Here is a 60948-nt window from a genome sequence, read left to right on the forward strand (position 1 = left end):
TTCATAGATTTAAAAATGCATTCAAATTAATATAAACATAATCGTATTCATAAGGTAACAAGACATCAAATATTAAAAAAGAAAGTACTGCCTCCTACAGCCCACAAGACCACAGTGGGACTTGAAAATTACCCCAATCTCTTTTAGGTGTTTCAGCACCCACTGCAGGAGATGCAAAAATATCATGAACTCAACACTTAGCATTTAATAGTGTGTTTATTTTTAAATACCTATCAAACTGTGCTCTCTGGCAACAGCCCCACATCTATACTAAAGAATCTTTCTCCTCCCTCTCTATGAAGTCCCACTAAATCCAATTCCCTTCCCTTTTATAACTATTTTCTTCCTCTCTAATATTTTCTCTACATTTAACTTTAATTATCCCTTTTAAACTGCTGATATGCAAATATACATTTCTTTTGAATCATTAATGGCTCCTTCTTATTCACTCTCACCGCCTGTCTTACCAAATATACTTGTGGATTTATCACAATTTTGTTTCGCTAAATGTCATGAACACAAAAGTACTTCTCATTGTCAAGAGAAACATACTCAGGCATAACTGTGTCTCTTCTACACTGGCTCCACCCTGACCTCCTATTTGACTCTGAACTCTCCCTTTGCCTCCTATAACACCTATGTGAGTTTATCTGCCTATCACTGCCTCCCATATATTGCCTGTGTACAGAACCCTCTTTTAAAATTATATACACACGCACACATACATCATCTGGTTTTGCTTTGACTAGTGCAGCTCCTTTAAAGGCAGAATGCCTCTGGGCTGCTTTCTTACACACACACACACACACACACACTACAGCCATAGCACTCTCATACCTTCACTGACATTCACTCATTTCAGGATCCACTTTAAAACTCTCCATAGCCTTCTTAACTGCCTCACTCCCTCCATTCTTTTAGTACTTGCACACTTCAGCCCCCTACTAGAAGCTCACTGTGCAAGGCTTCATTATCTGAACAATAATCCTATTACACTGCTTCCTCACCAGTTGTCCAAATCACTTCAAATCTCAGCTGAAAAAAAGTGTTCTTCCTTTGTGAATATGCCTTTTAATTTTGCTTTTCACCTTTTCAACCATGAAAGCTACCCAAGGGACAAGTCTTTGGCCACTATCCTAAAAGCAAAATGAAGAATACCTGCCTAAATACAGGTGGGGTATGTCCCTGACTGCACTCCTCTTCTTGTTTATATATAATGAGATTTCCCCAGATGTCCATGATGCCCTCCATAGAATCAAAAGGAAAACTGGAAATTGCGCTTAAGAATATTTTTTTTTTTATTATTTTTAGGATTTAGAGAGATTTTGGGATTCCAAGGCTAAGGCCTGGTCTACAGTACGCGGTTATTTCGGAATTAGCCTAGGTAACTTGAAATAAAACTGATTCCGTCCACACAACCAAACCAGTTTTTTCGATTTAAAAGGCTCTTTAATCCATTTTCTGTACTCCACCTCGGCAAGTGGAGTAGCGCTAAAATTGAGATTGCAGTTCTGGGTTACAGGTACTGTGGATGCAATTCAATGTTATTGGCCTCCAGGAGCTATCCCAGAATGCTCCCTTGTGACCGCTCTGGACAACACTCTCAACTCCGATGCACTAGCCAGGTAGGCAGTAAAAGCCCTGGGAACTTTTGAATTTCATTTCCTGTTTGGTCACCATCAGCACAGTCCACCATCACAAGAGACCACACAGTCCCGGATTCGCAGACGAGCTCCAGCATGGTCCTAACAGGAGGTACTGGATCTCATTGTATGTTGGGGAGACGAATATGTTATGGCAGAACTACATTCCAAAAAAAAAAAAAAATGCAAATATGTACGCTAAAGTCTCCAGGGCCATGATGGAAAGAGGCTACTCCAGGGACACAGAGCAGCGTCGTACAGAAATCAAGGAGCTCAGGCAAACGTACCAAAAAGCCAGGGAGGCGAACGGAACCTCTGGGTCACAGCCCCATACATGCCGCTTCTACCATGAGCTGCATGCAGTTATGGGGGGGTGACACCACCACTACCCCACCACTGTCCGTGGACACCTGCAAGGGGGGAGTTGCATGGAGAGAGGAGGATGAGTCATTGGAAGACGAAGAGGAGGAGAAGGAGGACAGTGCACAGGCGGCAAGTGGGGAATCCATGTTCCCCCCTAGCCAGGAACTAATCTTAATGCTGGACTCAATAGCCTCCCCCCCACTCCCAATGCGGGCTCCCGGACCATGACCCCTGGAGAAGGCACTTCTGGTGAGTGAGAGCCTGATTGGATCCACGCGATGGGGGGTGAGGGGAAACCCTGCCGCGCTGGGCTGTTCGCATTTAGTTTAAAGGGCTCATCCCTGCTCAGAGCCTCATCGGAGCCACACGGGTGTGTGTGTGTGGAGGGAGGGAGGGGTTGTGTGAAGCGATTGTCCCAGAGAGCCTGCAGGCCCTCCTTTTACATGGCAAACCCACCAGGCATTGCTTGCTATGGGAAAGGGAGCCCGGCAGTTTGAAAGCATTGAAATGAATGCGGAAGAAGCAGAACCCCGCGTGCCCCTAGAACTTACGATGGCTGCCTGCAAGCTGAATTCTGTTGCTCGGCCGCATGTGATGGCTTACTCACACCAAAGTGGCAGGCACTTCAGTATAAGGCAAAATGCGAACTTGTACAGAAAGAACATGTGCTGTGTACTATGAATTGCCTGTTTCACTGAGAAAGTGTCCCCTTTGTTCTCTAAAATGTATCTTTTAAAATACTACCCTCCCTTTTTCTCCTCCCGCAGGTGCAAATGTTTCAACATGGTCCCTATCTACTCCATCCCAGAGGCTGGTCCAGATTAGAAGGCGGAAAAAACGAACTCGGGATGACATGGTCGCCGAGCTCATGCAATCCTCCCACACTGACAGGGACCAGCTGAATGCATGGAGGCAAACAATTGTGGAGTCCCGTAAAGCATTAAATGAACACGAAGAGAGGAGGTATGCACGCAACGAGAGCAAGCAGGATGCTATGGTCAATCTCATGAGGGAGCAAACTGACATGCTCCGCTGTATGGTGGATCTAATGCGGGAAAGGCAGCAAGACCACAGACTGCCGCTGCAGCCCCTGTACAACCATCCTCCCTCCTCCCCAAGTTCCATAGCCTCCTCACCCAGATGCCCAAGAACACCAGGGGGCGGGGCTACGGGGACCCACACACTCAACCCCAGAGAATTGCACAAGCAGCAGAAAGCTGACATATCCAAAATTTTGAGTTGGTTTCTGGACTTGTCCTTCCCCCCTCCTCCACTCTCCTTCCCACAGTACCCCCCACTTCCTCGGTCTATCTTCTGATTTCTCTCAATGTGTTGTGCAACAAATAAAGAACATTTTTTAAACAATTGTGACTTTATTTCCTTTCATATATATAGGGGGCGGGTAACTTCAAGAGAAACAAACACAACTGTCACACCTTACCCTGGCCAGTCATGAAACTGGCTTTCAAAGCTTCTCTGATGCGCAGCGCACCCTGCTGCTCTCTTCTAATCGCCCTGTTGTCTGACTGTGCGAAACTGGCTGCCAGGCAAGTTGCCTCAACCTCCCACCCCGTCATAAACATCTCCCCCTGACTCTCACAGGTATTGTGGAGCACACAACAAGCAGCAATTACAATTGGAATATTGATTGTGCTGAGATTTAACCAAGTCAGTAAACTGCGCCAGCGCACTTTCAAACATCCAAAAGCACATTCTACCACCATTCTGCACTTGTTCAGCCTATAAATTGAACTGCTTCTTACTAGTGTCCAGGGTGCCTGTGTACGGATTCATGAGCCAGGGCATTAAGGGGTAGGCTGGGTCACTGAGGATAACTATAGGCATTTCAACATCCCCAACAGTAATTTTCTGGTCTGGGAATAAGTCCCTTCCTGCAGCTGTTCAAATAGACCAGAGTTCCTGAAATGCAAGCATCATGCACCTTTCCCGGCCATCCCACATAGATGTCGGTGAAACATCCCTTGTGATCCACCAGTACTTGCAGCACCATGAAAAAGTACCCCTTGCGGTTTACGTACTGGCCGCCGGCCAAGATAGGGATACGCGTTCTATCGCCCCGCCGCAGTTAGGGAACCCCAGAGCATTAAAGCTATCCACAGTGGTCTGCACATTTCCCAAAGTCACTACCCTTGATAGCAGCTGGTCAATGACTGCGTTGGCTACTTGCAGCACAGCAGCCGCCACAGTAGATTTGCCCACTCCAAATTGATTCCCGACTGACCGGTAACTGTCGGACATTGCAAGCTTCCACAGGGCTATGGCCACTCGCTTCTCAACTGTTAGGGCTGCTCTCATTTTGGTGTCTTTGCACTTCAAGGCAGGGGACAGCAAGTCACAAAGTTCCATGAAAGTGGCCCCATGCATACGAAAGTTTTGCAGCCACTGGGAATCATCCCTTACCTGCAACACTATACGGTCCCACCAGTCTATGCTTGTTTCCAGGCCCAGAATCGGCGTTCCATGGCATGAACCTGGCCCAACGCCACCATGATCTCTCAATCACCATATGCCATGCTTCTAGGAACATCTGATTCCAGGTCCTCATTACTATCGTAATCGCGCGGTCGTCGCTTCCTCGTCTGGTTTTGCAGGTTCTGCACATACTGCTGGATAATGCGCGAGGTATTTACAATGGTCAAAACTGCAGCAGAGATCTGAGCGGGCTCCATTCTTGCCGCGCTATGGCACCTGCACGGGTAATCCCAGAAAAAGGGCACGAAATGTAGGAGAGCAGAGTGACAGCGGAAGAGGTGCTGTTTGGTTCACGATAGCTGAAAAAAGGCAGAAAATGGTTGTCTTCTGTAGCTTTCATGGAGGCAGGAGCCCAGGACAGAAAACATGGAGAAGCTTGGTAGGGCAGCAAGAGCGGGAGACCAGAGTTGGCGGCGGAAGCTGTGCTGCTCAGTTCACGATGGCCGAGCAGAGTTGGCAACGGAAGCGGTCGATAAGGAAGAGAAAGAGTAGATACTTACAGAGATTACATAGCAAGACGAGAGGAAATGCGAGGTGGATTCATAGTACCAGGAGAGAAGCGGTGCATCACACTGCACCATCTGCCTAAAGCAGTATGGCGTCTGCATGCCAAAAAGGCGCAAAATGATTGTCTGCCATAGCTTTCATGGCGGGAGGAGCGACTGACGACACACACCCAGAAACACTCGCGAGAATGTTTTTACCCCATCATGCATTGGGAGCTTAACCCAGAATTCCAATGGGCGGCGGGGACTGCGGGAACTGTGTGATAGCTACCCACAGTGCACCGCTCTGACATTCAATGCTAGCCTCGGTAGTGTGGACGCACTCCGCCGAATTCACACGCTTTAGTGGGGACACACAAGACCGAATGTATAAAATTGCTTCCGAAAATTCGAATAGAATAATTTCGAAATTTCATACTGTAGACGTATCCTAAGATCCCTTTTTTCCCCTGCTCTGAAAGCCCCATCTCTGCTACTAATAGTTCCAATTCTGCACTGCTATCTGCTAATTCAGTACCATGCACCCAGTGAAATCAATGAAACTCTGCACAAGTACAGGATTCCATGTTAGCCTATCCTGATGCAATGCAAAATCAGAATCTATGTCATTATCAGGGGGCAAAGCCAACAGCACAACAGCCCCTCAAGGAAGGACACATGGCTACATGAAAAGGACACAGCAAGCTGCTTTGTCAGTTAATAGCAACCATTTTTATACATATAGGGGTGAAAGAGCACAACTTTTCTCTGACCTCCTCTATGCCCAGGGGTTGATGTATATTGGGTACACGAAAGGAGGGAAATACCCCTTTCAAACAACATGTGTTGCTTTTACTCTCGAGCTATCAGTGTTGTTCTGACAGAAGAGAAACAGAGTGGTGATAAGCATAATAGCCCCAGTTAGCATAATACTACATGAGATTTTGCCCACAACACCTGGAAGCCATTCAATCTTCACTGCAAACAATAATTCAAATTATTGCAGAAACAAAAACAATGTTCTTCTAATGATATTATATCTATATGATACAGTAGAAACTACACAGTCACGTGGTAAATTGCATTTTTCATACAACTTTGACTGCCTCACCTGCCCTCTGCTCACAATCCATCTTTGTCAGGACTACTTACATTCCAAATCTCTCAGCAGCTTCAAACAGCAGCCACCTTTTCAAATCAATTTGTTACAGGAAGATTTCCTACCCTCTCCAATATGTGAAAGTTCCAGCCCCAAAATTACACTGGTCTGAGGACAAAGACAAGCACTAGGAACAGGATTATCATCAGAGATCTCATGAACCATCAGAGCTGTAAACAGAAGTACTGTAACACAGCACTTTGTTCCAACGGTAGAAGGTCCCAAGATAACATACTTTTAAGTCTTCACATTTTTATGTATAGAAAGCTAGCAGATCATTTTTACAGGTGTTTTATTTTGTCTCTCTTTGCACTCTGTACAGTTGGACTCATGATAATGAAATCTGGCTTCAGATGTGGGAGAGATACAAGAAATAGAGACAAAATTTTCATGCCATATCTCCTCATCATGTACTCTCTACACATATAATTTACATACAAAATATGTATGTAGCTCTTATGACAGCTAGTTGTGCATGAAATAAATTTACTAATTTTTCTCACAGTAACAGTATCATTAGAAAACAAATGAAACAAAAAAAAAACCCCTCAAGATGACATTACTAACCAAAGCAAATGTAAAATCTTATTGTGATACTGTGTCCTTCCTTAGCCCTATACTTCCCAATATTTGTTTTCATCCTCATCGTGTTATGTTCTAATTTAGAGTCCAGTCCAGCACACCTTTACTTAGGTGAGTAGTCCCATTGACTTCCTCACCGGGACAATGATTCCCATGAAAAAGCGTTTGGACGATCAGACACTTGGATTGTAAGTTCTTCAGGGCAGTGATGTTATTTATTTGCCTGTAAATCATGGTATACAATTATAATACTGTAGAAATAATGATAAAATAACAGTAATTATACAGATGACATCTCCACTTTAAAAAAATATCTGAATAAAAACGGTAAATTTAATGGTCATGAAAAACGTTCACAAAAATGAATTCCTCTATTCACAGAACATTCATAACACAAGCAGAGATGCAAGAGAACCCTGGGAAGTCTTTCACAAGCATGTCTGAATTTTGTTCTGGAAGAATGGTCCTGTAGGGATAAGAAGGTAGAACTCAATCAAGTCCACAGGCCACCTTACATTTATAAGATAATGCCACTATTAATTCGCTAGTTACCCAGCATCCTGACCAGAATTCAGTTCCGTGACCTAGAGATGAAAAGTTCCACATACTATTTCAAATACCTTAAGCAATCAAGATGCTTTCTATATCTTGTATAATACACATTCATATTCTCCCTCATTTCTCAAATTATGTCCACGACTATTCCCCTCCTCGATATTAAAAAAAGGTTTTAAATGTCTGTATTTACTGTGGCCACTAAAAATCAGCAATATTGAGCATTATAATATACTGATGAAACTAAGGATAATAGTAAAGGTAAAACAAAGTCCTGTTGATAGTATCCTGAAAACTTAACGGTAAGAACTAAACTAAGCACCTACTTTGTAGCAATCACTAAGTGAATTCTACTTTTGCTAGTGGTAAAGAGTCCTGTGGCACCTTATAGACTAACAAACGTATTGGAGCATAAGTTTCATGCATCTGACGAAGTGGGTATTCACCCACGAAAGCTTATGCTCCAATACGTCTGTTAGTCTATAAGGTGCCACAGGACTTTTGACGCTTTTACAGAACCAGACTAACATGGCTGCCCCTCTGATACTCGACTACTTTTACTAAAGGTTTTTTATTTTAAATTTTGAACTGTCAAGCTGTGTGGGTCAGTCAGTGTAAAAATATTTTCCATACTGAAAAAGTAACATGAAGTTTAAGTTGATTTTGAAAGCCAAATTATATTTTATATACTTTTTTCCCTATCTCCTGGTCTTTCCCAGTTTTCAGTAGATTCCTTGCACTCCTCCTCCCCAATGCTAGCTAGATTAGACACTAAACTGTCTTAACTTGATGTCATTGTGCCAAATACAAGTCCTATCCTTGAGAAAATTACTTCTAATGTGCTTTGAGCCTGCAGCCCTTACTTATCTACAAGTCCCACTGGAGGCAATGGAAGTCGTGGCTGTTCAGTTTACACTAATTTTATTGTCACATGTGTTCAGCAGATCTTTCCTGATTTCCATTTGTTAGACCATCTTTTCTCTAAAGCTGTATTTTAATAATTATGGCCCAGATCCTGCAATCTATTCAGAACAAAGAGACCACTTTCCCTATGTGGAGGAATCCCATTGATTTCAATGGACTTCCACGTAGGTACAGCAGGCGGCCTATGCAGATCCAAACACAATTCCACATATACATATCCTACTGCAATATCAATACCTATAAAACCATCAATGTACTATACTACCAACAGGATATTTTTGCTTCCCACTGGAGATCAATACATTTCTGAACAATCATTTAACTCACTAGAGCAGTGATTCCCAAACTTTAAAACCCGTAAACCCCTTTCACAAAATTGTGAAATCTCGTGAACCCCCTCCTAAAAATTAGTATTTCCAGGGATTTAAGTTTAAATTTCCTCCGCACTCCGTGGGGCTCCTGCTGCAGTGAGCTCGGGCTGCAGGTCCCGCTGACTGCGGGGGCTCAGGCTGCCAGCCCCAACTGCCTGGCCCCGCTCTCCCTGGGGCTCGGGCTGTCTGCCCTGCAACCAGGTCCCACCTGCTGCCTCCAATGCCCGGGGTCCTCTGGCCACCATTAGTGAAATTTTTCTGGTGAACCCCAGGGGTTCGCGAACTCCAGTTTGGGAAGCACTGCACTAGAGGGATCTCAGACAAATAGAATTGTATTAGTGTATTTTTGTGTGAGTTGGGGTTCTGTTTGGTTGTTTTTGTTTTCCTATGTCTTATGTAGAATTATAGGTGATTTTTTTAAATGGGTACTCTCCTCAAACCATCTTAATAAAGTTCAAATGTTTACTTCTCCAATTGCCAGATGAAGTTTCTTTAAAATACGGTTAAATTGTTTATTAAATGAGATCGCATATAGAATGTTATTTACACATTCTTGATCAGAAAATTCTCAATATATTTCCAACTAGCTGAATAGAAGTAAACTGAAAATGAGTTTTTTATAAGATCACATAAAAATGTATTCATGTTTCTAAGTGTTTAGCTGTATTAAGTAATAACAGTGTATTGACCATGAGGCGTAATAATGAAGCACTACCGATAGTGATGCAGTCATTGATACAGTTAATGTTGTAATTTAATTTTGGAGTTCAGCACATTTTTACTACTACTCTATGGCACTGTATTTATCAACAATGTGTTTAACTACAATTTACTACATACTATTCAACTAAATTATTTTCATGGCATACATAGAATAGCACATAGTACAAAATATGCAACCAGCTTGCCTAAGGTTGAAGAAAACTGTATGATTTTACACTGTATTATTCAAAAAACTGCCTTCAAAATTGTATCATAACCAGAGCCGTTTATTCCACAAATCCACCATCAGAATTTGCTGTGGAATTCATCTTTTATACAGAATTCTGCTCCAGAAGCACTGTTTTCAATTTTAAAATATTATATTTGTAGCCCTTGTGGCTGCAGAGATAATCTTGGAAACATAAATCAAGTGTAAAGCAATGCTGCAATGCCTGCCTAGGTCTGCAAAGACCCTGAAATAACAGCTCTAAGACACATGAACTGCCCTATTCATCTCAGTTTGGGCCTATGGATTCAGCTGTGGAATTTTTCCCAGATACTATGGAATTCAACATTTTTGTTGCAGCCAGACACCTGACATTTGGTTCTCGGTCTCCCTGCCAGGACCTGCCTGCAGCTTCCTTTACCTCCAATCTTTCCCACAAGTGGGAATTAATGCTCCTTGAATTGTTCCATGGAGACAGACAGTGGAGGGCGAGGGGTCATTGAACTAAAGCTGGAATCCAACTTCCAGCCAGGGAGCCAGAAGAGGATGAGGGAAAAATCAGAACCACTGACTGGTGAGCTGAGCTAGTCAACTTGGAAAATAGTACAGCAGTAAAGACCTAGGGAGCCAGTTTGAGGAGCTGCTGAAGCTGGCTATGAGCTCCCACCTTTTCTGGCAGAAATGCAGAGGAAAAAAGTTTCTGAGTCTGACCAAATGGGCAACATGATAGAAGCTTGAGAAGTGGAGCTAGGATACGTTAAGAGCATGAAGAAGAAAAATCCATACCAAAAAATAATCACTGTTGAAAATACTAAATGAATCTCATGTCAATTATTATTTTCAACTATGAGCCATAATTGCATGTTTATGTAAGGGTGGGAGATACAAGAGATTAATGTTGCTGTGGAATTTAGTCCCATTGTGCCACAGAGTATACAAGACCCTGATCATAAAACATATGCTCTAGGGGCAGAGATAAGGTTGCACATTCAGCCTTAAATTAGGTCAATCCTGACTTTTCATGTCTTTACTGTGCAAACGTAGCATTATATTAATATAGGTTATTTTAAATTTAAATTTCTTAGGTCTTCCAGAAGTAAAATGGGATAGGGAAGAGAAAAATGCTCAGGAAAAAGCACTTCAAACTCCAGTGCTTCAAAGTCCTGCTATCTTGCCAAAAATTACAAACTGCATATGTGAATTTCATAAAGTGGAACTGTTTGCAGACACTACCTGACCTCTGCAATACTTGACCAAGGCCACCAGTTGACTGAAGTTAACTGTGTACTGACAAAAGTATAACTCTTAATTTTATTTGGCTATATGATATGAATATATATATATATCAGAGCTTACAATTTTACACCTTCTTAACATCTTAATCACTATTAAACTACTTGGCATTTACTAAATTTATACCAGAATTAAGGTAATTATCATTCAGCTAACTCAGTTGCCTGGGAAATGACCCAACAGAACAGACACTCCAATTTATGTCCCTATAAAGCTCAATATATACTGCAACTTCTACATACACCAAAACACTTTACACATTAACTTCATTTGCACTACTCACATTCTTAAAGTTAGGCACAGGCATCAATACATTGCAGAATTGAGGCCTATATACAGAGAGTATTATGGAATTGTAGGAACCTCAGTTTAACTACCTTGAGGTTGAAAATCGAATCCAACTCTGTTTAGACTTCAACTTTTTGCTCCTGGGAGACTATCTTTGAAACTGGATGTTTAGCCCACTAAACCCGCAAGCAGAGTCCAAAGATCCACCGCTATTCTAGGTAGCTTCTCGCTATTTTATTTTCTTTCTAAAAGTCAGCTTCTCTCTTTCAGAGAAATGTGTACCAAATACCATCCAATCCCTTCTATTCCTTCTCTATGAGTGTATTCCAATTTACATATTCCCTAAGGAGGGAATATGTTCTCGCCTCTCATCTATGCCATCCTCTTTGCTTCTCCACATGGAAGGGCACATATAAACAGTTTGGAAATAGATTTATCTTTTCAAATAGTTCTAATTTCTTAGAATTTATTTTCAAATACCCAAAAGCATGCTAGGCATGTCACAGAAATAAGAAGTCATTCAGTCTCTGCCCCAAAGACTTCACAGTCCCATTTTATGGATGGGTAAACATTGATGTCAAGGGACTTGTTTAAGGTTGCATACCAAATGAATGTCACACCCAAGACTAGAAGCCTTTTGGTTGGCTTCCTGGCCCACGCCCAATTCACTGTACTCCAGTGTGTCCTCCAAAATTATTATCTGTACTGCAGTAACTCCAAGGTACAATCAAGGACCAGAGCTCCAGTATACAGACACATAGTAAAAAGACAATCCCTTCCCCAAAGAGCTTACAATCTAAGTTACTGATTTAACTTTTCAGAGTCTCAATTTTCCCATCTGCAAAACATGGCAAATACTACTACTTTGCACTAATATGGTGCTTTTTCAGCTATTGATTTCAAATGTGGTAAGCATTAACAGCCCATTTTCTAGATAGCTTAACTGAGGCTCAGAGACTGGAAGAAGTTTATGGGATAAGATAAGGATCTTGCACATAAGATACCTGGGTTCCATTCTCAGCTCTGATATATGCACTGAATGTAACTGGCTTAACTTCTGTGTGTCTTAGGCCTGGTCTCCACTACAGAGTTAGATCGACGTAAGGCAGCTTACGTTGACCTAACTGTAAGTGTCTACACTAAAATGTACCTCCTACCAATGTAGCCCACTCACTACACCCACTTAACTCCACTTCCACGAGAGGCGTAGTGCTCAGGTCAATGTTAAGTCGACACAGTGTCAGTGTACACACTGCGTTGCTTACATCGACTGTTGCTGCCTTTCGGAAGCCGTCCCACCACCATGCTCCACACTGACAGTTAAACTGGTGGAAGCGCTCCTGCTGAGGATGCACATTGCCAACACAAAGAGCCTAGTGTGGACATGCAAAAGCGATTTAATTACGGTGGTGGCTGCATGTCAATGTAACTTACGTTGACTTAATTTTGCAGTGTAGACCTGCACTCAGGCATCTCACCTGCAAATGAGGGCAAATGATATTATTCATTAAAGTGTTAATTGCAAAGAATTTAAACTTGTCAGGTGATGAAGGGAAAAGAACTCTGAACCTCTTGCCTTCCTGCCCACCGCCTTATTCCACTCCATTAGGGGACAAGCAGGAGTCTTGCACTACCAAGCATTCTGTTTATCCTATATTTGAAACTTAAATGGTTACCATAGCTATTTTTATGTCTGAAAATATAAACTCAATTTAACACTGTTTCAATTTGACATCAGAAAACAGCCTCCATAACCTTTCACCAGTTAGCAGAAGACTGAACAGGTCTTAGTGTAATCACAATAAGTAAAGCTTTTACCAAAAGGTTATATTCATGTAAATTACTAGTCACTGCACGTAACTGTCAGTTTAAATATATATTTAAAGTACTTACAAAGAAATTCAGAACTATGTGTTAACATTGAAGGATAGTGTCTTGCCAAAAATAAATATATAAATAAATGAGTATTTACAAGTTTAGCAGCAGAGAATCCAGATCATTACCTCCAACAGAAAAGCCCACAGGAAGGAACCAGGAGAAAAAAAAATTACCACAAAGTTCACTTCAGAGAGTTTTCACCAGCTTGTTCAGCAGCAGAGAGGAGTTTGCCCCTTCACTGAAGATCTCAGGGATCTGATGAAGGCCAGGCCATCTGCATAGAGGCCCTGTTTCTTCACACTTGCTTCAGGGACTTTTGGTTGACTTTTCAGTCAGAACAACTTTAACATAACCATGCTGCCACTGACTCCCTCATTTGCTGCTGCCTCCTGAACACTCCCACCCCCCCCCCCCAACCCCAGTGCAAGTTTTACAACATTGAGGCTATATTAACTTTTGAGCAGATTCCCAGTGTAGTTGGTGGGGAGACAGCATCCATCTAAATAAATAACTTCTTACCAAGAGACACCCTGAGATTTGAAATGACCAAAATATTTAATCTCAAAAAATCAAGTTTAGCCTTGACTGTAGAGGCACCAATAGTACTACTATAACTAAAACAAAATTCTCCATCAAGTATTTAAAATATTTCCCTAAGCCTTCAAACCAAGGCCCCAAATGCTTGATGGAAACACAAACTATAAATTATTTTTCCTTAAGAAAGAATTAAAAACCCCTAACAATTAATAGCCGTATGTGATCTCTACTCTTGCAATCATTTCAGGGTGTGTGATAAAGTTTAAGTTATACAGCTTTTTAAGGTGAAGTACGGAGAGTTCTAGTAAAACTTGTAGTAAATGACAGACTCCCTTACGGTGTTATTCAAGGATGGTCAACACCTATAACATCATCTACTCCATCTCCACATCAATGCTGTTTTTCTCCTTTGTTCCAAACAGTTTACTTTTAAATGACCCATGCAATGGGGTTTCCACAATTTTCCGTGGCAGACTATTCCACAATATAGTAGATCTTACTTTAAAAGTTTGGCCTGCTATTTAGTTTAAATGTATCTTTTCTTAATTTAATCCCATTACTTATTACAGCCCCTTACACTACTCTAAATAATTCCACCCTTTTCTAAGTGTTAAAACCTGTTAAATCTCTGTAGGATGGATATCATCATGGCCACTATAGTCCTTGCTTAGTCAAGCAATGCATATTTATCTCAGTCTTTCCTTTTAAATCAGTCCCGAAAGTCTTCTAAACATAGAATTATATAATCATAGAACTGGAAGGGACCTCAAGAGGTCATCTAGTCTAGTCCCCTGCACTCAAGGTAGGACTAAGTATTATCTAGACCATCCCTGACAGGTGTTTGTCCAACCTGCTCTTAAAGATCCCCAATGATGGAGATTCCACAACCTCCTTAGGGAATTTATTCCAGTGCTTAACTCCTATTTGTCCCACCTGGTAATGAGGTGCTGAAAGTAAAAATAATATTCCTGATGTAGTCATACTAGTGTCATAGAAGAGAGACCATTACCCCACTGTTTCGTGACATGATGCCTCTGTGTATGCAGCCTAAAATTATGTTGGCCTTTTCTGCTGCCATAGCACATTGCAAACTGGGGCCTGATCATTCTGTCAGTAGCATGTAGAACTCCCATCAATATCAATGGGAGCTGTATGCACAAGCAACTGACAGGATGATCGGGCCCCTGATATCTCATTTGCGGTTCACTACCATTCCCATCTCTTTTTCAACATTACTGTTTTCCAGGTTATACTCCCACACTGAATACCTGTTTCTGGATTATTGCCCCCCAGATGTTTAGCTTGAATTTTCAAAACTAAATCTCATTTTGTTATTCGCTACCAATGTCTCTAATCTCTCTAGGTCTATTTCTTTTATTTCTCTGTCCTCATTGGTATTTGCAACTTTCTCCAGTTTAGCATCATCTGCTAATTTCATTAGTATGCTGTTCACTTTCTCTTAAAGATCATTAATAAAGACAATAATTATGGTCTCGAAGCTGCAATGAAACTGAGTCTATGTGACTATGCATTTGTACCAGTGGATCTCTTTACAGGACTGAGGCCTTAAACTGGACCCAAAAGATCTCTGCAGTTCCTCATACGCATGTCCCCCATTCTTTACTATTTATCACTTTTTGTTTATTGTTCTTCAATCAGTTTTTAATTCACAACATTGGCCATATTTTAACTAATTTGAGAGTGAGATTTTAAGAGACAATATTTCAGATGTTTTACTCAAATTTAAATAAATTCAGCTGTAACTTTTCCATTATCCACTATGGCCTCAGCCCCTGACCCTACAACCAGATCCATCAGGCAGATGAATCTTTGCATCCATGCAGAAACCATTGATGTCTGTGCAGGTCCAGTTGCAGGATTAAAACCTAATTTTGAACATTTTTTTTAAAAAGAAAGAAAATCAACATAGTTTGGCAAAAAAACTGTTCTTTATAAATCCAGGCTACTTATTGCGCATGGGTCGATTATATTAAGAGGGGAATTTTCTCAATATTTGTTCCATTCTTTGATAAGGGATAGAGATTAGATTTTTTTCTGGGGGTCTAATTGCTAGGATGATTCTCCTTTTTTGAAAATCAGAACTATATTTGCTTTTCTCCAATCTTGCATTACCTCGGAATTCAGCGAATGTATAAAACTGTTCAGATTTTTCTTCAAGTATTCTACTTACTCTTCATCAATAGCTATATTTATAAGGTTTTCCTCAGTTCTTAATTGTCCAAACTTGTTTATTTTTTTCATTAAAGATAGAATTTGTTTAAGTGGTTCAGTGTGATGGTCTTTTTTAATAATTAATTTAATCCCTTTCCTCATTTATTAATTGACCTACTTTTCCTTTACTACTATTCCCCCCACCCCGATATTTATTAAAACCCTTCTTATTCTCCTATGCCCCTAACAGTAACTCATTCTGCTTTTGCTGCCCTTATCTTTAGCATGAGTTCACTTATAAACCAGCTTCACAATTTCTAAAAAATTACCTACATGACTGAAATTTAAACTCATTCTACCTGATATCTAAAGGGAACAACAATCTTTAGCCTAACTTCTCTAACCATCACAAATATATTAAAAGAAATAATTCATGTCTCTGTAACAGTGATTTTTAATTCAGCCACCCATATTCCAGTTGCACCTTTGGTTTTAAATTCTCTTCCCTCCTACCACCTGCTCCCCATATACAGCTATAGGCACAGAATCTACAAATAGGTACATCCCTGTAGGTTTATGCCCACATGAGTCCCACTGACAGGACTCCACATGGATGGTAGGGGCCACAACAGGGCAACAGTTTGTATGACTGGGGGCCTACCCAACCATCACATGAAATAAATTTCTGGGTTTTTTGTTAAAATTCTCTTTTGCCAACATGTTTACCAAGTCATAGCAGACAAGAAATGTAAAAACATGCTTTTGACCAACATTTACATGTAATGCCCCTTATTAAAATGTTTCCATTATCACTGTAAAGTACCCACACAGAAGAAGTATTTGGAAAATGCTTTACTAATTCATCTCAATTGACATGAAACATCTAATTTGCACTAAGATTCAAGGGAATTACACTAACTCCTATTGTAGAGACTTACACCACTATATTAACAAATAAAGTCTATCAATGGTTACTGGCTTTTGACTGCTCACCACAGAATCATAGCACATGAATTGCTATACCTGTCAGACAACTCAAAGCAAATGTACTCAAACAGTTAGTGTGATTAAGGCAGTCTCTCACATAATTTTTGGAGAAAAAAATTGTAGCTTATTTAAATTGTTTATCATAGGATCAGGAGCATATCCAGTTTTAAATTTATGTTTTTAATGAAGGCTAAAACACACTCTTATAGTCATCTGGCAAAATTCCACAACAATCAACAGGAAAAAATAGTTACAGTTTCAAAACAACAACAACCCTCACTACCTGAAAAAGGGTGTGGTATATCTTTGACAAGACATTCAATTTGATGAAGACATATGGATCACCAGTGTGTCATACAAATAGTTAACTAGCTATTTAAGCAATAATTTTAAATCAAAATGACATGATCCTAAGAGATGATATAGTAAAACAGGCCAATGGTCCACCTAGTTTGAGATCTTATCTCAAACAATGCACAGTGCCAGATGCTTCACAGAAAGATGTAACTTCCTACCATCACAAACTACCAAGGCTCCAAATCTGCTAAGGTATCCATGTGAGTCTTCTTCTTAGTGTATGTGCCACAACAGTGAACACAGAGTTCAACAGGGCTCCTATAAACAGCTGCCTGTGCAGATCTCTTTACAGGATCCGGGCTCCATGTTACATACTGGGAAAAACTTCTAAGGTTGGTAGGCCCAAATTTTGACCAGTTCAGTTTGCAGAAGTCCTTAAAATTTGTGGGCCAAGATTTTGAAACATAACTAATGATTTTTGTGTACCTAAACTGAACCCCCTCACAAGGGTCTGATATTCAGAAAGTAGATGTCCAAAAATTCATGAAAATAAGGCCCCTTTAAGGAATATTAAGTTAGGAACACAAACACTGAGGCTCTAAATATCACTAGTTATTTTTGAAAATACTTGTGTTGGTGTCTTTCTTCCTTCTCCTCCTCTCCACTCCCCTCCAACAAAAAACCTCAACACACGCACACAAAAAGTCAGTACCCCAGCTATAACCTTGCAATAACAAACCAATGAGCGCGGAGTGGAGGGAAAATAAGTTAGTTAAGAAAACACTTCATCTTCCCATGGAATGACCAACAATGAGTAAAACAAGAATAGCAAAAATTATGAAAAAATAACTGATAGTATAGTTCAAGAACAGCCTATTTAAAAGATGGAAATCTATGAAAAACGTAAACTGTTTTTAAAGATTTTTCATTTTAACAAATTATTTAAAAAAATTATTTTCAGTAAAATAAAATCAATTACAGTTCTTTTAAAGTTGTTATGATTGTTTATGTAAATCTTTTAGAAAACTTTGGTATTTTTAATATCCTGTCAATACTATCGTAATAATATACATACTTTTAGTGATTTGGTCTAGTAAGAATCCAATGTATTTTTAAATAAGAAATGACACATTATATATTTTAAATGACTTATTATTTGGGTTGTGCTAATGACCACAGTGCGCAAGACACTTTCAAAACACAGAAGAAGCCACAGTAACTGTCCCAAAGAGTATACAGCCTATTACCGCAACAAGCTTGAGTGTTCTAACTTTTATTGATTTGAAAATATGGACCTGAAAGAAGGGAGGGGTCAGACAACAATCATCATATTACAACTTTAGTACATTTTTCAGGAGTTTAAGTCCATTAGGAAAACTCAAAAAAGCAAAAACCAATTCCTGTCATCCAGCTCATCTTTAGCAATATGCTCCCAATGCTCAATATTAATAAAACAAACAAAAATAGATGGAAGACACCCAAAAATGAGATTCCCAACTTATACCTAGGCCCACTTGTAGCCATTAATATAGTACATAGTATTAGAAAAGTTTATTTCTTCAATTGCTGGGGATTTTAAAGAAATAACATGCCATCACAAAATAAATCCAGTAGCTACAGATATCTGACTATGGTTTTCCAGACTTCATTGTAACTCAATAACTGCTCTACACAGTGCTGTGAACTCTACAGCTTCAAGCTGGAAGTCAATCTAGGACAGCCAATAGAAAGTGCACCTGTGCAATTACTGCATTTTCTAATTCAGAATGCTAAACCTGAGACAGATATAGCTCATATGCATTGTGAGAAAACAAAAATCAACAATTAAAACAACACACAGAGAATATATCACAAACAAAAAGCACAGCCTGTATCTATTTTGTCATTAAAAAATTTGAAAATTACTATAAAAATATAAATATGATGTATATAATTTAAAAACATAAATGTTGGCTCCTTAAACATATGGCAAGCATTTTAAATTAAGAGATGCCACTATTATTTTTAGAATATATACAAGAATATTTTCATACAGATTAGTTGATAAAAGCTATAATTAACTTTAATAAAAGACCATTTAGTAACTGAACAGTAGCACATACACCAAACTAGAAGATGCACTATAAGGTTCATGAAAGGTCAGAAAAATAACCCTTAGTTATTAATAAGATCACTGAAAAAAAAATGCAGGAAACTGATATTTTTAAGTAACTGAAAAAAATTAAAATATCCTATTTGACAACGCTAGATGATAAAAATCAACTACAAACAGCTGATAATTGTGTATTTATATATTGTTGAGAAGCAAATCATTTTCCACAAAAGATGTATTTTTAAACCAGAGTATAACTTCATAAACAGGTAACCAAGTCAACCAATAAAGACATTTTATTCCTCTGAAATGAAACAAAGTTTCAATAACTAATATACTAATTTGGTTGCTAATACCAGTTTTACTGTATTTTCAACTTAAAATAATCAATAAAAATGCTTCTGATTATTCTTTACATACTTGGGTTTACCTGACAGGTTTAAGGCTGGCAGATGTAAAATACAAATATAAACAATAACAAAAAGAGATTACAAATATCAACAATCACAACATAGAGTTACTTTCAACTGACCAGTGAACCAGCTCAACAGTCGATTAGGAAGTGCTTTATTTTAGAGTATTTTTGGTGGGTGGGGTTGCTTTTACTGTTACACACATTGAAAATAAAATGCTATCCCATGCTCAATAATACTATTGAAAGAGCCCTTATCAGCACTTACCGCAAGTAATACTGTTTTAAAGCGAAGGCAGCGTTAGAACAACTTCTGGGAAAGTTAAACTCCTCTACAATTTCTCCCCACTGATTCTTCTCAGATACCTGTCAAAAACAACATACAGACAGAGATACACAACACACACACACACACATCGTCGATAGTGAACATCACAAGGAATACGGGCTGCCATGAAACAAATAAATATATGAAAAATATATAGAGAGAGACATCTATGTATATGGGATATATGGCTATATTTCTCATTGATAGTCCCTGGTGGTCTCCCCTCAGGTATAATCCAGCTCCTCACCACTATTTTACATTTTATTTGATGTATTTGGTTATTCTGGGGGAAACGGAAGGGTTATATTGTTTTGGGGTTGTTTGTTTTGTTTTTACTGCCTGGACAATAACCAATCGGGAGTCCCTCTGTCGCCCCCTTTTAAATCCTAACGCGGTCCGTTAAAAACCCAAAGAAGTTTAAAATGATTCAAGAAAGTCTTGGAGGGGGCGCCCAGTGGCCTCCGGGGTTCAGGGGAGCGGGGGAGCCGGCTCGGTGAGTCCCCCCAAGACAGATCTATAGACACAGAGAGGCCTTTCTTTTGAGGCCTACATTTCTGTCCCTAGCCTTGAAGCCTAAAGATGGCTATTTGATTACACACCGTCTTGGGTGCCCCTTTTGTTATTTCTCTCTGGGAAGGGCTCCGAGGGCAGCGCCTGGTCCCCCCCGGCTGCGAGGATCATTTCCTAGCCCATGCTCCGTGCCGATTATCGATGTTAAACATGCCCGCTAATTTTGAGTTGCACTAAAACTGCACTCAGACGCTCCTCTCCGTCTCTGCCTGTGTGAAACACACAGAAAGCAGGAATCGCCAGCGAGAGAAACAAACTCACACGCAGACCCACACACTCTGCTCTCTCTCCTTCTGCCAGGAAAGAGGGGAAGGAAAAAGGGGGCTGTGGAGGAGGAAAGGGAGGCACAAGTAGTGTGTACGCTACACCCCCAACGATCCCCCTTCATCTCTCTACCAACAAGGCCAAGCCACCAACCTGCCTGCCTGCTTCCTTCCTTCTTCCACCCCCCACCTTCCCTTGCCGGCTTTCAATGGGACGCTTCCCGGCCACCCCACCTCCCCTCTTTGCCCCCGAGGGTCAGAGCAGACTTTTGGGAAGAGGTTACTGGGAGGGAAACCCAAATTAAAACTTCCACTCACCTTCCCAAATCCGCCTAAAGTGGTGACTCTGGTGTAGAGAGCGTGAAGATCCAGCTCCTTCCCACCCACCACAGGGATCTTCTTAAAAGGAGACCTGCCAAAGGCGATACACACAAAACAACACAACTTGTCAACTCTGCCCCCTTTTCTCCCCTCGCAGGGGCTGCCGTGTCCTTCAGGGAAGGGGCTGGAAGTTGGATCTGGCCGGTTTAAAAGCCTCCCCCCCCTCCCCTTCCATCTCCCCATTTTCCTCACCCTCTGCTGTGGTGAAACTGCCGCAGCTCGTCCAGGAAAGCGAGTCCCTTTCTCCGCTGGTCTGGTTGGGTTTTACCCGTCGAATTTGCCATTTTTTGTATTAAAAAAGGTTTTCTTAAAAAAAATCCAATTAAAAAAAAAACAACAACAATCCCCGGCTCCTCCTTGTCTTTACGAGACCCAGGTGCCCGTGCACGGCCGGGGATCAGCCATGGAGAGGGGCTTGTTTAAAAAAAAAAAGTTTAAAAGGAATAAGGGAGCCCCCGAGAGCGTGGTAATTGCGAGTCCCGTCTCCACACAACACACGGGCAGAGACACACAGGGAGGGAGAGGGGCACCTCTCAGTAATTCCTGCTGCTGCCTGTCTCAGCACCACAAACCCAACCGATCCAGCCTGCACATGAGACTCAACATGGTGCTGCTGGATCACACAATGAATTGGGTTAGTGTTGTGGTGGGGCGGGGGGAGCTGGAGTGAGGTATTGACAGTGTGTGTGTGTTACAGACGCGGCTCCATGCAATCTCCCTCTCTCTCTCTCTCTCACACACACACACACACACACACACTGTACAGCTACAGCAGCGGCGGCGGCGGCGGCGGCAGCGGGATTCACTTCTCTTCTCTCTCAGACAAAAAGATCTGAGGCCGCCGTGCGGCTGCCTGGGCGAGAGCGCAACACAGCGAACCCCAGGGGCCGGCCCAGGTACTGCAAAAGGCAGCTCGAAAGGCAAAAGCCAGCACAGCCCCTGCAAGCAGTTCCTGGCGGGGAACAATAGGCTCCTCTCGCCGCTAAGGGCTCATCTGCAATGTGCCGCAAACTTCACACAAAGCCAGGCGGAAAGAGAAAAGGGAGAAGGAGAAGAGGGAAGGGAAAAAACGGCTACTACCGGTTGTTCTAGCGTTAGGGGTAGGGGAAATGTGCCCTTCTTCCCGGGCTTTAAAGGGACGAATCATTCCAGTGACTTATTCGAGGGAGAAACAAGGAGACAGAAAAGTCTGATTTGAAATCTCTGTATTACATTGGCCTAAATCAAATGTACTGAGTTAACAAAATGAAGGGGGCATGGGAGGATTATGACTTAAAAACAAACTTTTGGGTGTCAAACTCCAAGGCATTTTGAATGTTGAGGGGGATTTTACATACTTCATTGAAAGGCCCCCAAACACATTTTAAGAGGTTAAATATTGTAAAATCTTCCCAGTAAGGAAGTCTGATGCCATTCTTAAATGAGTGATACCTTAGGCAGGTATGTCTCTAGGGGAGTGAATTGTCTTGCTAGGTGAATATTTTCTTTCTGGTTAAGAAGTGATATTCTTTGTAATTAAACATTTTTTCTAATTCTACACCCCAGACAAAGTCACATATATGCCTGTGAGCAGTTAATGGGATTTCCACCTGTATGCTTCTCTCTAATATTGGCCCTCATACAATTCATAGGGGGGAAAACTTGTCTCTCATATACATTGAACAGGACCTCTCTTATAATGAGGCCCAGTGTCTAGGCCACCACGTGTCCCCTGGCATACAGTAAATGAGACTCCAGGTAAGCTCTTGTCCCTCATACAGTATGTGTGAACCCAAGTGAATGCTTTTATAGTTTTTCAGCAAGGCCACCATCCTGCTCCCATTAAAGTAAGTGGGGGTGGGGGAGAATGGGGTCATACAGTAAATGGGATCCCAGGTGAGTCCTCCCTAAAACTCATCCCTCATTTATAGACCAGTAAGTGATAATCCAGGTGGGCACTTATCCTTCTCATAGGGTAAACAGAACTTGAGGTGAGCACTTGTTCCACTTTATAAGACTCCAGAGGCGCATTTCTTTCTCATACATAATAAATTGAAATCCAAGCCCATATTCAGCAGTTTTTAAGAAGAATTCCTCATTAAAGTCGGTAAGAAGTTCTGTTTTAAAATCGATGGCACATTATGGTCTCAAGTGAGCACTTCAAGGAAAACTATAATGCCCTTATACTCCCTGTACTAACTTACTTAAGGGAATAAAACATTTTTTTCATGTAAGATTTTTTTTCTTTTAACTTGACTGCTCTTTCAGCTTGAATATACCCACAGAGATATAGTAAGATGTTCGGAAGGAGTTGCCCTCTAGGTCACACTCATTGTGGAGAGGGAGAGGCAGAAATCCCGCAGTTTGAAATTAACTCTCAGGCAGTATTTCAAGCCTCTCCCTCTCCGGATGGAGGATTTTGTTGTGTGTTTCTGTGTGAAAAAATGTATAGAGTATCACTCAGCCTTATTTTTAAAATGTCCTTCATTCAATTTAGTCCCGAAGAACCCTGAGATCAGCACCCCTATGATATTGAGGGGTTTTGCTATTTCAACAGTAGTATATGCGAGGCTGCTAAAGCTGAGATAATAAGAATGAGAGATTTAAAACAAAATAAGGAATTGGGGATCTAGATATCTCTTTGAAACATACACAGCAAAAGCCTTTCTCACGAGCGGGAGACAGTTTTAAACATGCCTTTAAATGCTTCTGAACTCAAGAGGTGGGTGGGTCTCCCTAAGTGAGGGAGACTTGGCAGAGGTGAATCATTTTTCCAGCCTGTATGCAGTCGGGGGGCGGGGGGGTGCAGAGGGAAGGATAGTCAAATTGCGTAGCAAGGTTAGGTGGGTTTCCGTGTTAAGCACAACAATTGCGCACGGTCCCTTACGTAACTGTCAGCTGGGGATTCCCTAGAGGGGGTCACTGTATTCAACCATTACACAGACCCCCGCCGCCGTTCCAACACGCCTGGGCTGCCGTTGCCGCCGCTACTGAGGCTGCGGCTAGAGCTACAACCGCGGCTCCTCACAAAATGGCGGCGCCCATGGAAGCGGTAGCAGCCCCATTTTGTGCCCATAGAGCTGTCAACAAAACACGGACTTGGCCGTTGAAGAGACGCAGAAGGCGGCGGCGAAGCGACGTTACGGGGAGCTAGGGACTTCACCGGCCCCCCGCCCCCGAGAAGAGACTTTCTATAAAGTGTGCGCGCACTGCGCGGGGCAGGCGAGCAGCGGGCGAAGCGGCGATTTGAGCGCTGGGACCAGCCGGCAGCGAGGGCTCCGCGGGGACCTTCCGGAGCTGTGGCTCCGCGGTCGGGGCGACGGTCCTGCCCTGTGCGATCCGGGGTGCTCGGCAGCAAGGCGCTGCCCCGATCTCGCCGGCAGGGACGGAGAGGTTCCCCGTGGGGATAGGTCTCGGGCACTGGGTGTGTACTGCGAGTAGCAGTGGGGTTGGGAGCGGATTTGCTGTCTCCTCCTGGAAACCTTGTTCCGGGCTCGCTCCTTGCTCTTAAACCTCTCCCTTCTTGAGCTCGTGGTTGGCAGCCCAGTTTATGTAACTTTATTGCTGTAGGAATCTAGGAAGGAGCTGTAGGAAGATCTAGGTTCTTAGTGTAGTTAATTAGGTCAATTTCAGCACTTAATTACGGTTTGCTTCATTTTAGTGCGTGCCTTTGAAATCGGCCTATTAGGCTGATGCTTCAGTTTACATTAGCTAACAGCAAGGTACAAAATGTCTGTGTTAGACTCTAACCCGTGACTCTGCCATCTTAACAACATGTTGTTTTAAATTTAAACATGTTTTAAATTTAAACAGTGGTTTGGTCTTTAATTTGATATAGCTAGGTTCCATTTGATATGGTTTTGTAACTAATGTTTGTAATATTGCAATGCTTTTTATTTCTTGTAGTAAAAATGTACCTTCCTTCGGAGTAAACGGTGGGGGATGGGTTGGAGTAGGAATTAAATTAAGATTTTACCCTATTTCTCTAAGGGTAACTTCTGTCTAGGTGCATTGTTCATGGTTCTGAAAGGCAGATGCTGTCTTACTGATCGTAGAACGTTTCTTTTTTTTAAATTGGAATTCTAAATATACAGCAAGTGCTTGAAATGAGTGGTGTTCAAAGGTTATGAAATATCTCATTGTGTGACATTAATAAGTCAGAACAAAATACCACTGCCTTACTGTAGCTTCCCTTCATTATTATTGTATGGTTCTTATAACTGTAACTTGGTATAAAGTGTAAAATAAAACCTAAACTACGAAAATTGTTTAGATTATATGTAAAACTAACATGTACAGGGCAATTGATTTATTTTAATTTTTTATGTTAGTATTATCTGTGGAATCAGTGTTCTTGTAGATCATGCAGATTTAATGATTGATCTAGGATTATTTACACTGTAAAAGTTAAAAAGTGTGTGTGTCGGGGGAGGAGAAGACAAGTCTAATTGTGAAACAAGATCCCTACTGCTCTACATCATAGTTCCTGTTAGTCATTTTGTCTGACTCTCCACTACAGTACTATGTTATGCTTGCAACCTATTTGTCCAACTGCTGCTCTCTACAGGCCAGGCCACAGCTGCACTGTTAGCATGCCACTACTGTGTTTCTCCTTTTCTGGAGGGTGAAATGTTGTTCAGCTCTTCTCACTGGCTCCTTTCATCCGTGTTTTTGCTACTCTTGTTGCTTGGAAATGTTAGTTACTGCTAATCAGAAACGTAATTTTGCTAGCCAGATGTTGATAGGAACTACTAACTCAGTAATTTTGTAAATTCTTGAAATTGAGGTGCTAGCGTATTTCTCAGCTAGTATTTTTTGGTAACTGTAGTCTACTACATGGGCTAGAGAGGACAGTTATATAGTACATTTCTTAAGTTGTGCACACAGTACTGTGCAGTATAGGATGAAATCTTGGAAAGGAATACTGTAACCATAATTGTGGGTTGAGCATTTGGCTAGAGGAGAAATAGTCAGACACTTCACATGACAGTCATATATATTTCAAGCATTTTTAGTAACAACACATGTAGAAGTGTTGGCATTAATTAACTTCAAGACTTCTATGTTTGCATAGCTCACAATTACTGAAAAGTCTACACTTTCTAACAAGGGGTATTTACTCAGCAAAAGTGCAGAATTCCTGCCATTTTTCCTTCCCCCTCCTTACTATTTAATGCTTTTTAATTCTTTATTACACTTTAGAGTACTGGCTGTTTAAAGAAGATGTTACTAAAGACGTGCAAATCATTGATAAATATCTTTACTTGAACTGTGCAATATTATCCTATTTAAAAAAAGAGGGGCTCTTAAGCATATACTCAATTTTAATGTACCATGCTTGTTTTATCATATTTAAAGTGGAAAAGAACCTGCAATATTATGGCAGGTCTGCAAATTCTTACTCATGAGTAAGGTGAAGGTGGTGAAGGACTCTTCACGTAAGTACTGGTTTGCAGAATTGACCCTTTAAAATAATCTCAATAACAAATACCATCATCTCAAAACTAGTCAATTTGAAAACCTTGGTTTAAGTAAATTCAGGAATTACACTTCCTCAATTCTCCTAATCTGTTTTCTACTTTCTTGTTTTTTAAAAAACTCATTTTTCATTGTGGTGTTACTGTGTAGAATTCTTTCCCCCTTCCCCCCCCCCCCCCGCCCCCAAATAAAAGGAAAAACTCACTATATATGAAGTCTTGTTGCATGCAAGTAAATTTTTTTTTCAAAAATTCTTAGTTGTTATATGTAACAATATTTGTATCTACTATTTAATAGTAAGTACAAAATGTTCAGACTTTTTAAAAAAACAACTTTTATGTATAACACAATCAAAGCAAAAGTACTTGCATTAAGTAAATTCAAGACTACCATACCTGTAATGCAAAGATTTTAAATCTGGGGCTCTGAATGATGTGAAAGTGTTGATACTGTGGTAAATATATCTGGGGAACAGTAGAATTCAGAGATTTGCATATGGGATGACAAAATGGTACAATTCTTAAAAGAAATACTGAGTTGCTTACAGTCAATTCATTTGCTTAATCTCTAACATAAGCATGACTAGCCACTGTGAAAGCATTGCTTTGTGATTACACCTGAGTTGGTATGAATTGGTTGGTGGTGGTAGTAGTAATCTTTCTGCGGCCATGACAGCTGTAATTAAATTTAATGCTAGTACTGTACAGTGCTGTATGGGGGACTGATTTCTTGTGTGTGTGAAAGTTGAATTGAAATATGAAACTGGACTAAATTCCATGTTGCTGAATGTGTTTCTGCTGAATGTTAAAAGAAGATTATTGGGTTACGCTTTGAGCCAAATTTAAGGGTTATTCATTTTTTATTTAGAAAATTTTCACAAAACTAAAGACCAATAAAATGTTATGTCATTTGGGGGAAAAAAAGTCCACTGGAATTTTTTTAAAAACTAACAAACATTTCCCCTATATTGTTTGAAGTTCAGATGTTCCAATATCATGCTAGTGTAAAAGAGCTCAAGATTGTGGATTGTCCAGTTTTCCACTAGTAGTCCATGAAACATTTGTTGGTCACGTGATGATGGTTCATCTTTCTTATATTTCCACCTATTAAACATCAGTAAAAGATAGCTAAAATGCATGAAATGTTCTCTGAATAAGCAATTGCTTTGGTTAGCAGAGGGATTTTATGTAATTGTAAATGAAAAGGGAAGTGATTCCTATAATCACAAATCAGACTATTGATGAGTTTCAGCCCGATCCATACTATGAAAACGGTTGAGAAAACTGCTAGTTAATGGAAACCTGAAAGCAAATCTGACAAGAAGTCAATTTAACAAAATTGAACTAACTAGTCTAGTCCCCTTGTTCAAACTGATGGAAATGCTTAAAATAGTGTCACTGTATGGTTACTTAAGGGCAATTTATTATTTTTTTTAAATTATGACTTTTAAAGCTATTGATTATTAGGCTACATAATATATATTAGGTATTGGCAGGTGAGCAAGGCTTCACTGGAGATGCTTAGCAGGCTGCTGTATTTACCTGAATAATGTGGTAGTGCATGTACAATTATTTTCAGCTAAAGGAAAAATCTCAAATTTATTCATTGGTCAGATATTAAAGGGACACTACCTCAATATCATACTGTTTGAAAACATTGTACTTACTATAGTTACAAGTTACACTTAAGATTACCAAAACTGAAAGAAGCTGGTGGAAAACGTATTTTTCTTTATTTGAGGTTCACTTTTCACGTTTGATAGCACTTCATGTATAGTCAGTTTCAGATCCTCTTTTGTGCACTAGCATGATGGAATCACTCTTGCATTGCTCTGCGAGGAGCACATGGGCATGCTCTTCTCCAGATACGTCACTGGTGTTTATCAGCCCCAGCGAAACAGAGCTCCTGTTATTTCTGAGTTTTGAGCCCGGGGGTGTCTTCCTTAGGATTCTTGCTTGAGAATGGTGGGTATAAACAGGTCCAGGAGGCAACTGGAGCACAGGACAGGAGGAATCCTGTTTTCTCCCCAGCCCTGTGCACAGAGCTAAGGAGCAATTGTTCATTGCCAGGCAGGTCTAGTGGAGAAGTTGTTCAGGAGTTGGTACACCTTGTTTCAGCTCTGCTGAAGAGGCAGGCTGGTGGAGGGATTGGAAGAAAGGGTAGGTCTGAGTACATTTGGTGATGCGCTTAGTTATTGTCCCAGGTTCTGCAGGGTTCATGTGTTCATGCTTGATTCATGTTCTTAAGGCTTTGCAATTGTAAATGTCGTAACTTAGATTCTAGAGAACAGCTTTCTGGTAGCAAAGTGTGTGCCCCCAAATCAGACTAACCAGGGACTTACCTGTAGTATATGTCATGATGCAAATAGAACTGTGAAATAGTTTTTTGGCAAGCTTGAATTGAAAAGTACGGTCTTTCTCTAGATGAAACTGCTTTTAGTGTCATTTCATCCTTGATCAGATTACTCTAATTTATTAATTAGTTTAGTTTACAAATGAGAATTCTTTAATGCTACAAATTTCCCTTAAGACCATAAGAGTGAAATATGCTTGTCTCTGGATGAACCCCGTGAAGGTTTTGTTCTAGTATATACATTTTAAACAGTCTGGGCTCATTCTTCACTCACCATCTTAACTTTAAGATATTGTGGGTCAGACTTTCCCTCCATACCACCAGACCTTATAGCTCCCATTGCCTTTATTTGGACTTAGTGGTGTTTAGCATTTCTGCAAATCAGGCCCTGTGGCCATAATCAGATATATTTATTCAATATTTTTAATGTCAAGCTTGCAAGACTGTACAGTAGTTCAGGGGAGACTTCCATTAGGAAGCACTGTCTTCAGAAATTCTGGAGTACAATCTGTCCCTGGACTGAAATATACATATATATTTCCAAAAGCAAGTTTTTTATTTCAAAATTTTGCTATCGCTGAAACCAAGTTCTTTGTTATGTGTTTTGTAAGAACAATTCTGAGTGGCGTATTATGTGTCATAGTGGACAGAGCCCTTGTCTGGTACTCAGGAGACCTGGGTTCTATACCTGCCACTGGCCTGCTGTCACCCAGCAGGCCTCTCGATGCCTCAATTTCCCAATCTGAAAATTGGGGATGGTGATACTGACCATCATTGAAAAGCACTTTTAGGTTTACTGATTAAAAAGCACTACATAAGAGCTAGATATTATCAAAATAACTTTCTTTTTACATTAAAAATTTAAGCCTGTAACCTGGAAGGGGTGACTATACATCAAAACTAGATATAATTACTTACACACACACTATTTTGGAAGAATGTTAAGGTTTCAAAGTCAAGTGCATGAAGGTTAGGAAATGGCAGAATTAAGATTCTTAATTCACTCCCCTTGTGTATATGCATTATATGATCATACACACATTCTCTTCCACAGAAACACCCCCACATTCAGTGCACAGGGTGGATGGTGCTCAGTGACTGAGCAGTTGTTCAGTATTTTGTTTTATCATTGTTCAGTGTGTGTGGCCCCATGCTTTCTTCCCTGCACACGATTCAAATCCTGGGGTAAATAATTACTTCCTCATAGGCTTTCCTGTGGCACTCTTCAGGATCGTATCTAAGTGCTTCACAGACATTAATGAATTTATTTTCATAACACCCTAGTGAAGTGATATTATCCCCATTTGCAATGTGGTACACAAACCCCACATTGTGAAAGAAGGGGGTAGAGGACTATACTGGGCCAGCTAGCCCCACCCCTCCAAGCCTGCAGAGCACATTCCAACTGAAGACAGGGTTGAAAAGGAAGCAACCCAGTTCAGAAGCAGGAGCTGTGGAGGAGTGCAGACCTATCCTGAAGGCTTCTGCGAACTGGAGAAGCCTCCGTGACAGAACAGGATTAGAATGTGGAGCCCAGCAGAGACTGGCAGTTTGGTTTCCTTTTTCTTTTCTCCTTTTCGGGGACCAGAAACTGAGGGAAGGAAGCAGTGGTAGGAAGTGACCCAGGGAAGGTAACTCAGAGGACCCATCCCAGAGGCCAAACACGGCTGACCTTCCTAGGGCCGTGGGTGGGCCTGGACTCCCCTACCACTACCCCATGACCAAGTGGATACTAATCACTAGGCCACCCAAGGACCCCATTACACCATTTCATAGAGCAAAAACTGAGGCCCAGAGGCCTCGATTCACAAAGGGACTTTGGTGCAGAAGTCCAACATTTAGGTATCACTGATATTCACAAAAACTATGGATGCCTAATCTTGGAGGTGTCCTTTTGTCAGCAGGCATGTGCAAAACCACTGAAGTCCTGATGATGACAAGCTGCTTAACATGCTAGCTCAGGCCTAAATCCCAATGGGATTCTCAAGATAGGTGTTCCCTTTCCTACAGGGCCCAATCCAGTAGGTGTGCTCAAAGCACTCCTAACCCACACAAAAAAGACTGCTGTGGTTGAGATGTCCTTCCATCAGTTTTCCATTATACCCAATAGCCCATTGGTTAGAGCACTCACCTGAGATGCAGGACAGCTAGGTTTTAATTCCCTCTCTACCCTGCTTTGAACCCAGATCCCCTACCTCCTGTGGTTATGGAACTCACATGGGGCTATTGGCTATCATAGATTGGGGTCTCTCTCCAGGTCTATCATGCGAAAGTGCTGACCCGATTTAGGCACCTAACTACAGGAGAGGGTTCACGTCAGAGGGAGGCGTCTGCTTCCAGCCTGTCAATTAGATGCCTATGGCCCTAAACTCTGCTTCTTCCTGTATGTTTTGCTCCTGGCTAGTTTAAGTGGCTTCCTGCTCAGTAGGATGGCTTCTGTGAATCCTTTTCCTATATAATGCCTGGGGATCTCGGCTGCCTAACTTGGGGCTTGGAAAACCTCTGGGACACATAGGAGTTGGTGTTACAATGCCTAAGTCCTCTTTGTGAATCTGTCCCAAAGAGATTAAGGGCAAAAGTGCCCACTAATTTTAGGTGCCCAATTTGAGATGCCTAGGACCTAATCTTTCAGATTATTTAGTATTATGGGACTTTATTTTCAGAGCACATTTTGACTTCATTAGCAGTTGTGAATACTCAGTATTTGTGCAAACCAGATCCCAGGGCCTCGAGTACCAAAAAAATGAGAACACAATTAGTGGTCACTTGTAAGTTGTTGGTTTATGTGGCTTGAGTAGCATCACACAGGAACTCTGTGGCAGAGTAGAGATAGAAACAAATTCTCCAGGGCAGCATTTAAATATGCTTTTAAATATGATTACCTTTTTTTCTTGCAGTCCCCTGATTCATTCACTACACACCTTCTAACTTCTGCAACAAATGAGGTAGGGATCCTACAGACAACAGTCTTCTTCACTGCACAACCCCGACTGAGCCCTAGAGCACAGTCCAAACTCTACTTTTTCTGTTCCTCTGTTCCTCCTTCCCCCACACGATTCTTGACCCAGTCTGCTTTCCCAGCCAATCTCATTCTCTGCTGTGCTCCCACACCAGCTCCCAGTTTCACACCCCCTTTCACCACCACCCAGACTCCTTGTCCCAGTCCCCTGCCTTATCCCAGTGGCAGTCTACTCCTACCATTTCACTCCCACCTCATCCCACCCCGTCTCCCCTCAAGTCCAACTTTGTCCCCTCTGTATTCCTTCTCCATGCTCCCTGGATGCCAGCGGGGGGAGCACTGAGCACAGGAGAGAGTCTCCCTGCTCTCTGTTGTGGTGCCCAGTGCCACAGCAGCCACCCTGGGCGATAACAGGGAAAGTTCCGCTCAGACCTTACAGCTGCAGGCTGGAGCATGCCCAGGGCAGACAGGATTTTCAGAGATTTTAGCTGCTAACTTCTAACAAATCTCTGCTGACCAAGTGCAAACTGAAACTTTTTCAAAGGCTCATAACTTGGCCTAATTCCTGTGGAAAAACTGCCTAAAAGGTCCATCCTTAACACAAAGGCAAGCCATTGTCAAATATCAAGTCCCTGCTCCAAAGCATGAAGGTGCTAGCGCTTCTCAACTAAAAGGTTAAGAATCTTTTTCACATGGGCAAAATGTATTTTTCTCTAATCTCATTCTTAGAAATGACTGAAACCCTTTTTCCTGAAACATTCCAAAACAATTCAGCCTAGGGGCAGCACTGGAAAATTTCAGCCACAATGGTTAAAGTTTGGCAAAGTTATAAGCAAAGAGAACCAGTTCTTATAATGAAAGCATCAAGCAACCTAAACTGTAGGCAGAGATGGTGGCAGTATCTATAATATTCAGTAAACGGCTCAATCCTGCAAACACATGCCTGAGTAACTATTCATGGGAGTAGTCCTATGGAATCCAAAAGATAAATACATAGTTAATAGAATACAGATTGAAGAAGCTACTGTCTTTTTTTCTTTTTTAAATGAAGACTACATCAGTATATAAAATTCTGTTGCCTTAGTGGTCTTGCATGCCAGCTAATACAATGGAAATTAAAAATGGACCATGTAATCTAGTTATCTCACAACTTTTAAGTAGATTTCCTTGATCAAGAGCTACTTGAATTCTATTTGCACATGCCCTTCCGCTTTTGAACCCAATTCTAAACATTTTTATAGCAACTAGCTAGGAAATACATTGTCTGAGAGTATGGGACAACCACAATCTCCCTCTGAGCAAAGTGAAACTTGTGAATTATTGATCTGCAGATAAGTTTCTGCATGCACTTAAAGATCATAGGTATAGTGGTAATCCATGGATGACCCAGAGGTCTCTATTCTGGGAGGCAAGCTACAGCCCGGAGTCCCAGCGCACTATATACAGAAATTCCTCCCCAAATCTATGCATTTCTGAATCCATTTAGTCACTCATCAGACCTAACTACAGTTTTTGAGACAAGGGGTAAGATTGTCATGTACTGTAAGTCAGCATTGTTCTACAGCAGTGATTCTCAAACTTTTGTACTGGTGACCGCTTTCACATAGCAAGCCTCTGAGTGCGGCCTCCCTCCCCTTATAAATTAAAAACACTTTTTTAAATATATTTAACACCATTATAAATGCTGGAAGCAAAGTGGGGTGTGGGGTGGAGGCTGACAGCTTGTGACTCCCCATGTAATAATCTCATGACCCCCTGAGGGGTCCTGACCCCTAGTTTGAGAACCCCTGTTCTACAGTCTTCAGCGGAGGTACATCAACGGACAATTTGGTACAAAATCTTCAATGTGGGGTTAAGAAACAGGGCTTGATTTTTCAGTTTGTGGAAGGTGTACTTCAGAAAATTAGGCCCTTGAATTCGTAATATTGATATTGTTGGTTCTAGATGAAGGAGCAGAAGCAGATCCCCTTCTGGGTCCCCCTCCCCCCCTCTTCATTCCCATGGAGAAGGCACCATCAGTCTCCTTTGGGCATGAAACTCACTCCCTTTAGGCTGTGGTAGCTCCCACCCTTCAGCTGCAGTCTGAGTGAACCCATTGCATGGAGGTGGAGTCAAAAGGCAGCTTTCAGAGCAGGAAGAAGAGGCAGGTGCTCTGGGAATTGGAGCTCTGCACTGTCACTAGAGTGAGAGCAGTGGATGGGAAAATGGTGGCTGGGGCAACAACTTGCCGTATGGATCCTGGGAAGAGCGAGATCACAAGTCTAAAGATCCTGCAGAGGAACACGGAAACATGCTGGGCCTTAGGATTCAATTTTCTAGTTTAAAAATGGTCAGGCCACAATTAACTCTTTACGTTCTTGATACAATGAAATGTTAATCAACAGTACTCACATCTTCTCCCGAGCATTTCAGTTCTCCCTGTGTTGTTGGCTTCTTTTGTGTTTTTCTATTCACTTTCCTTCACTTCCCATTTCCCCCCCAACTGTCATTTCACTTCTGTTTGCTTTTCTTCTCAACAGTCAATCCCAACGGTCATGGAACCTTCCGATTCCAACATTCCCTTCCTTTTCCTTCTTTTAAAGAGTCATCATCCAAACCCTTTGCCTATTGCTCAAACAACAATAGAGAGGAGCAAAAAATCACTCTTTATATATCTCATTACACACTGATCAGTCCAAGAGACCTGAAGCAGAAAACAAAGTTGCACCCTGCCTCCGACCCACTTCTGCAACAGTTTCCTTGTAAACACCACCAAAGAGGGTGGTGAAATGAGTTGATTCACCTACTTCTCTGCTAAATTCTTCCTCTAGCTCTACTTGGCTAATCACAACCCACACTACACTTTAGAAGGGGTGCACCTGGCTGGCTGGCTAACTGTGCATGCATTCCTTCAGTGCAATAGGGGATACAACTGTCATTCTGTGGTATTTACAAGGAAACTGAAGTAGAAAGTTAGATTTCATTTTAAGTGCAAGACCCTTGTGGGATGGACAGAGAATATACAGAAATAGATGAAATATTTTGGCTACAGTGATCATCACTACCACATTTTGTGGTAGTATTACACAGTACCTAAAATTTGAAATCTGTAGTCCTGGGAGGGAGCTCAGAGAGAGGCTGCCATACTTGCTGGTAGTCTTCCAATGACACTTTTAGAGGCCTTTGTGGATTGGAAGATAAGCCTTAATTCTTCTTATACTTCAACATTAACGTGAAAGGATCCAGCAGGATCAATAGAGTTTCTGTACATTTTAAATCTTGTGCATTCTGAGGTCTGTGCATATTTGAACTGAGTATAGAATCTAAAGCAGGGGTGGGCAGACTAGGACCTGAGGGCCGCATCCGGCCTGCCAGCTGATTTAATCCATCCCTTGAGCTCCTCCTGGGGAGTGGGGTCTGGGGTTTGCCCTGCTCCAGCTGAGGAGCAGGGTTGGGGGCCACTCTGTGCGCACATGCCACAGCTCCGCATGGCTCTTGGAAGCAGCGGCATGTCCCTCCTCTGGCTCCTACATTTAGGGGCAGCCAGGGGGATCAGCGCGCTGCTCCTGCCCCAAGCGCCGCCCCCGTAGCTCCCATTGGCCAGGACCTGTGGCCAATGGGAGTTGCAGGGGTGGCGCCTGCGGACAGGGCAGTGCACAGAGCTGCCTGACTGTGCCGCCATGCAGGAGCCGGAGGGGGGACATGCTGTTGCTTGAGGTAAGTGCCGCCAGGAGCCTGCACCCCTGAGTCCCTCCCACACCCCAACCCACTGCCCCAGCCCTGATCCCCCTCCCAGCCCCTGAACCCCTCAAACCCAGCCCAGAGCACCCTCCTGCACCCAAACCCCTCATCTCCAGAGCCTGCACCCCCAGCTGGAGCTCTCACACCCCCTGCACCCCAAGCCCCTGCCCCAGCATGGAGCCCCCTCTCGCACCCTGAACTCATTTCTGGCCCCACCCCAGAGCCCACACCCCCAGCCAGAAACCCTCACCCCCGCAGTGTCCCAACCCCCTGCCCCAACTCTGATTCACCTCCTGCCCCCTGAACCCCTCTGTCCTGCCTGGAGCATCCTCCTACACCCCAAATCCCCAGCCCCACTCCAGAGCCCACATCTCCAGCCAGAGCCCTCCCCGCCCTCCCTCGTACCTCAATCCCCTGCCCCAGCCTGGAGCCCCCTCCCGCACCCTGAATTCATTTCTGGCCCCACCTCCTGCACCCCAACCCCAATTTCATGAGCATTCATGGCCTGCCATACCATTTCCATACCCAGATGTGGCACTCAGGCCAAAAAGTTTGCCCACCCCTGATTTAAAGCCTGCTCATCCAAGTGTAGTATGCAGGGTTAGAAGAGATGGACAGCAGGTCAGGTTGCAGGGTTGGCCTAAAGCAGTCAAAATTAATTAGTTTTATACTTTCCAATGCAGGACCTACCTTACCACATTATGTGAACTGCAGCGGAGGATAGGAGAAGATGGAAATGAAAATGAAGGAGGAAAATTATTTATCCCTGTTTTAAAAGTAAATATTACAGACTTCAGTTCCAAAGACAAAGCTGATGTCCTTTAGCCCAGCTGTTGTGCTTTCCATAAAATTGAAAAACACTCTGTAAAGAGGTAGATTCTATAACTACGTTTCCCTTTCATAAGAACCTGAACTGGGAGCTCTGAAACAGCTCCCCATTCAGCACTGCAAGTAAAATCAAAAGAGCCAGATGCTTCTGAATTGCTATTACTAAACTGGAGGGGAAATACGGTGGTTTCATGTCAACTTCTTGCAAGATTTTTTATTTTACTTAAAATGCTGAGAAACTCATACAGCAACTATCCTCCTGCAAAAACAACAAGGAGTCCGGTGGCATCTTAAAGATTAACAGATTTATTTGAACATAAGCTTTTGTGGGTAAAAACCCCATAAATCTGTTAGTCTTTAAGGTGCCCCTGGACTTCTTGTTTTTGTGGATACAGACTAACATGGCTACCTCCTGATACTATTCTCTTGCAAATACCTCCTTAAGCATATATCTGTTTTAATGCCTAAAAAGCACTCAAAATAGCTAGTGTGTATAATTCCTTAATTTATACCATGTCCTGCCCTCGCACTTATCTATTTTATTCACCTGTTATTCTTCTCACATGTTTAGGCCTTGAATTTGCAAACATTAAAAAATGCTCTTTCACTGTACACACAAGTAGCCTCACTGATGTCATGGGCTATTCATGCATAAAGTTAAGCATGTATGTGTTTGAAGGATGAGGGCCTAAGAAGGTAAGCACTTTGAGTCAGGGACTATCTTCCTTATGTGTGTGTATAGTGCCCAGCAAAATAGGACTCTGGGGTGTCTAATTGTTATCCCAATAAAAGTAACTAATGTTTCAGGACACCGAGTTAAGTTATTTGACAAAATAAAGTGTAAGAGGAACAACAGCTGGGTTGTAGCATGCAAATTTGCAAAATACAACATTTTACAGAAGCAGTATTGTTTCCAACACACAGACCACTGATTCAGTGATTTAAAACACAGCCACTATTCACATACCTGTCACTAACTGACCGACCCCAGGCAAGCACACATGAGCCACAAGACCCACAAAATGGTGAGTAACCACAGGGGCAGGAGATATCAGTGTTCCAGGATTGTACTGTACACTGGGCACATAGCTGTTGGGGAGAGCCAGCACTGTAGGGGAGGCCTTAAAATCATTACTGTTCCCACATTTTCCACAGGCTGAGTTAATTATGGAAGATATCTTGCTGCTGAGGGTGAGCAGGGAATCAAGGGAGAGTCTTCTCCAAGACTGCAGCTTTCGGCCTGGCCCTTATGCAGCTCGCCTATACGCAGCAATGATTCCCCCTCACCCCCAGTGAGAGCAGAGTGCCGAGGGAAAGTTACTCATAATGGGGCAAGAAACAAAGCAGCTCTGCCAAAGAACCAGCAGCAGCAGCAGATTGCCCAGTATTTCCATGAGAGTTTTGTGGAGATATCTGAAGCAGATTCCCATGAAGTGAGGGGGTCAATCAACACCCTGTTCCGCCGCTCAGATCAGGGATGTGGTGGTTTGCGCATCATACAGACACAAGCCTGCTTTCTGCAACCATCCTGCCCCCAACAACTTGCTTCAGCGATTCCCAAAATCAAAGCCACTTACCAAGGGCCTCCTCTCCTGTTTGCGCTTCACCGAGCTCCAACTGGCTGGCTAGTCTCCTCTGGGGTAGAGAAGAGCTCCTGGCTGCATGCATCTCTGACCTCCAAGTTGTCCTCTGCCTCTGAGTCCCCCTCCCCCTTCACATGCTCGTCCAAGATTTCCTCCTCCTGGCTTGGTCCACTCTCAACTGGCACACCAGTCATCAAAGTATCCATAGTGGCCTTCGCAGTGAATGTGGGGTCACCACCGAGTATCACGTCCAGCTCTTTGTAGAACCAGCAGCTCATGGGCACAGCACCATAGTGGCGGTTTGCCTCCCGCGCCTTGTGGTAGGCGTTCCGCAGCTCCTTCACTTTGACCCTGCACTGCAGTGTGTCCCGGTCATGGCCCCTTTCTGTCATGCATTGTGAAATCTGTCTGCAGGTATCATAATTCCTATGGCTGGAGCGCAGCTGGGACTGGACAGCCTCCTCTCCGCAAATGCTGATGAGGTCCAGCAGCTCGGCATTGCTCCAAACGGGGGATCGCCTGGTGTGTGGAGCAGGGATGGTCACCTGGAAAGATGCGCTGAGACCACTGCACGCGTCACCGAGCAAACAGGAAGGGGACTTTCAAAATTCCTAAAGCATTTAAGGGGTGGGGATGACAGTTGGTCACCTGAGGGCAGGACAGTAGAGTTCAAACCAAGGACCAGAGAGGCAAGAACAGGCATTGTGGGACACCTCCCAGAGGCCAATCGCAGCGCTGTAATCGACCAGGGTGTCTACACTGCCACCGTGGCGCTGTAGCCCCCGTGCAGAAAGAAATACGCCTCTTGTCGGGGTGGTTTTTTTACAGCGCTGCAACTGCTCAGTTTCTGTGCACTAAGTGGCTTGGCAGTGTGTACACCTTGAGAGTTATACTGCAGAAAGTTGCTTTACTGCGCAGAAACTTGCCAGTGTAGACAAGGCCTAGAAGTAAGGGGAAAATGGCAGATGGGTTGGGATGGTCAAATCATGTGAGAATAAGACCTTTATGGGTGCTGGTTAATAAAATCATTTGTGGAATTTAGTGAAGGGTATTGTTGATCTGCTGGAGACTTGCTTAGCAGTTATGGTATACTTTTAATGCTGTATTCTGCTTTCACTAATATCCTGCTTAACTTCAGTCTTTGTGTTTATGAAATAACTTAATGAGAATGCTGTTGTTGGAATCACTCTTTTGAGTAATTTAACATCCATAAAAGATTGTATTTGCAATTAAGCGTTTCAAGGAAAATTTCTTAAAATGAAAAGGCTGGCTTAAAATAGTATCTTCTCTTGCAAGAAGGTGTGTAAATTCTAAGTGTAAAGTCTGGGACAGATTCCCATTATCCCCATCTGACTATGATCAAGCTCTGTGTATATAAAAAGGTAGTAACTGTAAGGAGTAAATATTTTTGTAAGAATAGAGTGTATATCTGCTGTATGTCCTGCTATGAGGCTAATACACATGGTACATTTTTATGTTTATTTTAAAGGAATACAGGGCCTGATTTTCCACTGCCCTTCAGAATGTGTTCTCATTTACTACTGTGCAAAAAAAGCTACCTTTCTGATTTGGTAGCACCTTGCACAGGTGTAAGTGATTATACAAGGCGTACAGCAGTGAAGAACTCAGGGCCATTATCTTGAAGGAAATTATTAAGCATATCTTAAATTCTGTAAATGGAAAGTGTCATTTGGATTTTTTTTTTAAGTCTAGCATTTCATCTTTAGTTTAAGATATAATAGCTTCCATTTATGTGGCAAAGTAGTTAAAGCAAGAGCCCTCTGCTCCTTCCCTAATTACTGTAATAGCAATTAACTGACAAACACATGTTGGCTCATACGCCATTAGAAACACGAGGTAGACAAGGTTTTCCAAGTGGGAAACAAATAAGTCATGGGAAGGATGACATTGCTGTTTAGTTTTCTTCTAAAAGAGCTTCCATTGATCCAAAATGCATAAATTTGTAGTGCGCTTAATAATACAATAAGTACCACTCAAATATTTTTAGAACATATAGTCAGGAAATCAGCCCTAACTAATTAGTCTTCTTTTTCACCCTTTGTTCAAGAAAACATTCTCTGTTTATAAGAACTTTGAAAATGATAGTCACTAAGATACTTCTTAACAAGTAGTTTAAAGTTTGTGATATAACTTAAAAACAAACCAACAAGGAATCTTTGCAATGTTTCAGTCCCTGAAAATATCCTTGCAGTACCTTGGCTATATAAAAATGCTACTTATGGCCATGGAGAATGCTATGAGAGGTGCTGACTATTATTTATATGCAAAGTATAGAACATTTACATAAATAATACAGATAAATTGCAGGTTAGTGTAAAACTGAATGTTAATGGAATACTGTAGTTAATTCAGTCAAGAATCAGGCATAATGTAAGAGTGCAACAAGATAGTCTAAATGGATGCTATGCATTTAAATTTGTATTTATGGACTTAAAGGTTATTTTGTAGTGAAGATATTTTGCTCCCTCCATGCACCTTGTATCAAGCTCACTGAATCTGTGGTCTCAGGGAGGAGATAGAAGCAGTTGACAGGACTGGAGCCTGTAGAAATAGCTTGCCTTTACTGAATTGGGACAGCTCCATCCTTTAGAAATTGCTGCTCATCAACATGAAATTGGGCTGGATTACTCAGCAAATACTGTCTAGCACCATCAATTCCTGTGAGTGAGATACTTCTTCATGGAACATTATTTTCATGAGCTGCAAAACAAAATCTTTTTGGCTCTGAGGTGCTGAATGGAAGTTTGCACAGGGGTAGGAATCAGGTGATTTTATTCTCAGATCTGCCATAGACTTTTGTGTAACTTGTGCCTCAATTTCCCCATCTGCAAAATGGTGATATTTTCCCATACCTCAGCAATATTTTAGAGATATTTCAGTTATATCTATAAAGTACTTTGAGATCAGATGGAAGGAACTAAGCCAGAGGAAAAAATATCATATTATTTCTCTGTGTGAAACAACCTGAAGGCCCTGACATCTTTGAGAAGCCTCTCCATCCTTTGGCCTTCTCTTTACTAGAGAGGAACTGACTGTTCGAAGAGCCATTCTACCAGAATGCTTTTTAAGCAGCTCATGTGCACATGCAAAAGCATTTTAATCCAACTAATTAATGTATTCCAAGAACATTTGATTTAGACTTGTTTTCAGCAGGTCTAAGGACCATTTTATTCTCAACTGTTTTACTACCAGTATGGATACAAATTAGCCGAACAATTCATCTAATCATTTTACTATTGTCCCACAGAGTGCTGGTGGCTGCTTGAAACTCCCAAAATGCACTAATACTCTGACACAGACTATAACTGGATTGGTTTATGTTATACATATCACATTCTGTTTGGAGCTAGGTGACTAACATGAAGTGGGAGGAGAGCCTCCTCCTGCAGCTCTGGTTCCTGTGATCCTCCCCCACACACACTTCCCTTTCCTTCCCTTCTGGAGAGAGGTCTAAAGAGCTGTGTCAGATCTGCCAATAGACTTTTAGATAGGGAGGGGCAACAAAGGAGTAGCTCTGCTGGATTGCTCATAATTTCATAGGATGGGTAATGAAGGATGGAGCAGAGCTGGCTGTCTCTGCCAATCTGTTTACTCCCCACTTGTTCTGTGAAAAGTTTGTCAGAGCCACTTCCTCATCACCAGTCCCCTTGTAAAATGGATGGTTTGTTTCCTTTATAGCTTCCTACCTTACCTCAAAGGCTGTTTGGAGGGGAGGGGGGAAGAGAAGAGCAAAGGGCCCAGAGCTGCGGCTGGGAATTCCTGGGCTTTCACTCCTCAGTACTAGGTAGGCAGGTCCTGGAAGGCATTAACTGTGTGGATCAGGGGGAACAGGTGTCATGTGTGTTTTTGGGGAGCATGGAAAGATAATGCATTAATTGAAGGCAGCTGGCATGAATTGGGCAGGGGGAAAACCTGACAATAGCATAAACTTTATGGAAGGCAGTTTTAATTTTAAACTACCTTTTGGAGCTTCCTTTTCTTTTCTTCATTTATCTTTTATTTTAATTTAAAAAACTCCTTTAATTTGGACTTTGTTCTTTTCTTCAACCCCCTGTCTGGGGAACCCACTGGACAGGATATGCCCGACTCCCAGGGCTTCAAGAAATGTCTCAGTTGCAAGTAATCTATCCCAGTGACCGACGAACACGTTCAGTGTGTCTGCTGCCTGGGAGAGAAACACATCCCACAGAAGTGTGGTTTGTGCCGGCAGCTGAAGCCCAGATCCAGAAAGGATAGAGAACTGAGACTCAAATTCCTATTAATGGAGGCAGCCCTTCAACTATCCGAGCTGCACCAAGACACTAGACAGTGAGAAACCTCACTGCAACCCTCTACTTTTAAGGGAAGTGATCCCAAGAAGACATCTAAGAGCCGCTCACATAAGGCCTCTAAGAAAAGAGCTGTGAGTTCCCAAAGTGAGTCCCAATCAAGCCGAAAATGATCTCCAGCTCAATCAGTATCATCGGTATCGACGGCACCGAAGCCGTCTAAATCTGGTACTCGGGCTGACATGGTACCACCCCAACAAAGCATGTTGGGCTGCCTACGGACCCAATAGGCATAGGTAAGGAATCATTGGTACTGACTGGGCATGAGAGACATAGAGAATCCACCCCAGGAAAGGCTCCTGTGGCACAGACATTGACATCGTTACTGCCTGCAGCACGCCAGGCACTGACAGACCATATCCTCAGGTGTGTATCACTGACTCCTGCAGAACAGACATCCCGTGACTGACAATCACCTCCAGTACCGGACCTCCGGTACGCAACAGACCTTTGGTGTCTGATGCACCAGATTCACCTCTTCTCAGTACCAGGGCCCCAGTACTGAGTTCACCCAGAGCTCCTGACTCACTGGCAACTTCATGCTGTGCACTACCTTTTTCATCCCCTGAGTCAGATAGTGAGCAAGAGGATGTGGTTTCCAGCTGTTTTTCTCACCATCCGTGTGGTGCCCAATTCCATTATGGACCACACCCATACCATCCATCTGATCCCCAGCCTCCCTGTAGGGGCAGCCATGGTATCAACCACCGGGCCCCTGCCCACCCTCTCAATGGCATGCTCATAGACAATGTGCCTCCCATAACTCCAGCTTCGCCTACCAACAACCGAGGAGACCTTCTCCTTGAGCTGCTGCACCGGGGGCATCTGAACCCCCTCCCCCGCAACAGACAAGAGGAACAAGAGACTGAAGTCGAGGAGAAAGGGAAATATTTCTCATCATCACCGGACTAGATGGGTAAGCCCCCTCCTCCATCATTGGCAGATGATTTTAAACTATTTCAGGCGCTGGCCCAGAGGGTGGCAGAGGCACTGCAGATATCACTACAGGAGGTGACCACGTCACACCACAAACTAGTGGACATTTTAACATTCTTCTCCCTCATCCAGAGTAGCCCTCTGTATTAACAAGGCACTCTTGGACCCTGCCAAACGCAGATGGCAGATCCCTGCATCAGTCCCACCAACATGTAAGCAGGCCAACAAAAAGTTTTACGTGCCAGCAAAAGACATGGAATTTCTCCTCTCCCACCTGCTTCCCAATTCAATCATAGTGGACATTCTGCAGAAAAGGACCTAGGGGTGACAGTGGACGAGAAGCTGGATATGAGTCAGCAGTGTGCCCTTGTTGCCAAGAAGGCCAATGGCATTTTGGGATGTATACGTAGGGGCATAGCGAGCAGATCAAGGGACGTGATCGTCCCCCTCTATTCGACATTGGTGAGGCCTCATCTGGAGTACTGTGTCCAGTTTTGGGCCCCACACTACAAGAAGGATGTGGATAAATTGGAGAGAGTCCAGCGAAGGGCAACAAAAATGATTAGGGGTCTAGAACACATGACTTATGAGGAGAGGCTGAGGGAGCTGGGATTGTTTAGCCTGCAGAAGAGAAGAATGAGGGGGGATTTGATAGCTGCTTTCAACTACCTGAAAGGGGGTTCCAAAGAGGATGGCTCTAGACTGTTCTCAATGGTAGCAGATGACAGAACGAGGAGTAATGGCCTCAAGTTGCAGTGGGGGAGGTTTAGATTGGATATTAGGAAAAACTTTTTCACTAGGAGGGTGGTGAAACACTGGAATGCGTTGCCTAGGGAGGTGGTGGAATCTCCTTCCTTGGAAGTTTTTAAGGTCAGGCTTGACAAAGCCCTGGCTGGGATGATTTAACTGGGAATTGGTCCTGCTTCGAGCAGGGGGTTGGACTAGATGACCTTCAGGGGTCCCTTCCAACCCTGATATTCTATGATTCTATGATTCTATGACATGGTGAACTGAAGAGGCCACCAGCACCATTTCAAATCCCGCTCCCCACGACCAGGACTGGAAGCAATTAGATCTTTCTGGGGGGAAAACATACTCCTCAGCCACTCTTCAGTTCCACATTGCAAACTATCAAGCCTTAATGGCGACATATGATTACCAGAACTCTTCAAAACTCAATTCCTGTATTGAGCAGCTCCCGGGTTCACACAAGGAACAATTTAAGGCTACAGTTAATGAAGGCCAACTGGTAGCAAAGACATCACTCCAGTCTGTGCTCAACGCAGCTCATGTGGTTGCATGCTCCATCTCTACTGCCATCGTGATGAGACGAGCCTCTTAGCTGCACCTATCTCACTTCTCCAAAGGGGTTCAAATAACTGTGGAGGACCTCCCCTTTGAAGAGACAAAACTGTGCACCAAAAAGACCAATGCTTCCCTTCACACTTTAAAAAATTCCAGGGCTACTCTTCAGTCCCTCAGGATTTACACACCTGGGTACAAGGAAAGTGTAAACCTTTTAAAAAAATCAAGTCATTCAGTGTTAGTAAACTCAGGAGAAAGTTGAAGAATTCTAAAAAGCAAAAAGTCTGTGGGTATTTTAAAAAATACTATATTGATCATTCATATTTCTCTAGTGGAGATCAGGCACCTGCTTAAAGTGGTTTGAGAAAAATAATGCAAAACTAATCTCTTTTTAAAAATTGGTTTAGTCTACTCTGGGACTCAAAACACTCATACTTTAATCACAACTGTATGTTTATTACATGGTTTCACATCAGGGAAATCTTAAATTAAAGCAGAATACAAATATGCCTCTTAAACAAATATCTTTTTTAAAAAAATTTAAAAATACATTTTAAAAACACTATGAATGAGTATATAAATGTTCCTGCAACATGTATGAAAAGCAGGAGGAATGACATAATGAAATCGAAAGCAGTATTTGAATCTCTCAACCATACCAACAATTTCTATAATAAATGTATTTTAAAATGCTGATTTTAATTTCATTATTTTTGTAGGGCTTCCTGTGTTAACTTATCCCATTTAAACTTTAATTTTATTGCAAGTCACAGTTGTACTGTCAATAGATGAAATTTAGAACATCCAGGAAGTCAAACTTTCTACAACTTTTAATGATCATATTTTTGCCCTCCTACCTCCTCTGCTTTTGCTTAGAATTCTGTATGTCCCCTCCCCTCCCTGATTTTTACAGCAGGAGAATATTCAACTGAACTGTGCATTTCCAAGTAGTCTGGGTCTTAATCTAGTAGAGAAAGTCCTTCAACTTCTAGATGAAGTACTTTTTATATTGTCATCCTTCCTCTGCTCAGTAATTCCTATTAAACTTTTATTCCCAGAGTTATACTAATATCTGCATGCTTATAAAGAAAGAGATTATGAAATCTTAATGGAGGGGTGACTCATGTTGGTCTCTGACTGACGTGAAAGGTGTCAATTGTAAGCTAGGAAACGTCCTATTATCTAGCAGTAGTGGAAAACCAAAACATCAGTATGGATAGTTGAAGAACATTTACTTACTGTCTGTTGGACAAAGCACTAGCCTACGTGTGTATAAGAAGGAAGAAAGAATGATGCAAATTTCCATATTCTCATAAATATGCCTGTAACACCACTGTCCACACTGTATTATTAAAGGGCATCTGTACTGGCCCCTAAACTCAGTTTACCCCTTACTGGCTCTATGAAGTTACTATTGTGCCAGAATTTATTCAATGGAGAAAATAAATGATGTTCTTATTCTTACAATGAACCAAAAGGCAAGTCAGGCAGCATTTCAAGCCTTCTCCACAGCCATTGCAGTGAGAGGAAGAGGAGGAACTGTTGTGCTTTTCTGTCTCAAGGGGATTTTGGTCTGTTTTCCCCTGCCCCTTTCTTTCTGTGTTTTTTTTGTTTTTTTTTATTTTCCCTCTTGTGTCATGGGGTGTACTCACCCTGCACTGAACAAGGAAGGGGCTGAGGAAGCCACGCTCCCTCGCCCCTGTTGGGCATGCTCCAACTGGAGCAGCAGCATAAAAGGGAGCAGCTCAGCTCAATCAGGCCTGACCGCAGGAGAGGGAGGACATACATTACCAGCTCCAGCCCAGGAGCTGCTGAAGCCCCAGATTGTGGAAGCCAAACCCGTGAGATCCAGGCTGGTACCCAGCCACCTGAAGACGCCCAAGGGAGGGCAGAGCCACTGAGAGCAGCACAGGCCAAGGAACTCGGAGACCCAGGAGCAGCCCAGACTGCTGCTTAAGGAGACAGAGTAGGAAGTAGCCAAGGGGGACTATACATTGATATGGTTGCAGAACCAAAAGCTAACTCAACGTGTTGCAGTAGGATCTCTGCTGACCCAGTGATGAGGGTACTCAGGACTGACAAGACCCTGGACTAGGACCCAGTGGAGTAGGGAGGGCCCGGGTCCGGGTCCCTCGGCCCCAGCCACTACCACCCCAGGTGGTGGCCCACCCCCCCCACTGCCATTAAACCACACCTATCTGATTCTGGCCATTAGGCCACACAGCCCTAAGGAGGGTAGCTATACTGACTCTGGCCATCAGGTCACACCACCCTGAAGGAGAGGACAGCCATATTGACTCTGGTCATTAGGCCACGCAGCTCTGAGGGTGTGATAAATGAAGTGGGGAAGTAGCTCCCTTTTATGGACATCCAGCCAGACAGTTAGCTATAAAACCCCTGTTAGGAGCTGTTCTCTATTTGCTTTACCTGTAAAGGGTTAACAAGCCCACAGGTAAAAGGAAAGGAGTGGGCACCTGACCAAAAGAGCCAATGGAAGGGCAAGAACTTTTTAAAATTGGGTAAAAGCTTTCCTTTGTCTGCATGTTGTTGTTCTCTGGGAAAGGGGGGAACAGTCATGCTGTGAGAAGCTTTAAGCCAGGTATGAAAAACCATCAATTCATACCTCAAACCTGAAACCCCAGATATGTAAATAAATTAGGAAATGTCTAGTAAGACGTGATTAGGTTTATTTCTTTTATTTCTTATTGGCTTGTGGACTCCTTTGTGCTAATCCCAGGTGCTTTTGTTTTGCTTGTGTAAGCAGTGTCAGGATGAGCTCCACCCTGACATCTGGTGGTGAGGTGTGGCAAGTTGTGGAAAAGAACTTCAGGAGCCGATCTCATTTGCATAGGCACACCCACCCCGCCTAGAACGAGGCCATAGCTGCCCAAATGGTCACTTTGGCTGCTGTGGGATCCCCAGTGTCTCTGTTATTGGGGCAGGAAGAATAAATTGTTATTACCCTGATTATGGGAACTGTGCTTGGAACTGTACTTGGCCTTTTGTTATGCTGGAGGGACTCACCATCAACTAAGGAGCACTTGCTAGGCAAGGGTCATGGGTTTTAAAACTCTGTGAATGGAGAGAGAGGCTGGGGACAAGTATTAATACTTGGTGGTATGGGCCTCTTGGTGAGGGTCTTACATGCTAATTGCACCTCCTCCTCTCTCCACTGTGGAATATCAGAGCTAATTTTGATTCCATTAGGAGTCTAGTTACAGGCTTCTGAGCTCACTTTGGGCTAATGGTGCACCAGCACTGAGGCTCCCCTACTACAGGCTGAATTCACCAAAGAGCTGAACTGACTAAGAGCTGAAATCACTGAGTGTTGTGTTAAGTAGTGGGGGAGCCTGAAGATATATCGTGGAGCAGTTTGCGGGACGGCGGGAGTGCCTTGTGGACAGGCTGGTGGAGCAGTTCGTAGGACGGCAGGAGCTGCTGGTGGGACGCGGAGCAGTTTGTGGACCGGCTAGTGGAGGAGTTTGTGGGGCGGATGGCAGAGCGGAGCGAAGGCCTGTGGAGCTGTGGGGTGGTCAGCTTCAGATCATGTAAGGTGCCTCTTACCCCCGTCCCATTTCTACCCAAGTTGGGAGGTAAAGCTCCGCAGATAAACTTTCAAATTCTGGGGCTGCCCTGACCAGGGACAGAGACTTTTGGGTCATTGGACTTTTGGGACTTTGGGTGATTTGGGGTTGCTGGACTCAAGAACCAAAGGGAAAGGGGCATGCCCCAATTTGCTTGGGGTGGGTTTTTTTTTTGCTCATGGGTTGTGTTATGAATCCTGTTGGTGGTGTTTCCCCAACATAATGCCACATTGTTTCTCTCTGTTATTAAAAGGCTTTTTGCTACACTCAGACTCTGTGCTTGCGAGAGGGGAAGTATTGCCTCTTGGAGGCGCCCAGCGGGGGTGGTATATATTTGTCCCAGGTCACTGGGTGGGGGCTCGAGCCGGTTTGCATTGTGTTATTGGAATGGATCCCCTAGATACTACACTTGTAACCTTTAAGCTGAACCTCAAGAGAGCGATCTTGATGCTTAATTTTTGTAAAAAGAAAAGGAGTCCTTGTGGCACCTTAGAGACTAACCAATTTATTTGAGCATGAGCTTTCGTGAGCTACAGCTCACTTCATCTGATGAAGTGAGCTGTAGCTCACGAAAGCTCATGCTCAAATAAATTGGTTAGTCTCTAAGGTGCCACAAGGACTCCTTTTCTTTTTGCGAATACAGACTAACACGGCTGTTACTCTGAAACCCTTAATTTTTGTAATTGTTTCTTTTAAGATCTAGCAAAAAGCCTAAGTTCCAGATGTATTTTCTTTCTTTTTGTTTTTTATAAAACTTAGCTTTTTCAAGAACAGAACAGGACTGGTTTTTCTGTGTCCTAAGAGGTTTGTGCATGTTGTTTAATTAGCTGGGGGCAACAGCTGATTTCCTTTGTTTTTCTTTCTCAGCTCTTCCCCGGGGGGTGGTGGGGTGGTAAAAGTGCTTGGGAATGCTTTCCTGTGGGCTACCCCCAAGTGTGCCTTTCTGGGTTCTCAAAAAAGGGGTTGCACTTTGGGTGGTGGCAGCATCTACCCAGCCAAGGTCAGAGAAGAACTGTAACCTTGGAAGCTTAATACCAGCCTGGAGTGGCCAGTATTAATTTTTAGAATACTTGTGGGCCCCCACCTTCTGCACTTGAAGTGCCAGAGTGGGGAATCAGCTTTGATAAGGGGAGAGGGCACCTATACTGACTCTGGCCACTAGGCCAGGGTGCCCTGAGGTTAAGGGCAGTCAGGTGGGCTTTGCCAGGGGGCTGCAATGCCCTTGCCCCACTCAAGAGGGAGATGGGGTGTACTCACCCCACAACATCTTGCTCTGTGTCCATTCAGCTCCCTGATGCTGTTCTTCTCATACTCTGAATTCAGCTTCCTAATAACTCCCTCTTCTCACAGGGATCCTGCTGCTGCCACTCCTCTCTGCTCACCTCTCCTCTTCTAACTGCTCAAAGCTAATTGTCATGAAACCTTGTGATTATAACATTCCACCCAGAACTATTAAAAAAAAGTTCACTGCCCAGAAGAGTCAGCTTGCTGTTCAGATACCCCTCCATGTGTATCCTGTTGCTTATTGACTGACCTGGCCAAAGCATTCAAGAAGAGGATGTAAAGGAAATTGGCCTTCCACTTTCATTTCTTTGTAGATACTTTGTCTGCCTCGCCTGCTACGTTCCTGAATTCCTGCCATGGCTTGGCTCATGCAGTTGTATACTGAGCTACATTTTAAGGAAATTGCTAATGAAACATGTCCTTTTCGTGAAGTAAAATATGGGTTAAAAACGCCATTCTGTGGTCAGGAAACTGAGCTGGGATTTCTTTTCAACCACACCAATATTGGACACACCAATTAGTACACACCCAGAATTTTAATGCAGATTAGATTGGTAGCTTGTCTTTTGAAAAAGAAATTAAAACATACCAACTTATTGTACAATACAATTTATTAAAAGTGACAACCATATTTTATTGTCTTGATAACTAAATGTAAGATTCAAGTTATCCTTGGAAAAGTCATCTTAAAAAAATTTCTACTGTGGAAAGTTGTTGGCTTGGTTAAATCTAACTTGCCACTTATATGCATACAATAACATTTAAAGTCTTTGGCTCCCAAAAGCAGCCTTACCATGAAGGAGCTGACTTAAATACCTTCTCTATTAATAGATGCAACTTCCATGAGGCAAACCTGCATGCTCGCGTGCTCTCTCTCACTCTCTCTCTGAAGCATCCTGTTATAAAGAAAGAAACTTTATTTAAAGAATAAACTTCCAGTTAGGTTAAAAATTTTTTGATAATCTTAATGAAAAAATAGGTGTTTAATACATCAGACTAAAATAGCAGACTAAATCAGACTAAAATAGCAGAACCATATTATATAACCTTGTTGCACTGACATTCTAATAATTAATTATTTCAGGGTCCAATTGAAGTCATTAGGGTTGCTTGAGGAATAAGATATTACTTGGCATATGATTAATCTGCTGAACAGTAATAGGTCAGTGTGGCAACTGTGCTTTTGATGGGATATACAAACCCCACACAGGCAACAAGAGGTTAAGGAGCTGCTCTGGGCTCAGCCGTCCCCACCCTGCCACACCTGCAAGAGATGCACAGACTGGGGGAGGAGTTAAGAGAAGCAGAACAGCTCACTGGTGAGCAGACCAGAGAAGAGAGTAGATTATTAACTTGCAAGTCCTGAGGAAACAGCTGAGGGAAAGTAGGGACCTTCCCAACAGCAACTGCCTGAAGGTCTTTCTCTGATAGCCTCTGAGACAGAAGCATTTCCACCTCTCTCATACTAACTCAGTTTGTTTGTGTTAAATCCCCTTGGTTTTGTTTATGGACTACCCTGCAAGGGGAGAGATTTGGAAGTGACCTGACTGGAGGACCAAGTCACAGGAGGAGGTATGGCACTGCACTGAGGAGGCAGAGCAGCTGGTGGCTGCTGCCCCCAGGTGAGAGAGTTGCCATGCCACACCTGGCCGTGGGGAGGTACCAGGTGGTGAGCTGCCCACCTTCACAGCTGCTCTTCTCCAGTGGGTGAAAGCCAGTAGTCATCAGAAAGAGAATATTCTTCAGCAGGTGGTGGGGAGGCTGGGTGTCTGGCCCTATTAGGAACATGGCGCTGAGGGTAGTTGGCAAGCTGCCTATTGGGACCAGCAGTTGAGGCCCGTAGAGCATTAGTAGCTTAAGCACTTACAGTTCTTGCTTCAGCCATGGTACAAATGGTATGTTACTGGGGACTGGTTCAAAACAAAGATTGGTACCGCAGCCCTCCAGAGACCCCACAAAGAGGTGATAATTTCATGAGTAGAGAGATGGCACAGTCTGTCTCTTCCGCTCTATGTTAGTGATCCAAACCCCTTGAAGTCAGTGGAATAAACTCCCATTGACATTAATTGGCTTTGAATGAGACACTAACATTTATAACTTTAGTTTCAGTTATCAAGAAAGTGTATTTGGTGGTTGGTCCATTCCAAGTTGCATGTTTCTGTATAAGGTAGGTGTGAATTGGTGAAAGGCATGAATTTGTAGAAAAGGATTCATGATCTGTTAATTACATGGTCTAGATAATACTTAGTTCTGCCATGAGTGCAGGGGACTGGACTATATGGCCTCTCTAGGAATAGCAAAACCACAAACCAAACAGACAAAATATTATATTTAATATCTATATAATTCATAGTGGGAGGGAAACTTAGACCAAAACAAAGAGTAACAAGACTGAAAGGATCTACATTCTGTCACTAGAAACAGCCACCATTTCCCGATGTTAATATGCTAATTAGCTTTTTAAAAAGAAAAGGAGTACTTATGGCACCTTAGAGATAAATAAATTGGTTAGTCTCTAAGGTGCCACACGTACTCCTTTTCTTTTTGCAAATACAGACTAACATGGCTGCTACTCTGAAAGCTTTTTAAAGAAAATGTTGTTGATAGAAATAAAGGAACAAAAAATGGAAAAAACTGAAATGTGTGTTTTGCCTAGCTCAGGCCTTTCTCAGCATTTAGAGTGCCAGAATCAACCCCCTTTAATACAGTTAATGGTATCAAATAGGTGTCAGCTGACAGGAAATAGGAAAGTTCTTATGGCAACTAAAAATATGCACAAGAGGAAAAACGCATCAAACAATATAGCAAACAAAATAAAAAGGAGTATATTGATGATAAATACAAAAAGAATACACATAAGTCCTACCTTAATAAATGCATACCTTAATAGCTTATTTTTAGTTTTATTTCTTCCAGTTGAGAAGCAATTCCTATGGATAATGGATACTTTAACTATGTAAAATTGTTTTCCTAAGATACAATTCACTCTTACAGGTTGAGCAACACAGGAAACAGAATGCCACATATTTATTGCATGCTGTTTCTTGATAGATATATGCAAAACTACCCCCTTCGCCACAGCATGGGCGGGAAAGGAGGACTTACTCAACAAAAGTACAGGTAGCCTTGGCATTTAAACCACAGTGCCTGTATTCCTACCTATTAAAAGATGTGTTTTGAAAGAACTAGATGTCTATCACTATACACAAGCGGCTTAAAGTAGAAATGAAAAAGAGCAATTCTGTTTATGTACCTTACTAGCTTACATACCTGGGTAATCATCCTCTTGAGCATTATAGCATGTGGCGGTATCCACTCTTATAGCAAGATGTTGCAACAACTGTAAGATTTTTAAGGGAAAGGGGACTTTGGAAGAGCTTCTTCAAGATAGGTGAACACAGGAGGATAACAAGTACCTCAATGGAAGAGTCAGGTAGAATTAAGATGGTATGTGTTAATAGTGCTATCGTACAAGACAGATTCTACTAGCAGCTGCAGAGACAACAACTACTCTACAAAATATCACTGCAGGAGGCTTGTTTCTTGAAGGACATCAGTATGGTGGATGGTCCGTTCTCACTAATTTACTCTTTAAGAAGGTATGCTTAGCAACAACAGTAAATGTATAATACAAATACAGTAGGATGGGACCCTTCTGAAGGGACGATAGCAACTAAGCATGAGCCTGTTCTCACCTCTTTCACTGGTCAGAGAAACTACATCCCTTCAGTAATCAAATTCTTATGGATGTCTACCACTTTCTCTCAGGATTACTTTCCAATATCCCAGGGGTAGGAAACCCATGACACGTGTGCCAAAGGCAGCACGCAAGCTGATTTTCAGTGGCACACACATTGCCCGGGTCCTGGCCACCGGTCCAGGAGGCTCTGCATTTTAATTTAATTTTAAATGAAGCTTCTTAAACATTTTAAAAACCTTATTTACTTTACATACAACAATAGTTTAGTTATATATTATAGACTTATAGAAAGAGACCTTCTAAAAACATGAAAATGTATTACTGGCATGCGAAACCTTAAATTAGAGTGAATAAATGAAGACTCGGCACACCACTTCTGAAAAGTTGCCGACCCCTGCAATATCCAATAGGATGCCTGGGTTCTATCCTCAGCTCTGAGAGAGGGGTCTAGTGGCTTAGAGCAGGGGGGCTGGGCGCCAGGGCTCCTGGGTTCTCCGCAGGCCCATTCCATTCCCCACACCTCACCCACTCTAGGGCAACCATTTATTCCAGTCCCTTGTAGGGTCACCCATTTCTACCATGTGTCTCTGTTTTATATGATGTACATAAACCGAGGAGCTGGAGGGTCTCTCTGCTGCCTCCCAGACACTGACACCCCCTAACAACAGGCTGATTAAACTGACTCAACTGTCCTGTGGGGCTGAGCTGCTTCCCTTGGGATGGGGTGACCCTGGCTCCCCCACTGCTTCCATTGTAATGTACATTAAACACTAAGTGTTTAGCAAAAAAAAAAGTCAAAGTATTTTTGAAGTGGTGAAAGGTCAAAGGGAGCAAGGAATGATACCAATATATTAGATTAGCTTCAATATGTTGTTGAGTGTTTAATCCTCATGCAAGGCTAGGTAGAGCATATTGACCATTCACAGAATGGACGACTGAATACTATCCTTTTACTCCAAGTGAGCACTACCATGAAGAAAGTTTCTGTATAATGGAATAACAACCTTTATTTTGATTTTTCAGTCATTGAGATACAGGAATATTTATGTCATTCTGTAACTCACACAGGGAAAACATTAGGCTGAGATGAGATGGCTTTTCTTGGCCATTTTCAGTACATGAAAACCTGAAATGCAAACCCTGGGAATGGATGGAGGCTGTATGGACTGGCATGTAGGTGGCTTGGCCTAGTAGCAGAGCATGACTCAGGTTTATTGGGCAGAGCAGATGTCCGGGTTGGAGAATGAAGCCAAGGGTCAGCAGAGTCAACTGCCAATTACCACTGCCAGGGAGCAAGCCAGAATCAGAACAAGGAATAGAAGCTAAGGGTCAGAGCTGAGGTCCGATACCAAATGCCTGAGCCGAGGGTCAAGTCAGGGTCAGAAGTTGGAGGCCAGGGGCAGAACCAGACTGGTAACTGATGAGTGGAGGTGAGGTGTAAGGGCAGGAACTGGAGGAGAGACAAGGATCAAGCACAGAGCAGGAGTACAGTGGGAACAGTAGTGAAGGCAGGGATGAGCCCAGGCCAGAACAGGTTTGGGTGCAGGAGGCAGACACAAGCAAGATCCAATGCAGCTACCATAGGAAATCACCTTGTTGCTCAGACAAACTTCCTGTGTCTCCTGCCTTAAATTGCATGGTTGGACCAATAGGTTGGAGCCAGGTGATCCTCCAATCAGGTATCCCGTGGGTGGTGTGTTGGTTGAGACTATAGTCCTACTAGCTTCTTGGCCCATCAGGCTTCAGTAGACAATGGGTGGAGGCCAGGATGCTGCAGCTTCCTGGGACTCCCAGGCCATGGTTCAAGACCCAGAACATCACAGAAGCAAGAAACAGAACAAAGCCATAAAGTAGAATCAGCGCTTATCCTAATAAAATCAGATTAATCATTTGTGTATCAAGTAAACTACTTTAAATCCCTTAAATTACAAATAAAACAAGGACCGTGTGTCTGAATATACTAGGCTTTTGTTTTCATCTTGTTTCGTCTTCGTTTGGTGGTAGGAAATGTAAGCATTTATTTGATGTAAGCATCATTACTAAATATTATTTAATTCCTATGAAAGGTTACAAATTGACCTTGATGGTACTAGGCTTACTGTACTAAACTTGCATAGAATATATTTTAGTCTCTCTCTTCTTTTTTCAGAGTAACAGCCGTGTTAGTCTGTATTCACAAAAAGAAAAGGAGTACTTGTGGCACCTTAGAGACTAACCAATTTATTTGAGCATGAGCTTTCGTGAGCTACAGCTCACTTCATCCAATCCAATCCACTTCACTTCGGATGAAGTGAGCTGTAGCTCATGAAAGCTCATGCTCAAATAAATTGGTTAGTCTCTAAGGTGCCACAAGTACTCCTTTTCTCTTCTTTTTGTTTCCTGCTTTCGCTTTTATAGATCTTTCCCTCCTGACCCACACCCATTGAGAGATCTCATGAACTGAGATCGCAGCTAAGTGGACTCTCAGGGAACTTTAGAGAAAGATTCAATGATTTCAGATGTACCATACTCTAAAATGTCCTGAATCTTAGCATCTGTGGCAGTTATACCCCAGTGGCTGAAACAGATTGAAAAATGCTTCCACTTGGCTAAATAAGCAGATCTAGTGGTATGCTGTCTGCTGTTCAGTAAAATATTTTGAACTGCCAAAGAACAATGTTTCTCTATTTCATCAAGTCACTCAATAGCCAGGGTGTAAGGTGCAGGCTGTTCAGGTCTGGGTGTAATAATTGACCATGGTGTTGAGACAGTAGATCTGGAAGTGTAGGCAGAGTCCAAGGAGGCCAAATGGAGAGGCTGTGAAGATCCAAGAACCAGCACTGTCTGAACCATGCTGGGGGTTATGAGAATTATTCTGGCATGGGCTTGTTTTGATATGAGGATCACCTGTGGGATGAGGTGAGTGGAAAGGAATGCATACATGAAGTATGGTCCCCACCAAAGAAGAAAAGCATCAGTCAACAAGCTTGGGCTGTGACCTGCTTGAAAGCAAAATTGACAGCATTTTCTGTTGTCATTCATTGCAAATATGTCAACCAACAGGATTCCCCAGCCACAGAAGATGGTTCTGAGCACACTGCACTTCAGAGATCACTTGTGATCATGAAAAAATCTGCTGAGATATTGGCCAACAGGGATCCCAGAAACTGTAAGTATAAGGGTAGAGAGTAATGCCTTCCTTGATGCAAACATTCCAGAGTTTCATCTCTTCATGATAAAGCCGATTGGACTTTGCTCCTCTTTGTCTGTTTAGGTAGTATACTATGGTTGCGTTGTTGTCAGAACCTGAACTGACAAACCCCTGATGTGAGGGAGAAAGGCATGATGGGCCTTATGAATTGCATAAAACTAGTGTATATAGATGTAAGGTTCGCTTCTTGTTCTGACCATAATATTTAGGTTTGTAAATCCCCCAGGTGAGCACCTCATCCCATGAGTCACGTCAATTATAATCCTCTTGGATGGAAGAGGGAACAGGACACCTCTGCACACAGTGCTCTGATCCATCCACCACTCCAAAAATGCCAGGACTGCAGCAAGTACGCAGACCAGTTTGTCCAGCGAATGCCTGATTGGTCGATAGATAGAGCTTAGCCACCCCTGGAGGCTGTGCAGGCAAAGCATGGCAAGTTGAGTCACAAAGGTACCTGATTCCATGTGGCCTAATAATCTTAGGATCAAAATGTGGTGTTGGGGTCTGACTTGAGTGAAGTTCACAGCTGAGGAATACCCTAGAATCTTTCCAGGAGCAGATAGGCAGTCAAATTTGTAGAGTTGAGTAGGGCCCCAGTGAATTTTGAGTTTCTGTGTTGTGGCTAACATATTTCCCTTTGCTTTCTATGTGCCCCAGATGCTCGAACAGACTAATGTATTGGATGTTGTGGAGAACCAGTTGTTTGGATCTGCATCAAATTAACCAACCATCCAGATATGGAAAGACATGGATCCTGTTTCTCCTCAGATAGGCTGCCATTTCTGTCATGCATTTTGTGAATACTTACAGAGCCAACAACGGACAAAGGGAAGTACTGTGTACTGATTATGCAGCTTGCTATCACAAATCTTGGAAACGTCTTGTGACTTGGCAAAACTGCCACATGGAAGTTGACATCCTGCAAATCGAGGGCACCAAACCAGCCGGTACAATCTTGAGAAGGACTAATCAGTGCTAGAGACAATGTGAGAACTTATGTATTTGATGGACTTGTTGAGACTGTTAAGCTCTAGAATGGATCTCATGTCTCCCTTAAAATGTGGAATCAGAAAGTATTGTGAATAACACCCCCTTCCCCAATGTTGAATCGGAACTTCCTCTACAGCCCCTAGATAAAGCAGAGTCTGAACTTCTTGAAAAAGCACTGACTCATGAGAGTGGTCCCTGAAGAAGGATGGGGACGATGGGTGAGGATGTGGGGTAGGAAGAAACTGGATTGAATACTCAATCCCACAATACTTATGATCAATTTGTCCATAGTTATGGACTTCCAAGCACTGAGGAAATGAGATAATATACCCCCAAATGGTGGGGAGAAAGAGGATAGATTGCTGATGACTGTTTTGCTGTCCTTGAGTGGGAAGTCAAATGGACTACTTCCCCATAGCTGATTAAGGATGGGATGCCAGTATAGTGGTAGAATTAGACTATTTCCTACACTGAGATTTATGACTCTTCTTTGAAAAGCCTGTCTGTGTTGATGGATAAAATAGCTGCCAATAATACCGCTGTTGCTGAGGCCTATATTGACATTTCCTGGGTGTTGGAGTGAACAGTCACTTGAGAGTCCTTAAACAAATGTAAAGTCTCGTCCATTTTGTTAGAAAATAAAAACTGAGTATCAACGGGAAGGTCTTCAATAGTTTGTTGAATGTCTGTAACTATGCCTGAGTTTTGCAATCAAGATGCTTTCCTTATTGTTATTGCAGATGCCATTACGCTATAAGAAGCATCAGCTACATCAACATAGACTGTAGTGAGATCTTGGCCACTGTGTGGCCTTCTGCAAGAAAAACCTTATATTCTGCCCATGACTCTTCAGGTAACTTCTCAGTAATTTTGGACACCGCAAGCCAGTGCACAAAGCCATATTTAGCTAAAAGCACCTGGTGAATCACTATGCACATTTGGAGAGAGGAGGTTGAATACATTTTTCTACCAAATAAATCAAGTCTTTTGGCTCTTTCTCTTTAGGAGTTGATTTAAGTATTCCCTGTCATGATCCCTCATTGGCAATCATATCTACTAGAGAGTTGGGTGCAGGATGAGAATAAAAACACTCCTGGGAATGGGAACATGATAGTGCTTATCCATGTGCTTAGCTCTAGGGGCCAAAGTCTTTGCCAGTTTTAGAAGAACTTCAATAATAGGGAGGGCTTTCCTCCCTAGTGTGGAAGCCTGGAGAATATCTAAGAGCTTATGTGTGTGTTTTCTTGTACACGCTCACTTTGAATCCCCAAAGATATATTTGTTCTTCTCAGTAGTTCCTGATTTAAAATAATCAGGAACTGGAGAAGGCGCATCCAGAATTATAAAATCATCCGTGAAAAGGAGGAAACTGCTCCAGCCTCTCTCATTATGCCTCACCCATTTCATATATGACCAAAAGAATTTGAATTTACTATTGAGAGAGACATTCCTTTGCATGAGTAAATAAAGGGGAAACTGAGACAGATGCACCTCTCTTTCCACAGGAGAATACCCTAGGAGGGGCTGTCCTATGACAAGACTGACATTTCTTCTCTCTTTAAATGTGAGAGAATAGAAATGACTTATCTTTTAAAATAGATTGTAAACTCTTCAAGGCAGGGACTTTTGCTCTATGTTTGTACAAATGCCTAATACAGGTGACATAATCCTGATTGGGGTCAATGAGTGAAACTGTAATGCAAATAATAAATAGGGCTGTCAATTAATCGCAGTTAACTCGCATGATTAACTCAAAAAAATTAATCACTATTAAAAAAATTGTGATTAATCACAGTTTTAATCACACTGTTAAACAATAGAATACCAATTGAAATGTATTAAATATTTTGGATGTTTTTCTACATTTTCAAATATATTGATTTCAGTTACAATACAGAATACAAAGTGTACACTGCTCACTTTATATTTTTTAACAAATATTTTCACTGTAAAAATGATAAAAGAAATAGTATTTTTCAATTCACCTCATACAAGTACTGTAGTGCAATCTCTTTATCATGAAAGTGCAACTTACAAATGTAGAACTTTTTTTTTGTTACAAAACTATAAAACAATGTAAAACTTTGGAGCATACAAGTCCACTCAGTCCTACTTCTTGGTCAGCCAAGTGCTGGGACAAACAAGTTTGTTTACATTTACGGGAGATAATGCTGCCCACTTCTTATTTACAAGTCACCAGAAAGTGAGAACAGGCATTCGCATGGCACTTTTGTAGCAAGGCATTTATGTGCCAGATATGCTAAACATTCGTATGCCCCTTCATGCTTTGGCCACCATTCCAGAGGACATGCTTCCATGATGATGACGGGTTCTGCTCGATAACTGTCCAAAGCAGTGCAGACTGATGCATGTTCATTTTCATCATCTGAGACAGATGCCACCAGCAGAAGGTCGATTTTCTTTTTTGGTGGTGGTCTATTCTTGTTTAACAGTGTAATTAATCGTGATTAATCACAATTAATTTTTTTAATCGCTTGACTGCCCTAATAATAATTTGTGCCTAATTTCTCATATTGTTAACTCATTTACAAGACACATCAGTCAAAAAGATGTAGAGACTGCAGCCAACCAAATGGGTCTTTCACCACTACGCAGCCCTGAACAACATGGTGATCATGGACCAACATAATCTGCCGCTGAGAGCCTTGCTTACATTAGCATTTCCACTGTTTTCCCCCCCACCTTTGTTAGCAATGGTGGGAAACTCCTGTGACCAGGTGGCTGGGATGGACAACACTGAGAAGGCCACAGTCAGGGCAGACTACAAGAAATATGGCAGACCATCCCCAAAGGTGGTGGCTTATTCTGTAATTTGATTCACCAAGCCAGTAAGAAAAGAGTTTCTGAAGTACCACACTGGTTAACCAGAAGCCAAACACAGTTCCCTTTAGGCATTCCAGTCCTTGGCTATGACCCAGACAACCAAGTCAGTGAGGGGTTATTGAAAACCCATTTCACCGAAGGATCAGTCACCTTATCCTTAGGTCTATATGAATCTCAGATCTTATCCGAATATCACGCTGTCAGCCAATCCTTAGTAAACTAACTAAAGATTTATAAAGAAGAGAGTTATAAATGGTTAATAGATCATGTACATACAAATGACTGCAAGTCCTAATCAGGTTTGTAGTAATGATGGAATAGACTGCTGGCTTGCAAAAGTCTCTCTGGTAACTTCCAAAAGATTGGGAGATCCATAGGCACTGACTTCGCCTCTGCCCCGTGGGTGCTCGACTGCCCCTCCCACGGCCCCACCCCTGTACCACCCTCACTCCGCCCCAATTCCACCACCTTCCCCCAAGTCGCTGCCCCTGCTCTGCTTCTTCTCCACCTCTTCCCCTGAGCGCGCTGCATCCCCACTCCTCGCCCTCCCTCCTGGAAAGTCCTAAGCACTGCCAAACAGCTGTTTGGCAGTGGGCGGGAAGTGCTGGGATGGAGGGGGAGTACCAGGGATGCGGCACGCTCGGGGGGGGGAGGAGGAGGTGAGGCGGGGGCATGGGGAGCTTGGCTGCCGGTGGGTACGGAGCACCTGCTAATTTCCCCCCCCCCCCCCGTGGGTGCTCCAGTCCCGCACCTATGGGAAGGTCCTCAATCCTTAGTTCAAAATACTCCTTTTAGTTGTAAATCCACATTCCAAAGAATTGGAGCAGGAAAGAGGCAAAATGGAGATGTTTCAAGTGTCGTTT

At 42.6% G+C, this 60948-nt stretch overlaps 1 protein-coding gene and 1 long non-coding RNA gene across 5 annotated transcripts in view; one reads left to right on the top strand and one right to left on the bottom strand.

Moving 5' to 3' along the window:
- The window catches only part of ARID2 (AT-rich interaction domain 2), a 175190-nt gene extending 153395 nt beyond the window's left edge, over positions 1 to 21795 (bottom strand). For all 3 annotated transcript variants that reach the window (XR_013347962.1, XR_013347963.1, XM_077833895.1), the window contains exons 1-3: positions 21194 to 21795; positions 20939 to 21032; positions 19728 to 19825 (exon numbers count right to left, since the gene is read on the bottom strand). Coding sequence is in view for 1 of the 3 variants with exons in the window: in XM_077833895.1 (XP_077690021.1) it covers positions 19728 to 19825; positions 20939 to 21032; positions 21194 to 21285 (284 nt within the window). In the remaining 2 variants the exon portion in view is untranslated. The remainder of the gene's footprint in view (positions 1 to 19727; positions 19826 to 20938; positions 21033 to 21193) is intronic.
- A 9943-nt stretch (positions 21796 to 31738) lies between these two features.
- On the top strand, positions 31739 to 58181 carry LOC144259514 (uncharacterized). Of its 2 annotated transcripts, XR_013344848.1 has the most exons (6): positions 31745 to 31755; positions 36173 to 36266; positions 56101 to 56206; positions 56475 to 56701; positions 56909 to 57237; positions 57982 to 58181. It is a non-coding gene; the product is annotated as an uncharacterized LOC144259514 (long non-coding RNA). The 2 variants fall into 2 exon arrangements; XR_013344849.1 differs by lacking the exons at positions 56475 to 56701; positions 57982 to 58181 and having other exon boundaries at positions 31739 to 31755; positions 56909 to 57857.
- The last annotated feature ends 2767 nt before the right edge of the window (positions 58182 to 60948 follow it).

This window comes from Eretmochelys imbricata, chromosome 1 (genome assembly GCF_965152235.1).
Source record: "Eretmochelys imbricata isolate rEreImb1 chromosome 1, rEreImb1.hap1, whole genome shotgun sequence".
Lineage (NCBI taxonomy): Eukaryota > Metazoa > Chordata > Testudines > Cheloniidae > Eretmochelys > Eretmochelys imbricata.